The 64,946-nt window shown below is 34.4% G+C and overlaps 3 protein-coding genes and 2 pseudogenes across 4 annotated transcripts; 2 read left to right on the plus strand and 3 right to left on the minus strand.

Annotated features, from left to right (window-relative positions):
* Positions 1–4,198: 4,198 nt before the first annotated feature.
* Positions 4,199–11,367, minus strand: LOC142644743 (L-galactose dehydrogenase). The gene is made up of 5 exons (XM_075819317.1): positions 10,896–11,367; positions 8,650–8,878; positions 8,196–8,495; positions 7,296–7,424; positions 4,199–4,642 (listed from the first exon to the last, which is right to left on the minus strand). The coding sequence occupies exons 1-5, from the start codon at positions 11,063–11,065 to the stop codon at positions 4,511–4,513; spliced, it is 960 nt and encodes a 319-aa protein (XP_075675432.1). The 5' UTR covers positions 11,066–11,367; the 3' UTR covers positions 4,199–4,510.
* Positions 11,368–26,158: 14,791 nt separating this feature from the next.
* On the plus strand, positions 26,159–29,319 carry LOC142642355 (transcription factor bHLH25-like). 2 transcript variants are annotated; one of them, XM_075816708.1, is made up of 5 exons: positions 26,159–26,275; positions 26,406–26,484; positions 26,934–27,479; positions 28,025–28,399; positions 28,648–29,319. In XM_075816708.1, exons 2-5 carry the CDS (start codon positions 26,449–26,451, stop codon positions 28,720–28,722), a joined length of 1,032 nt encoding a protein of 343 aa, XP_075672823.1. In that variant the 5' UTR covers positions 26,159–26,275; positions 26,406–26,448; the 3' UTR covers positions 28,723–29,319. The 2 variants fall into 2 exon arrangements, with proteins under 2 accessions (XP_075672823.1, XP_075672824.1); XM_075816709.1 differs by having other exon boundaries at positions 26,214–26,272; positions 26,404–26,484.
* A 15,310-nt stretch (positions 29,320–44,629) lies between these two features.
* Positions 44,630–45,533, minus strand: LOC142644153 (uncharacterized). The gene is made up of 2 exons (XM_075818828.1): positions 45,373–45,533; positions 44,630–45,146 (listed from the first exon to the last, which is right to left on the minus strand). The coding sequence occupies exons 1-2, from the start codon at positions 45,531–45,533 to the stop codon at positions 44,630–44,632; spliced, it is 678 nt and encodes a 225-aa protein (XP_075674943.1).
* Positions 45,534–48,715: 3,182 nt separating this feature from the next.
* Positions 48,716–52,443, plus strand: LOC142644154 (structural maintenance of chromosomes protein 4-like; annotated as a pseudogene).
* A 1,985-nt stretch (positions 52,444–54,428) lies between these two features.
* LOC142642515 (citrate-binding protein-like) lies at positions 54,429–55,206 on the minus strand (annotated as a pseudogene).
* Between the last annotated feature and the right edge of the window lie 9,740 nt (positions 55,207–64,946).

Here is a 64,946-nt window from a genome sequence, read left to right on the forward strand (position 1 = left end):
ATATATAGTCACTAAACTTTCTTAACTTGTTTTTGAAATATAAAATTGGTTAGACTTGCTTAGTGTGTGAGTGTTTGTTTTGGATCTAAACCTTGCCTTTTTTTTCGTGTTAAGAGATGATTTTGAAAGCTTAATATGTTGTTTGGATTTTTGGTTGAGTAGCTTGCTTGATTGCATTCATTTCAGTGCTTTTCTCCTCTTTGAAAAATTGTTTTTATCGAGCTCAATTGCTTCTTGACAGATAGCTATCTATCGAGACCCTTGGACTGCTTTTTCTCTATAGATCTTATCGTATTTTCGATCCATCGAAGCTTTCTAGAATTTGTCTCGATAGCTTCCCGACAAATTCTTGATCCATTGAGAAAGTTTCTGTTTAGTCGATAGCTCCTCAACAGATTCTCGATTCATCGAGAAAGTTTCTGTCTGACCGATAACTTCTTGATAGTTGTTCGATCCATCGAGGTTCTTTTGCCATCAACAGATTCTCGACAGCATCTCGACAAATTTATCTGTCGAGAATTAGTGTTCGACAAATCCTCGATCCATCGAGTTGCGATTTATTTAAATAGCTTCAGCGAGAATTCTATTTTACTTTTCTCCAATCTCTCTCAATAGAAACTCTCTCTTTTCTCTCCCAAACGCTTTTCCCTCAATCCCTTTATCTTCTCCACTTGGATTTCGGCCTAATCCCTGTGTTTTCACTTTGGTATGCTTCTTTAATCTCTCATTCTTCATGTATTTCACGCATTTAGACCTAGGTTTTGGGTTTTTGAAATTTTTTTGGGGGTTTTCAAAATTGATGAGTTATTTGTGAAATTTTTGGGTTGGGTTATGTTTAAATGACCCGATATGCTCATGCATTGCATCACATTTGCATTTTCACAATGTTTCATGCATTTTAGATGTGTGTTTTATATGTTGGAACCTTGTGTGCTGGTAGGGTTGGATTGGGCTGAGCCCATGATGTTTTTTTTTTTTTTTTTTGCATGTCACATGATCATGCATTTTTCATGTACACATACCATTCTTTTCTTTCTTTTTGGTACTATTGTTGATTGGTGATTTTTTGCTTCTCTCTCTCTCTCTCTCTCTCAAATAGTCTACGTATGGCACTCAAGCGCAAATCCACTCCCTCCTAGAACTCTCTTCGTTCCTGGGCATCATCTTCTTCTAACTCCACTCAACTTCACATCTAGTTCCGTGATGAGAAAGCCCGTCAGGACTTCTCAGAGTACTTCTCCAAATATGGCATTCATTAGAAACGTCAAGTTATCCTATCGGACTTCTCTGATACCACTCTACCTACTGTCATTAACAATCGGGGTTAGGAGTCTCTGTGTGAGATCCTAGTGAGTTGTCCCTCCGTGATCATACAGGAGTTTTACTCTAATATGCAAGGATTTGATTATTCCATACCTCGTTGCACCACTCATGTTCGAGGCACTCGTATAGTAGTTACTCCGGATCTTATATCCAAGGTACTACATGTTCCGAGGGTGGAGTTTACTGACTACCCCAGATGTCCTCGTCTAAAGACTGTGACTAAAGACGAGCTTTTTTCTCTCTTTTGTGAGACACCTTCATCATGGGATGACCATCAAAACACCTCATGCTTGGACTTTGCAAAAGGTCCGAGGTTCCTGAATATGGTGATGACATTTGTTTTACATCCCTTGTCTCACAATAATTCTATTACTGAGCCTCGTGCTTGCTTTTTTTTATCCCTCCTTGAGGGGCTTACCATTGACTTTCCCTCTCACTTCATACTTTCCCTTAATAGATGTCTATAAGGATACCACGACCTATGATAAGCTTATCTTCCCTTTTGCTATCACGAGGATCATTCACCATGCTTTTGTCTCCTATCCTGGGTCTGCTCATTTCACCATTATGGGTGCCATCAGAGGCACGTCCGTTAGATGGAGCAAGGCCTAACTTCGACCAAAGCGGCCACGGACCAAGACAGAGGCTCCTCTTCCGCTCCATCCACCTCTGCTCCTTCTTCTTCCGCGGGTGGTGTGACTCTCGAGGCCATCATGGCACAGCTTGAGGCATGGATGCTCGCCTTGACACTCTTAGTGATGAGTTGTGTCAGGTGAACACCTGTGTTGGTCGTATCGCACGACGATAGGCTATTATGGGTGGCTTCACCGCGTCTCCTTCTCCATCTCCATCTCCACAGGTTTCAAAGGATGAGGGCGATGATGATGGCTCCGATGATGATGATACTGATGAGGATGGGGATGAGGATGCTAGCTCTTCCGGTGACGAGGAGATGACTGCTTATCATTGAGTCACGTACTTAAGGGGAGGGTTAGCATAGGACATTTTTGTTAGGGGGAGTGTTTATTTTTTATGAGGGATGTAGTGAGGACTTTTGTATTTTTTCTTTTCATTATCTTTTTGATACATTGTCTTTTGTTTATTGGTCTTGTGACCACTTAGTGATGGCAAACTTTGTATTCATTATATATATATATATATATATATATATATTTGATGAGGTTGTTATCACACTTTCACCTGTCTCTCCATGTGTTGTTTCTTTTCTCTCCTTATACACATGCTTCTTATTTATTGTATGCAGTCTTTTATTTCTGTTTCACACTAAGTTGCCGTGATGAGTTTTGTTTAAAACGTTTTAGAAATACAGGTTGTCAAAATCTTCCATGTCATGAACTCTCTTCTTGCAAAGTTTTTGGTAGATATTATTGTATTCAACAAGTGAACATGAGTTGAGTGATTTATGACTTCTCTCATATTTCATTTGTTTGTTGTGGCTTTGTCACGGATTGCCAAAGGGGGAGATTGTTAGGACATATGTGGATCATGTTAAGAACATATGTCATTTAAAATTGGCTAATCCTTTGACAAAACACACTTTACTTGTAATTCGGTAGATCTAAGATGTGTTTAATACTTCAAGGAACAAGAGTTCAAGTCCAAGTATTGAAGCCATGCAAATCTGTCCAAGAATCAAGTGAATAAGTGGTATTCATTAAAGCTCGACAAATAGCTCGACAAATGTATCTATCGAGATTTAAAATCTAAAGCTTAAAAGATAGCTCGACAGCTGTATCTATCGAGAATTACGAAATTCAAATTTTCAAATCTGTTTTTTACGCATATCCAAGCTATGTGTTTAGGTTTTCTTTTCTCACAACCCTAGACATATATAAGAATTATTTTAATAGCCGTCATAAGGTAGTTGAACTTGCTGTTACATGCATATTGTGACCAGAGACAATTTGTCCTAGTTTATCTTTCTCTTGAAGAATCTGCTGCATTTGTACGTCATAGGGTTTTATAACCAAGGAGCTTCTTGATCTTCATCTTATGGATGAACTGAAAAACTTTACAGCCAACATCCTTCTCAAGTTGGTGTGTTAGTCACGTACTGGGATCCGTGCATCAATTGATTAGTTATGTACTTGGAGCCGTGCATTGAAAGGAGAGATTGTCAATACATTACAAGTCCAATTTTGTATTGGGGTAAGGGTTCAACTGTAGGTTAGTATAAGGTACTGGGATTCCTTTACTTGTAACCGCTTGTTTTGATAATAATGGATTCTCGGGAGTGATAACCTTAAATTCAATCGGTGGAATTTTGCCTCGGAGGTTTTCCCCATTCATAAATAAATCACCGTGTCAAATTTATTTTCCGTTGCATTTAGTTATTTGGTGATTTATTTGTACTACCACGCGTATTACACGTTAATTGGCTTAATTAATTAACTTGACTAATTAATTGATTAATCTACCCAAGAAATTAATACATTCTTGGCCTATGACTTAATTCGAACTCAAAACCTTAAAACCATGAAAATTAATCTTTTAATTCATATAATCCTATTTCATGAGTTTATTAGCTGTAAAAGAAAAAGGCAGGTCTTTTTAATGTCTAAGTAATAAACCATGAACCCTAATGTCGATGTCAGGCCAAGAAATTGGTTCATAAAATTACAATGTTTTAGAGGTAAAAGTCATTTTGTTTGAGTTTGCAAACTTAGAAATTAAAACTTAACCAAAAAAAAGAAAAAAAAAAAAAAGAGATTCATTAAAAACTTTGGCCTTCTAGGTTTTTTTTTTTTAGTGAGATTTCAGCTAATCCACAGAGAAAATGCCTCTGGAAATTTAAACAATTTAGATTTTTTTTTTTTTTTTTTTTTTTTTTTGAGAAGGAATGTAAACCATTTAGATGAGAGACGCATCAATGCACTGTTTTTTTTTTTTTTTTACTTTCAAAAGTGAAACCCATCACATGACTTCAAAATCATATATATAATAATGTCTACATTCTTACTTGGAGAAAAAGTAGAGATATCACGCATACATGCATGCATCCTAAGATGACATGCCTATAACACAGTATTTGGATCTATCCCCATGTAGATAAATTTTCCCACTGCCATTTGGGTAGAGACCTCATAAGAATAGAATTAGCCTCTAATTGGATTTATCTATTATTAATAGGCCAACGCTGGTTATTCAGCCACATGAAACGTAGCAGTCATTTCTGTTGGATTCCACTTGGCCAAGTTTGATTCTTCACAGGCTTCAGGATAGCTTCAACCTCCAATAGAGTTTCCTCATCTTTCCCAGCAGTTGCGAGCTCCATAGCAGCAGCAACATTCTCCTCGACCTGATTATCAAAATGCTACAAGTTAAACCAACAGTTCAAGAAGCACACTTGTTAAAGATGATGGAGAATTTGACTGGAATCGTGGAAGCCATGGCACTGACCAAAACCGGGGGGACATGAAAAAGAGCATGTGAATGGAATCCTGATTTAACCATATAGCCAGTGGTTTCATCATATAATTATTACCAAAACCGGGCCCTCAAATAGATTAGCATTTTTTTTTTTTTTTTGAGCAAAATGTTTCGTAAAAATTCCAGATAGGGAAATAATTAAGGCAAGAATCTAAATGCAGTTGAACAACCTTGAAAGAGGTCTCTTCAGCAGTTATTGACTACACCTGGTGGTTCAAAACTACTAGGTTCAAACATTATTAGCCTCGTACATAATATTAGATAGTAAGGCCATTACAATCCAACAAAAGACCCACCCAATTTCCATACCTTTGGGTCTGCTATCCAGACTCCAGTGAAACTTAAACAAAAAAGAATGAAAGTAAGAGACAAAGGCAGGTGCAGACAGTAGAGACATATGGGGAAAGTATATTTGAAGATTTGATATTCAGGAAAAGTTACGGTGGCAGCTGAAAGTAGGAACTTGAGACAGAGTTGGCCTGATACTGATTGTGCAGATACTGTGGGGAATTGTGGCAATGGATACAAAATGACATTAAGATATGGTCTGATTTAAAGGATAAAATCACATGGGTAACTCATAGCGAATATGGTGGCATTAACAAAAGTGCTGGGAGCAATTTTAAAGCAAGTTTTACTCCAGGTTCTTAAGATGCTACAGTTTAGGGTAGTTAGATCATTCCAAGGTACAGTTTTAACTCACGTCTGGCAAGAAAACAAATAGTGCAGAGATTCAAAATTTCTTCTTCATAAAAAAGGGAATGCTCAACTACTTTCTTTGCTTTTCGTTACAAGAGGAATGAAACGTGAAACATCTGATCTTTGAGTGTCAATTCTTGAGAGTTTTTGGCTGTAGTGCAACTCTCTCCTATAGCATTGCTAGAACTCAATGTTTTAACACATTAGCAATCCACACGCCATCTGCACATGATGCTGTATCAATAAGCTGGTTGGAGAAGAACTCTACATTGTGGAAGCCCAAAACTATAATTACAGTCTTACAGGTCCTATACTCCTAATCAATTTAGAAGTCCTTTTGGTCCAACAAGTGTCAATGGTAGTCAATAGTCAGCTAATATTTATCAGATTACATTTTTGGCTAATTAAGTTCTTTAGGTACTTTTAATTAGTTTTGTAATGTAGGCCAGGATTTATCTAATCACAGGGCTGGGGTTTGTATTTCTCTTGGTTTTTGTATAGCGTCACAAAAGGGTTGTAATTCTCACTTTTTGACAGTATGGCAGATTATTGAGAACTGAGAGTTCCTAAGCATCTTTCTCTATTGTTCTGTTTCTTTCTCCTTCAACATCTACTTGCCCTTTTTTTCTCCACTTCTCTGTTATTGATCTAAAGACAAAGATCAAATCAGATCCTCAAACATCCCTTTAAGCCTATTGAACCCTAAATTCTATTCCCCTATACTTCCTGCTATCAAACAAATTGACCCATCCTTCTTTAACATTTAATTATAATCCTATTTTCCTTCTAGTGCTAGAGTTAGCAAGATTCAGACCATGTCCTGCATCAATATGTCCATGTACTTAAACAATGAAAGATATAAAAGGGAAATATGTTTGTAGTAAATTTGATATGATGCCAAGTAGTATGATGACAACGTTAAGCATTGCAAATCATCATCTGAAACAGTACAAGCACTTAATACCTGTGGAGTGTGTATGTGTGTGAAACTCCCTCTTAGAGACTTGAACCCCGGCCCTTGCCCCCTACACCCCACAAGCACTTAATACCTGTGGAGTGACCATTGCACCAAGGGTGTGCAGTGGTCACAATTTAAGTTCTTAGAACATCAAGAATTGTCCACTTTTTTTTTCTTTTTTTTTTATGGGTTGGGAATTGTCCACTTTCTAAAACAACAGCTCCCCCTTATACTTTTTCATTCTCTTAACTGCATCCAATTTTTTTGCAATGTCCCTTTGGGAATTCCATTTTTAATGATATCCTACTTTTGACATTTTGTAAGTAAAGGATCACAACGTTGCACAATATAGCATCACATTTACTTACATTAAACCAGACATAACACATAAAAAACAATGACACTGAACAACTACTCATAAGTGCACCACACATTTGCAACCTGACTTTACATGGTGTGGAATCAAATGAAACATGTCCAAAACTAAAAAATAAAACAAATGAAAGAACATACACCAGTTTCTCATTTGCTGCAAGTACAAAGAATTTGAACCTAGAAATCTTCTTGACGAGTATTAATTATTATCTAATGGTAAACTATTTGTACTGAATGTATGCCAGTGATCATGTAATGCACAAGGACACAAAAATGCCTTTATATGTTTCTAAATTAAATCTTTTATAAAAGAAAACGTCATCAATTATTCAATTTCATTGCAACAGACATGACCCAGGAAATTCATATATTGACTTGAGAGATTGGTCATGCATATATATTCAACACGGTGAGATAGATCTTTTTTGTATTTGAGAAAGCTCTGGTATATTTTAGAAATGTGGAAATTAAGGAAATAATAAATGTTTACCTGTCTAACAGAGTTCATTCCAACCAGCACAGACGAAACGTCCTTATTTGACAGACTATATTGCATAGCTAACTTTGAAATATTCTTCCCCTTTTCTTTACAGTAGGCAGCAGCAGCTTGACATGCAGACTGTTGGAAGTATACAATAGATGAAGCAGTTAAAAATACTTTATATTACATCCTTCAAGCTACAACCAGATTTAAGAAACCATGTAATCTATCTACCCATAAGTAAACAGTAAAAAAATCTTAGAGAACATTTAAGATATTCGATGGCGAAAGCACAATAGCTAAGAAATTTGACAGAGGTGACTCCTTTATGAATGTGGTTGGAAATCAAAACTTAAAATGTTGACCAATTAGGATTTATATCACATATAGATCTTTGTTTACCTTTTATTTTAGCAAGGAAACATGTTGTCCATTCTTACCTTATTCTGGTTAGATAAAAGGAGTCCTACTAAATTCAGTGTGCTCACAAAGAATTTATTGTGAACAACATCCTCTCAGATCTTAACAGCGTAATAAACATTATTAATCCCTTTACAAAAATGTAAAGCTAATTGCAGCCTTGCAGGTGTCCAAGAAATAACTTAGGTAGGAGAAATTTTCTATTTTTCATACAATTTTATATTCATAATCAGAACAGATATTCTCATTCTACTATTTTATCACTATCGCAATCGCAAGGCATAAAATATGCAGAACTGGAAGGATCCATAAAATATTTTGTAATAAACATTCTTGCGTGATGATTTATTTTATTGGCCTGACACCAAGGCACACATATACAAATACAGGTGTGATGTTGGGTAAATGGAATGAAGTTTGAGTTATCTCCTGAGGCAAGAGAAGCATAAAAATCTACAATGTTGATTATTTCATAGAGAAAAAGCACACCTTCAGTTCAGTTGAAGCTGGGTGCCAGTGTGGAGGACCACTCTCAGTAAGAAGACCCATTGAAAGTGGAGAAGCACTAATTATACCAACACCTTTGCTCTTTAAGTAAGGTAGTAAATCCTCCAATGTTGAATCATTAATACAGTGGTGGCAATATGACAAAATTACATCTACTGCACCAGGTGGCACCCTATCGAGTACATAAGTAAAAACTCCCAATGGAAGTCCAGTAATCCCAATAAAACGGATTTTCCCTGCTTCCTTCAGTTTCTGAAGGGCAGGAATTGTCTCATTCACAACCTGTTAACAAAAATTAAAGACCCCAAATGTCATTATCACACGGCATTTTATTAAGAATCAAATAAATAAACAACATGTGAATATTCTTAGAAATATGCAGAACTAATAGGATCCATATATAAAGAAGGTGAATGAGGATCAATTAATTTAGTACCTGATCTAGAGATCCAAATTCAATGTCATGGCATTGCAGTATATCAACATAATCCAGCTGCAATCTTGCCAAGCTCTCGTCAATGCTCTTAGTTACTCTATCAGCACTGAAGTCGAAACCCTCAGCGTACCGTCCACACTTTGTGGATACAATGTAATTGTCTCTTGGAACTCCTAGAGCTTTTAACGCCTTACCAAGTGCCTTTTCTGACAAAGTCCCTCCATAATATCTAAAAATGATAGGAAATACATATTCAAACTTCCAAATGGATGAATAATCAGAAATAAAGCAAATGATAAGTATTTTGAAACAAGGCAAGTACGAAGCAACTAATGATTTGTGAACAATAAAATTAGCAAGAAGTGTATGACCAGGGTGAAAGCATTCAAATTTACTACAGTCACTAACTCTATTTGGGGTACAAAGAAGAAATGGATGTTAAATTTGAAATCTAATCAAATACATTTTTTTTTTGTTTAAAAAGAATAATAAAAAAGTGCATGATATAGAGCAAACACAAGTTAATTGGTTTTTCATTTGTTAGATTCATATAACAACATATTTAAATTTCAGAACTTTAGTTCAATGCTCCTTACATTTTCTTGGTAAACAAATGGGGATTGTCAGGGCTCCTAATAATTTAAAGTCTACCCGTCAAGCCACAGTGGCGAAGGGCCCCCCTGAGCTTTTGAAATTTCCATTAACAGAGGAAATTAAATCATGAATGACCCTTAAATTTAGTTACACCCCCCCCCCCCCCTCCCCAAGATTTTGGGAATAAAATAATTCCTCTAAATTCATTTTGGGCTTCCTCAAATTTGAAATTTTGATTTAAAAAAATAAAAAAAAAACCCCAAAAGAAAATTTTGATACAAAGAATTCATTAAAAACTATAAAATAAAAAGCATATGCCCATAGTCCATCCAAATACATACAGAAAATCAATTTTTTTTTTTAATTTCCATATTAAAAACAAATCCCTCCAAAAGCAAATCCCTATTCGACTGAGCAGTGGTATTTTTCTCTGAAACTCTCTCTATGCAATAATGTTTACTGATGATAGTATTAGTACTAATTACTGTTCAGTCTTTTACCTAAGCTATATGATTTGGTTCTGTACTTGTTTCCAGAAGCTAGTAAAAGGTTAAAAAATGATATCTTTTAGGCTAGTGATTTACAACTTGCTCACACTTGAAGTATTAAAATTTATTTTTCTTATGTTCTTTTAATGTAATAAAGATTTATTGTTTACCTTTTTGTTCGTTTCATTTAAATTGAACAAAAAAAGAAAACATGAGTGTAATTGATAAATAAAGAAAAAATTATATAGTGATTTTATTTCAATTCTTGTTATTGATAAATAAATGAAATTATTAGTGATTTTATATCAATTCTTTGAGATAAATCTAGAATTGGATGTTTTTATTTCAATTTGGTATCATGTGTCTTTTATTTTCTTAATAAACTGATCTAATATTCTTCTAAAAAAAATGATCTAATATAAAAATTTAAAAAAAAAAAAATCACTCTATTTGGTGACCAAAATTTTTTTTTGACAAAAAGACAGAATTGGAACGGATTAAAAAATTTAGCATTTTTTTTTTTTTTACTTAAAAGAACTTTATTATATTTAACTTGGCCCCTATAAAAATTCCTGGCTTCGCCACTGTGTGAAGATATCAATTTCTCAGCAACGAAAACAAGAATTCTGGTCTTAAACGGTTACAAATTAAGACTTCAAAACTTCAATTCCTTCATTCCCTTACAGTTTTCTTTGCAATCAAAAAAAAAAAAAAAAAATTCTCTCCCATTTTTACATTTTTGGGAAACCAAAGGAAGCATTAACGAGTTCCAAAACTCTCATAAAGTAGTATTCTCCGAGAAACAAAACTCTCATATAATTTCTAACAACCAAAGTATAAGATCCAAAAACCACAATTAATTTGTTTTCTAGTCCCACTATGAACACACATCTTCAATTTTTGGGGCAAAAGTTAGACTAACTAAGCCTAAGCTTTTGTCTTTTCATCTAGCATTACGAGAAATACGATAGTTTCTTCCTTTTTCAGCAACCAAGCAGATAGACATCAATTGAGAAACACAGAATTCAATTCAATGTTTCAACTTTGCTACATTTTTCTCGGCAAAACCAAACACAGCCTTACACACACACACACACACAAAAGAAAAGAAAGGAATTGAGTGTAGTTTCAGGAATGGGGGAAAAAAGATAGATGGATACGTACGGAGAGGTGTCGAAGAAGTTGATACCGAGACGAAAGGCTTCACGAACGGAGGCATTTGCTTCTTCCTCGGAGACTGTGCCGAAAACGTTGCCGAGAGGCGAGGCGCCGAAGCCCACGCAGCTGAGCTTCAGCCCCGTGTTGCCTAGCTCCCGGAGCTCGAGCTTGGACATTGGATTCCGAGTTATTAGGGTGTTTGGGAAGTGAGAAAATTGTTGAAGATGAAGAAAGAAAGAAAGAAAGAAAGAGAGATTTTAACGGTCAGGCGATGGAAGCTGGATTGGAGTGTACTGGAGGCTTAGATTGGACTCTCCACTCACATCAATATGGATTTTGTTGATCTCAATGTATTTCGTGGAAACTGCACTGACGTTCTGGCAAATAGAGATTAAAAGGTAAAAGCCAATTTTTTTTCTTTTTTAGGTATTGTCTTTCTTTAAACAAGCTGGTGGACTTTACGATGTTGATGATGCTCAAATTGCTTAAATGTTATACTAGCAACTAAATAACCAAAAAAGGAAGCTACGTTAATGATGCCAAAGTTTAATATATTTAGCAACCAAGCTACAGTTTTCATCTTTGCCATTTTACTGTAGTTTTGAAATATATATATTTTTTATTTTATTCTCCTTTTCTCCTTTAAATATTTTTTTCCTCTTTCTTCTTTTCTTATTAGCTTCTTCGATTTTCTCCCCCCTTTTTTTTTTCTACTCTTCTCTCTCTCTTGCCCACCTCCTCTAACTCAACGATGTGGGCAAGTGTTGATGTTTTGAATTGCTAGGTTTTGTAGTTTTTGTGGGTTGACTATTGTTAGTGGGTTGTTTGTTATAGGTGGTGGCGGTGGTGGGTGTTAGGGTGGATTCATTGCTCTGTGGGTTTGGTTTGAGATTTGGTTGTGGGTTGGAATCCGATTTTGGGTTGAAATCAGGTTGTGATTGTGACTGTGGGTTGTGGGTTGCGGTGTGGGCACTGGTTGTAGGGGTGGTGGAGGTGGGTTATGGTTGCTAGCATAGGTTGTAGTGGTGGCGGCGGTGGTGGGTTGTGGGTGCTAGCAAATAGTTATCATCTTGTTTTATGCTTTTTTTATTTTTTATTTTTGTTTTTTTTACCAATGGTGGTGGATGGCATTGGGTGTGGATTTGCTTGGTGGCTGCATTGGATGATGATTGGTGACAGTTGCTCTTGCTCTTGCTAGTTGCAAGAATAAAGAAAGACAAAAAAAAATAATAATAATAAAGAATGAATATTTAAATGAAGTGGTAAAAAATTTAAAAATTTTGATGTTGGATGTATTTTAAAGTGAGGTGTTAAATAGATAAAGTAGTTTTTTGAGGTGCTAAATTTTTTAGCACCCTCTCAAGTGTTAACTAGACCACGATGTAGAGGTTGGATTAAGGGTGTCTATCTCGTCTCGTCTTGTCTTGGGGAGGGGGGTGACAATTCTATTTTGTCATCTATAATGAGGTGATTTCAGTATCGATAAGAAAGAGATAAATGATAAATAATCAATAATCTCAAAAGTTTATTATATTAGAAAATTGTGAATTTAATCAATTCATTTTTTGAAAGATAATTACAAAGTGTTACTAAATTCAAAATTCGAATCATTTCCCCCTTAGACCCCTAAACACTTTGTAAATAGGGAGGTGTCAATTTAACTATAAGACCCTTGACTTTACAATTCACCTTAGATATCGAACAAAATAGAATTCGATCTCTCCTCTCATTTCTTTGTTTTTTCTTTTCATATTCTATTTCTTCATTTTCTTTTTTATTTTATAAATAAGTTTTTGGCCACATAGAAAGAGAAGCGGGGAGATTTAACGTAATGACCGTCAATTAATGAGGGATCTTTATCCGACTTGCATTTTCGTCTCTTAGAAGTTAGAATTGAGGTTTGTATATATAACTTACTTTATAAAAAGTAATTCAATTTGTAGTTTTTTTTTTTTAAATTCAATTTGTAGTTAGTTTTGATCTTTATGCAGAAAGTATTCATTACTCGTTTACATATTATCTTCTTTAAAAAAAAATATATATATATATATATATATATATACACACACACACACCTTAGGAGGCCTATAGATTAACTTTTTATGATGTAAGAATAATAAATGGAAAAAAATGATATTTTTGGTTTACATTAGCGTGGTACATTTTTTTTAAAATCTTTTTTTTTTTTTTAGAAACAAACACATATAGGTGAAGGGGATGAGTTTTTTTTTTTTTAAATCTAAGAGGCCTAATAATTAAATTTTTATATACAATTTCTTATGTTCTTAAGAGAGAGAGAGAGAGAGAGAGAGAGAGAGAGGATTTTCAAAAGCCAAAGTAGGTAGTCTTACTGGGAGTAGATGGTATTAATTTATCTGTCCCCACCGCATAGAGTGAGACTCTCACAAGTTGTGGGTCTCACAAGTCACAACATAAGTGTGTGACTTTTTTTTTTTGAGAAGCACATAAGTGTGTGACTTATAACAAGAGAGGGGCTTTGTTGAGAGAAAAGAAGATTTCATGTATTAGATATATACACGTCACAACCAGAGAAATTATAAATATACCCGATATATGTGTCACAATTATTGCAGGCCACAAAACCTAGCTACTTCACCTATTGAGTTTTGACTTTTGACATATATCTTATTTTGATCAGGCCTAAACATCACTTGTTTGTATAAGATAGATGAAGTTGAAATTTTGCAATAGAAAAACTCGATCTACGATCGATAAAGCACTCGTACGTGAAAGTTGAAGGCAGCAAGCTTTGGAGGTTGAAATGGACAGCAAGTTTAGTAGAAAATTTTGCTATATATATTAATGCAAGGTTGATATGCTAATATAATGGACGGTAATCAGTAGTGCATGTCTTAAATAATATTATCTTAGTTTTGTATGCTTCCTCTGGGCAGCACATGCAACGCTCTGTTGTGCTGTCGACACTCATGAGTATTATCACACGTGAAAGTTTTTTTGATATCAAATAAAATAATATCTACCTCTATATATATATATATATATATATATATATTAATTGAATCGGTATCTATCTTTTAATGAAAAAGACAACAAGACTTGCTACACACCCACTAATCAATCTGTAAAAAAATATATGTGACTGTGTCTTTTAATTGAATCGGTATCTTACCATTACCATTAGGGGAAGATTCTTCATTGGGGATCAGTCGTGTTTATCAAAATTTGTATCTTATACAACCAAACAGATCGAGGTTGTTGGAGGCAAGCGTATTCTAGAATAATATATATTATTATTATTATTAAATAAAGAAAGAGGCAATAAAATAATATATATTATTTTACAAACTCAGCTGCAATTAATTGTTTTAATTATACCAACCTATTGTTCACAGTTGCTAAAAAGTATTAGCAGTAATAATCCCGGTAACGTGCAATATAAGCGTGTTTGAATATAAAATAGCAATTTAGTGGTTTTACACACTCAATGCTAATGCTCGTGATGTTTTGTTTTTACCAGTAGTGACCGAGCGTTTGTGAATTAAGCTGTTGTGGGCATTTGATATAGTTGGAAAAAGTCTAGGTAGGAAGTTATTAAGTAGCGTAGGAGATAAGATTCTACAAATTAAATACTAGTAACGATTGCAAATAAGTGATTTTCAAATATTTTCAATCCCTTCTTAAGAACGATCTATGCAGGGTTTCCACTGGTAGTGACCGAGCATTTGTGATTTAACTTTTAAGCAGTGGTGACCTTGAGCATTCCCATTAGCAATTGTAAATGGTATATATTAGGAAAATTTAGCATAAATGTACAAAAAGAGCCCTGCAGCCGAATTTGTAAAATCTTAGAGCATCACCATCAGGTTTTCTATAAAAAAATGTTATTTTGATACACCAAAAACCTACTTTACTATTTTAACACGCTATTTTACAATTCACCATTTATCACATCTTTTATTTTTTTATTCTAAACATTAAAATAATATATACAACACATTAAATAATATATTTTATCAAAACCCAGCAAATACACAAATGCACAGCCTAGTGGCAGTCGCCACCACCCAAGAACCAACAACCACCACCACAACAACAACCACCACTACAACCACCGCCACAAACTACAACCACAATCACCAGATTCTCTAACAAATTCCAAATCCAAAAACTTCAACAAAAGAGAGAAAAAAAAAATCAAAATCTTCAACAAAACCCCAACCCAACAAATTAATCAATGACCAAACTCAACCAACCATCGGCGGCGAAAGCTGCGGATGACGCGGCGAAAGCTGCGGACGACGCAGCTTCAAATCGACAAACTTCAGATCAATGGCGTGGCTAGATGCGCATCAAAAAGTTGGATAAAACCAGAGGCGAGCTTCAAATCAACAGCGGCAATGGCTGCTTCAGATCGGCGGCGATAGAGTCTTCAAACCAGAGGCGATGGCGACAGCTTGATTGGTGAGGGTGGCTTGATCGGTGAGGGATCAATGAGGGTGAGGGAGGGTGAGAGGATCGATGAGGGCAAGGGAGGATGAGGGAATTTGATCTGAAGAAGAAATAGAGAGAGAACACGGGTTGAATATGTGAGAAGAGAGAAAAAGTTGAATAAAATATTGAGAGGAAGAGAAAAAGTTGAATAATTTTTTTTAACACATTTTTCCATACCGTTCCAAAGATGGAATGGTACTGTAACATGTCTCAAAATTTTGATACATTTAACACACTTCATCATAATGCTCTGTTTTTTGTGTTTGGTGTGCCAAATGCCAAATATTTGGCATTTGGCACACCTGATGGTGATGCTCTTACAATTGCAATTTTTTTTGCAATTGCCACTGTAGCACTTTAGTAAAAATTATAATATACTTTAATTGATAAAGTGAAAGAGAGATAGGGGAGATGAGAGAGAGAGAAAGTTGTATTGGAATATATTATATTATTTTAGTGGATAATATGTATTATTTTAATGAGTAGAATAGGAAAATAAAAGTTGAGATGTTGGTTGTGTTGTAAAATGGTATGGTATAATTGATAAAGTAACTTTTTAAAATGGTAAAATATAATAGGATAGAAGTTGCGAATGTGAATGCTTAAGCAATTGTGAACATGATGAGACGTGCTCATTTATACTTAACTAAATTTTATCTACTTCTCTCATTCTTCCATTAAAAAACAAAGTTAATATGTCTCTTCACTTTTATTTTAATTGTCCAATTATTCATTAATATTAAAATTTTCTCAATTTTAGTCTCTCACTTTATAAATATTAGTCAATATAGTCCTTTTATCCAAAATTGTTAGCAGACAATATTGTTTGAACATTCTTTTTTCTTTTATGTAAAAAATAATATGAATTTTTTTAAAGCATTCTGATGTGTTAGTTAATAAATCAAGTTTTTTATATAAATATTATTAATTTTCCTTAAAATAGTTTAAACGGCTTCATTGGTTAACAATTTTGGATAGAAAGACTAAAGTGACTCATCTTAACAAAGTGAAGGATTAAATTGACTGAAATTAAACCTTAAAGACTAACTAGTAATATTCACGTATGATGCATAATTTGATGAAAATTCATATTTAAGCTAAAAATATTTTAAATAATTAAAACTAAATTATTAAATAAATAGTAATAATAATTTATAAAATAAGTAAATAACTTTAATAAAAAAATTACTTTAAGTTCTAATTATTTAGAGTTTAGTCCTTATCAGTGTTTATCTATTTATATATATTAAAATTTTCTTTGTGCTTTGTGTTATCTTAATATGAGATATGGAATGAGTTTGATCATTCCTATTTGGGTTATATTTAATTTAAACCCTAGCTAGTACAAACAATAATATATAAAATAGTTCCTTAATACCAATTTTTTCCTAGTGATAATCTAATTGAAAAAATCAACACACACAAATTAAATACAATAACCAAAACCAAAAATCAAAATATACATAAAAGAGTTCAAAATTGGAGAATATAAAAAAATAAATAAAAACTTACCTAAGAGAACCAAGAACTTACATGGGTGTCTATTATTTTGCTACTTTATAGTAAAGTTCCTTTAGATTTATATGCTACACATAAATTCACAAGCAGAGAAAAATAAGTAAAATGAATTTATTATATTAAAACATAAGAATAAGTTGCATTTTGAAAAGAAAAAAAAATACAACAACATGGAGTCTATTATATGGGATTTAATTTTAGGGATAACTTATTAGTTAAGAGGGACTGTATCGAAAAGCCATGGCTGAATATATATATAAGATCTAAAAATTTTAATAATAGAATTTTAGTTGGAAAAGAATTTAAATTTCTAAAACTTAGATGATAAAATTTTATTTAAATTAAATTTGGACAAATTTTAGTTACAAAATTATACCTACAAAAATTAAAATGAATATCTTTTTATTGGAGATAAATTTTGATAAATACACCATTAATTGGATTACATTTTCTTCTTATATCCTTCATGCTTACAAAAATTTCTAGAAAATTAAAGATTAATAGCGCTACCATCAATAAATTGTTTAAATTTCAAGTTTTTTTTAGTTTAAAATTATACATAAAATATAAGCTTATAAATCATATAATAAATAATATTCAATTGACACAAAATTTGACATTTGTATCAAGAGTGTAAGGACACAAATTGAACCAAGACCCAAAGAGTGAAGGGAACCGGCTCAAAAAGCCCAATACAATGAAATTTATAGAGAGTGGGCTTTTAATCTAGGTTACATGAATATTGGATAGTGTGAATAATAGGCTCAGCCCACAAATCACATGCAACAAGAAATTTATGTACCAAAGAAACCTCCTCGGACAAACCCCGAGAATGATTTGTATTGATTGTCTCTGTTCTAAACGTGGAATACAATTCAGGATAATGTGTACAATGTTTTTCTTTATTCTTCTTTTTTCCCATTTGAATGTCTTTTCTTTTCTTTTATATCATCTTCCTGCTTCTCACCATCTTCCACGTATTGACTAGATCTCTAACCTAAATACTTGTTCCATTCACCACCTTCTTGAAATCTTCAAATAATAGCTGTAAGGCTGATTACTATTATTTAGAGGTCATTTCCCCATTAATGTGGCCAGAGAGGTAGGTGCAGAGTCTTTAATGCGGTTGTAGCAGCTTTCTCTAAGATATTTCTCATTCACCCCATCTCTCTGTGTGCATGTGGAATTCATCCTCATCTATCAGACCTTCTAGAATTTCCTTATCAGCATCAGGGTGCATAGTATATTCTTCACCTCGTAGGGCCGAGGAGACATCACTCCTTGGATCATTCTCATCCAACTTCTATGGCAATGGTTTGCTTGTGGGCCTCTAAATTCAGTGTATCTATTACCACCAAACCCTCCTCGGATAGGCTTATACCCTCGGATCAAGCCCAAAGCCCAAGAATATATTTTGACCCTTTTGCCCCCTCAAAGAAAGAACATGCAATCTAACGGTTTGATTTTTAAAATATGTAGTAAGTTTTAATAGTCTTAGGTTACAACCAATTTTGTAGCTAAACTTTGTCAATTAAATTATTATTAAATCTTATCCATCAGTCAAGAGTTTTATAACTTAATATCCTAATAAAATATTAATTTAATAAGATTCAACTTGAGGAAAAAAAATAAAAAACAAAAGCCTGGGTATTTAAGTTTAGAAATTTTTTATAATAGACTATTAGTTTGAATAGAATTTAAATTTGTTTAAATTATTGTTAAATCATGAAATGTGAGAAAAAAAAATGTCATTATTGTTAAATTTTATCCCTTAGTCAAAACGTGAGTTTTTTTTTTTTTTTTTTTTTTTTAAGAAAGAAAATGTGGGGTTTTGTGTGTGATTTAAATTTATAAATTTTTTATAAATGACTTTTAGCTTGAATAGAATTTAAATTTGTTGAACTTTAAATGATAAAAATTTTACCTAATTTAAATAGTTGTTAAATATTATCCTTAATTGAGGAAATATATCATAACAAAAAATATATAATTAATTTATTAATTAGTGAGAGTAGCCACTTGGTGTAGCCATAAAAAATCCATTGCTGAATATATATAAGTTCTGAAAATTTTGATAATATAATTTTAATTGGAGCGGAATTTAAATTTGAAACTTAGATGATAAATCTTTATCTATATTAAATCATTGTTAAGTCTTATCCTTAGTCAAGAGCTTGGTAGCTTAATATACTTATAAAATATTAATTTAATAAGATGCAACTTGAGGGAAAAAAGTGTGAGTTGTGTGAGATTTAATTTTAGAACTTTTTTTCTATGATAGATCTTTAGTTTGAATAGAATATAAATTTGTTTTAAATTATTATTAAATCATGCAACTTGAGGAAAAAAATAAAAATATGGGTTGTGTAGGATTTAAGTTTAGAATTTTGATAATAAAATTTTAGTTTGAATAGAATTTATTTTTTTTTAAATTATTGTTAAATTTTATCCCTTAGTTAAAATGTGGACTGCTTTTATTTTTTTTTAATAAAATTAATTTACTAATTAGTAAGAATAGCCACTTGACCCAACTACGACTTCTAAGCCCAACTTTTATTATACTTGAGGAAAAAACATAAACATAAACAAAAACGTAGGTTGTTTAAAGTTTAAGTTTAGAAATTTTTGCTAATAGACTTTTAGTTTGAAAAAAATTTAAATTTGTTTTAAATTATTTTTAAATCTTATTTTAAATTATTGTTAATTCTTATCCTTTAGTCAAAACGTGGGTTTTTTAAAATAAATTTAATTTACTAATTAGTGAATGTAGCCACTTGGTCCAACCACGGCTTCTAAAACTAAATTTTACTATATTTCAGGAAAAAGAACAAAAGCAAAAACAAAAACATGAGTTGTGTGGATTTAAGTTTAGAAATTTTTAATGATAGACTTTTTAGTTTGATTAGAATTTTGTTTTTAATAAATTATTGTTAAATCTTATCCCTTAGTCAAAATGTGGGGATTTAAAAAAAAAAAATTAACTTACTAAAAAAAAAAAAAAGATAGTAGCCACTTGGTACAACCACTACTTCTAAACCAAACTTTTATTATATAATATAAGATTTGATCATTAATATAAAAATAAATGGACTAAATTGAATTTTATCCAAAAAATAAAAAGAATTGTACTCAATTAATATTCTTTTGTCATTGATATTTGTTACCTATAAAAGGAAAAATTAGTACAAAACAAGTGGATTCCGATTATTTTGAGACTGGATATGGTTGGTTACTTGAATGAGACTGAATTTTTTGATGCACACATAAGCAAAAGAGTGGTGCTAGAGATACTACAAATTGTACAACATAACTCTTACAAATTAATTTGTCACCAATTAGAGGAAGCAATTCTGATATTCATTTAGGGAAATACTAACGAATGTCCTTAGGGCAATGGTTAACCATTTATTTTAAAAAAAAATGTATTGAAAAAGCAAAAATAAAAAAAGTAATTAATATTTTGACAGTTTTTTTTCATTTTGCTTAAAAGTGATGTCAAAACATTCTTAAAATAGATTCTTAACCATTGTCCTAAGAACATTCGTTAGCATAACCCATTAATTTATTATGTTATTGAGGTTCACAAATCACATACAATGCCCCACACCAGTTTATAAACCTTTCATAGCAAAATATATAGTATGTTTAATATTTTCCTAAATAAAAATTAAAGATTATCAAAAACATTTATACTCGGTAATGCTTTAGAGTTTAGAGCATAAATGGGCTGGCTCGACCAGTTTGAATAATAACCCAACAAAGTAGTAGTACCTAAACTGGTCTGAAATGAGACAATTTTGGTAATTTTCTAGAGTTTAAAACCTGAAAGAAGGGGGAAAAAAGTGGCTTGCATTGTAGTGCTTTTTGATGAAAAAAAAAGTGACTTGCATTTTTGCATCTATGGGACTATATGCTTCTATTTCATTGCAATTACACAACTCACAGGTCCCAAAGTACTAATATGTAGTCTACAAAGTCCAAAAGGCTAAATTCTTTCGAGAAGATATTCATATGTGGATTTAGAAATTAAATAGTTGTATCTTTAAGACATGTGATAGGATTTAATTTAATTAAGATTAATTTGGCTGTAATTTTATGACAATTTTTATTTTGTTACATGGCTATGGAATAGCTCATAAAAAAACAAAAAAAGATAACAGTAACAACACACCCTAAGTCTCCTGACACATAAAATAATAGAAAAAAAATTCTGATAATGAAAAAAAAAATTGTCAAAAGACTTAATATGCAAGTTGTACAGCACTGTACATATATGATTATCAAAATATTACATAGTACTTTTAGTCTTTCTTTTGTTTTGGTTTGTCATTGACATACACATTCGGCCATACCTGAAGACAATTCGCAAAAGAAATTAGTAATCTCAAAAATGAATAGATAGAGGCATAGAGCTGAAGGAAGATAGCAGTACCACTTCATTCTGATAAGGCGATATCAATGATGGAGTGGAGCATGGGAGAGCTGTGGAGAGTTGTCAAGGGAGTCCTTGGAGAATGGAGGAGGGTGTTTTTGTTTCTGTTTCCCTAATCAATTTGGGTTTTTTGTTTGGTAAAAAATTGGGATATTGTTAATTTGGGAACTTGTTAAAGATGGTTTTGTTATTGGAATTTGGAGGAGTTTTGGGCTAATGAATGGGCCAAATGTTTTGTTTTGTTCTTTGTATTAATTTTGTTCGGGCTTTTTTTGAAGCAGTACTAAGATTTGAGTGAGACCCAAATAAATTTTAAAAGAGAGTAACAAAACTATTTGTAATCTTTTGTTTTTTTCCTCAAAATCCTAGGGAGGCTGGTGGGTATATTTACAACATTTTACAGATATTATATGATTTTTTCAGGGCTCTTAATAGAAAACTTGAAAACTCAGGGGGGCTACCCCCAACCCTAGCCCCCCTTAGCTCCATCCACACCAAACACCCAAATACCCAAAGCAATCACATAACACACACTTGACCTCAATATCAAAACCACAATCTGTCATTGCTCAACCAAAAAAAAAAAAAGCAAGCCTTCTTCCTTGGTTATAGCTAACTCATAAGGGTTATGATTAGAAAAGATGACAAAGTTGGAGCTAGGTAGGGGTCATTGAAAGGTTAAAGAAAAATGACATCATTCTTAGTTGGAATGAATTCGAGAGAAGATAGCATGAAGGGTTGCAAGCTATATAGTTGGAGTAGAAGTGCAAGAGGATGGTTTATCTTGAAACATTAAACCAAAGAAAGAAAGAGTCTTACAAACAATCCTTATTCTTTAATAGGAAAAGTTTTGAAACATAAAACCAAAGAAACAAAAAGTTCCTATTTTTTTGTTCTTACCTTGTAGCTTAAGAGTAGTTCAATTTTATTTTCAAAGAATGCGCCACATGGCTGAATCCCATATTTTTTGCGCATGAAGTTTATACTTTTATATATATATATATATGGACACAAACAGTTTTGATTGAATTTATTGAACTTTGACTGAATGGGATATAGCGGAAGACATTACAGTTTCTTTGGGTTGAGGTGTTTTGGATTTTGTTTTTGATGCGTGCCTGTTTTTTAATAATCCTCAAACAATGTAACGTGCGAACTTTTGAATCTTTAAACTTTATACGTGTTAGAAGTGTAATTGAGCTTTTTCTTCTGCATGGCAAAAAAATTTCTCTTGGCTTCTATTTTATATATATATATACCATTTCTCTTGGCTTCTATTATATATATATATATATATATATATATATATATATATATATATATATATATATATATAAATCAAAGCCAGCAAATTATCCAAACCCGCAGAAAAATCGGCATAAATCCTCAAACCCAACACCCTTCAATGCCCTAATGGGCACAATTTCAACGTAAATCCAATGAATCTGACGTCACTCGCTGCCACAAATGGTCACTTGCTTGGTCAATCGACCGCAATGGGCTTGAATACAACAAATAGAGTTCCGGTTTAATGAAATATAATAAGAAATTTTTTGATGATTGGGTGGCGAGCTTATGGAATCCTAAAAATAAGTATTACTCACTAATTTTGGAAAAGTAAGGTTTGACTAGTTTATTGTGAATGCTCTAGCCAGGAATAACTTATTAATCCGATTGCTTGAAGAATCTAGGGTTATAAACGAGTCAAATGTTAAAAATTTCGGACTTATTCATTTAATTTTGAAAGTTATCTATTTAGACCTTGGTTTTACGACTTATGTATATTTTAAACTAATAAGTCTAAAATTTCAAACTAAAAAGATTTATTGGAGAAAAGAAACATGGAATACATCAAGATTTGAAATATATCAAATACTATAAATATATATACATTTTTAAAAACTATAAATATATTTTTTATAGTACACATATTTGAGTTATAAGTACTTATTTTACATTAAAATAATTGTTTTATAGTTCTCATTTATATTACTATACACGATAAGAACATTGTATGTAAAAAGAATTGCTAAATCATATCATATACTAACTATATAATAAAAGTTAGGCTTAGAAGTTATGGTTATATCAAGTGAGGTTACCAAATTTCAATAAGTTTTATTGTGCCAAGTCGCTTCACCAAATTTCAGGAAGTTTTTAGGTAAAAACAACCATTTGTTTGTTGTTATTGACTTCTTCTCTATTACTTTATCACTTCTTATCAAATTTTTAGATAAGCACAGCAACTTTATTGTTGATATTAACTTTTCTTCTCCAACTAAAATTCTATTTGAGTTAAGTATTAATCCTAAAATGGAATATATATATATATATATATATATATATATATATATATATATATATATATATATATATATTCTTATTAAAAAAAATTATATTTGAGTTAAGTATTAATCCTAAAAATGAAAAAAAAAAATTTCTGTTTGAGTTAAGAATTAATCCTAAAAATGAATTTTCTATTAGAAGAATTCTACGATAGCGTTGGTGGATTAGGTTTGAGCTGGGCTCGTTTAATAAATAAGCTTAAACTTGGGTTTGAGCTTGAATTTTTTGTTAAACAAATGAACATAAATAAGTTTTTTTTTTTTTTTTTTTAGCCGAGCTCGAGAAACAGCATCGTTCATTTACTGCCTTAAAAGAGGCTAGCCTAAAATAATTATGTACCCTAGAGCAAGGTAGTTGTCTTGAGGGCTGAGCACTACTAAAAAGTACAAACAACACCTTTGGGCTTCACATATTCCAGGACTGAGGAGAAATTGTCTAAACACTTCACATATTCACGGACCGAGGGGAGATTGTCTAAACAGATAAGGCCTTGATGGATTTAAAAGTTAAAACAATAGGAAAATTGTGTTTTTATGTTCACGTGTACACTTTACGTGGTAGACTAAACAAATGTGTACACCACTGTACACATAATACTATTCATGCAAATGTCTACACTTCACATAAACAGTGTATATAAAGTGTAAACATATCATTGTCCCAAACAATTTTCTAGTTCTAAATGGTTGGTTATTAAAAATGTTTATAAAAAAGACGGTGTTTATTGAACACATTGTGTGCAAACTATTGACTAAAAAACAACTAAAAACGTGACTTACTTTTTAAGTCACGATTCATGTTTTCAGTTGTTTTGGATAGTGTGTATTTCTGCATGCTATTTCGAACAAGTTTTTTTCTTATACAAATGAGTCAAATCAACTCTATTTTTCATACTTTCATACACGTCTAATAAATAACACACGGTTTCTAATAAATAACACACGGTTTCTAAGAGGGGGTCTAGTTACCCATCATTTAGTATGTAGTTAGAGTACTTTCCTAGTCTTATGTTTAAAAACAAATGCCTTATTTATACCCTCAAAAGCAGGACAAGTATTTTCCTAGTAGCTAACCAATAATGAATTATTACAACTTGATGCCAGCAATTAATCCAAGGCCTAAACGTGCTGATCATTATACAATTTACAAGATGTACAGTGTGCTCCACAAAACTAATACTGTTGACCTGGGCTGTCTGGTCTGGTACCTATTTTGCATGAAAGAATGACTTCCCAGCTCGCTAGCCAGACCTCTTTAACTCTCAATAATCAATAATCTAGCTATGCAGGTATGCAAATAATTTCAATTGTAGGCTTGTGGATTATTATTGACAAATTAAACTGACTTTTTTTACTAGTATTCTTCACCAATGGTGTCCAAATTAATAAATCCAAGTATTTCTGGTTCTATAATACTTAATACATGCTCTGTTGCTTGATGTTAAAAAAAAATTCAATAGTCATCTAGCTTAGAAATTGGAAATGAAAATGTAAGCCATTTCACACTGTGCCGAGTCTGCCGACTGTGTCTATTGCCAATCCTTCTCTAGTCAACTGGATACGGTACAATTGGTATTGGTACCGACGCACACCTATAACGTGGCAACTATTTGTAACCAGCATTTTCAAACCTGGCCTCGACCATTGATATTCTGGAATCAGCAACCTCAACAACTTTTAGCATATAGTAGTAACTATTTTTGTCATTGACCATTGATTCCAAGTTTTTAGGATTGGTTTTCAAAAGAATATATGTCACTGTTCCCTTTTAAATTTTTTTTTATTTTATCATATAGTAGTAACTATGTCCAACTTTTCATGAGTCTATTGTATCACGGATCATCCGGTTTAATCATGAGCCGACCACTTTATGGGTCGGTTTGGCGGTTCTTAAATTGGGCACGTGTCACTAGTGTATTGGCTCAAAACAATTGGAAAAGTCAAAGAAAAGTTTGGAGTAAAACCAATTATGAATGTGATTTAACTTTAAGCTTCTTTTATAAGTCCATATATGTTAATCATACTTCAATGACATGTCTTAAATTCACATGGGCTTAAACTGTTTTGGTCATGAGTCACAATTGTGTGTTGGATTATTGTAATCTTTTGGCTTTGATTATGAAAGTAAGAGGATAATTTTTTTTTTTTTAAAACGGTTGGAGTTGGGTTGGTGATTGAGACTTTTTGAGGGGCCACATGTTTAAGATTATTGTGAATCATAAGCAAAAACCTTGAACGAAATTTCAACGGCAAGTTGGTGAAGCTCCCTCCAAAAAGTCCACAAAACAACAAAAGTGACTTGCTTACGAGTACTAATTTTGTCGGCTTCAAGTGACCCACTAGGATACAATATGTGATTTTTTTTCCTTTCTATAATCTCAATTAACAATAAGTAATGTAGTATTAGAAATTTAGAATGTCTAATACTCTACAGCCGTTTTACAGTCAATCATTCATTATTAGTTTTATTATTAAAGATGGGGGCCAATTCACATTAACAACCCGTGAGAGAGAAAGTGCAACTGTAACAAGTGAGAGCTATAAATGTTGAGGAAGTAGACAATCTCTATCCTCTAGTGAGAACTTGGAAAAAGGAAACTTTTGGTCATTACTAAAGGGTGAGCTTTCTTATTTGCTATGTACTAGTACTTCTTTGCCATACGTTTGCATGAAAATTTTTATGAAAGCTATATCATCTTTGTCTAAATTGAACACCCAAGTAAGCTGTTTTGTTGACCTTTCATGCAGGATCCTCCTCCCTTGAGCTTTTTTGATCAATAAAGGAGTTCTGATGGAGATTTCATCCATAAGAGGGTTATCTGAACTGGTAGGTGGTAATTAATATGCTTCAGCAACCATGATTAGTATATATATTTTGTGGTATTATCTCAGACAGTGATTTATTTTTCTTGGTAAGTTATACATGCACCCAGTGGGCCTTGAATACACAACCTCACCCTCCACCTAACACATACAAGAGAGGAGAGATGCAAATTGAGATAGAGTTCCCTGGCTTTGGATAGTGATAATCTAAAACTGAATAAAATCACTTAGCACTTAATTTTTGAATTTCACACATGGTGATGATTGATAAGAGCATGATGAAATATTAGGACAACTGAAACTGATGGGAGCTTTATGCTGTGAAGAAGGATGTTGTTACTAGATTTTGTTTTGAACAGTATCTTTGTTCTTCTTGGTTTATGAAATGTATGGTTTGTGATTTGAGCATTTGCTTACATAAGACATTGACAGATGAAACTATCAAAATTGCAGGGTGTAGAGGATCCTAGGTTCATCAATCAATGGCAAATGAACTCTCTTGATGAGCTCGGCATACTGCCAATAGCAGCCACATTTGGAGAGAATTTACAACGCTCTTTCGCACACCCATACTTCAACGATAAAAACGCCATGGAAACTTTACATAGTGAATTTGATAGACCCATAAAACAGCACAAAGCCAACAGCTGGAGTTCACCATCCAAACTTGATCATGTTCCAACTCTGCAAGTTGCTTCTTCTCCAAATATTCTATCCTTTGCCAATGCAAACTACATGAATCAAATGAATATTTTAAAGCCTAAAGAGGAGGCAGCATGTCCCCAAAGCATGGATACCATTCCTACTGAAATTTTGACTGCTCAAGGTCCCTTTGGGAACCAAAATTATGTCTATAAGGCCTGCCAGGGAGCTAAGAGGTTAAGCACAAGCACTAGACTTTCTCAAACACAAGATCATATTATAGCAGAAAGGAAGAGGCGAGAGAAGCTCAGCCAGCGGTTCATAGCTTTGTCTGCTATAGTTCCTGGCCTTAAGAAGGTATCAAATTATATTACAATCACATCTTCTTAGGTCTTGGATCATTAGGCTTTTTGTTTATGATCCATTATTTTGTTTTTGCCTTAGCTTTCTATAAAAAAAATATATGAGTACTTTACTAAGCTGAAAATGAACTATACTAGTATACTATCACTTAAATTGCACCCTCCTCATTATCTTTATTCACTAAATTATTTATGGTCCTTTTTGAAACACTTGTATTATCTTTAATATTTCTTTGTACTAACCTCTCTCACACATTCTTATATTTTTGTTAAATCTTACTCACTAGTCTCAGTTTTAATTGTATTTGTGTTCAAGCAATTCATAGTTTATAGAGTATCAAAAAAGGTGAAAGACTGGTACATTATTCAAGCATAAGTGTTTTCTGTTAAAAAAATTTCAATCTGCAGTCATACTTATTATTCAAGCATAAGTGTTTTCTGTTAAAAAATTTTCAATCTGCAGTCATACTTATTATTCAAGCATAACTGTTTTCTGTTAAATAATCTTCAATCTGCAATCATACTTTATGCCATTGACAGATGGACAAGGCTTCTGTTCTTGGAGATGCAATAAAGTACTTGAAACAACTGCAAGAGCGAGTGAAGACACTCGAGGAACAAACTAAAAAGAAAAACATGGAATCGGTGGTCTTTGTAAGGAAATCCCAACTCTTCACTGATGGTGACAACTCTACTTCAGATAAAAACTCCTCCAGTGACCCTCTTGATGAGCCACTGCCAGAAATTGAAGCAAGATTCTGTGACAAAAATGTCCTTATAAGAATTCACTGTGAGAAAAGGAAAGGACTGCTAGAGAAATCAGTCACTGAAATTGAAAAGTTCCACCTGACAGTCATCAATAGCAGTGTCATGACATTTGGGAGTTCTGCTCTTGATATCACTATTATCGCTCAGGTTGTTTCTTTATTTCCTCTATGAAATAAATCTAGGACTTTTGAACCTTGATTGAGAATCTAGAAAGTATGTCAGCTCCCCTAAAATGTAAATTCAATACTATTTTTCTCCGTGTGACTTGTCACCTTATGTCTTTTCTATGAAATAATGTTAATAAAAAGCCCAACTGACACACATGCACAATATTTTCTTTCTTGGGGAATGTATATTTGAAGTTCTTCCTATTAAAGCCTTCTTCATATTGTCAGATGGATGAAGAATTTTGCATGACAGTGAAGGATCTTGTGAGGAATCTACGCTCAGCTTTCAAATTGTTCATGTGAAAAGAAGTTGCAATTTCAGCTCTCTCTATATGTAGAAGAATATCTTTCCAAGTTCTATGCTGCTGCTGGAAGCTTCAAAATACTAGGAATAAACCTTCAATATACAATCAGTCCAAGTCTATCTTTTTCAAAAGTTACTGCTTACAAGGCCTGTTATGCTCTACCACCATAGACCATCATATTAAGCCTGTTTGCTGTGAGTTCCATTTTACAGGTGGGTTATTTTAGTTCAATTTTTGCATGGTTAACTTCTTGACCATGTTTGATTCCCAACCTGTTTCAAAATAGTGATCTGACAGCTTGTTTGAGCTTTTTTTGAGGGATGGATGTTGAAGCATACAACTGAACCAGTGTTATGTCCCTTACTTTCCTGTGGTGTTTGAAGAGGGAATATGGTTTTTTAGGTGTGTAGACAACAGGCCTTTGTTTTAGTAGTTTCTTTTTCTGTTTTAGAGGCATCTTGAAAATTCTGGTGCCTCTTTCCCATTGTATTACTATTAAACTTTGTAACAGTTTGCTTGACAATAATAATTGTAACTTTTCCATATTCTACATGTATTTTTGAAATACGCACTCACTCATGCCACACACAAACTTGCATTTAAGTATGCAATAGCCATTATGGAATCAAAATGTACCTGAATGCATCTGGTTTCAAGATTTTACTGCTACCTAGGTTTTTAACGGTCAAAATATGAACTATAATTCACAGGCAACTGCATTCTCCACCTCCTCCTCCTTCAAATTGTTGTATAGTTTTGGGGAGCATTTAGATCTCAGCACTCATTGATGATGATGATTCATGAAGCGGATATGTGTGACCAGTGACAAATTGTGACAAGGGAATTTCTGACAACTAATTACTTTTAGATTAGGAGTAACTAAGGAAAATAATGTGAAGTAATTAGGAGAAAGCCCATTTCACAATTGAGAGGTACAAGAGCATTAATTACTAAAAAGCTTGAAAAAAATAAAAAGCAATTAATTCAAATAATTTGGTATCAGCCACACCATGTTGTATATTTGGGAAGTAATGAAATGAGAGTAGGGTTTTTTTTTGCTCCACCATAGTATAAGGACAAAATAAATATTTTCGAACAATTTCGGGTTTAGTCAAAGTGCCTACAACATAATCAAGGACATTTTAGAATTAAAATAAGTTAGCCTTGAAATCAAGTAATTGACATTCTTGTCCGATATGCTAAAAGATGCCTTTGTGCCAAAATGTCTAAGCAATTATTTAATTTTTCACTTGTTTTTCTAATATGGCTGTCGTATTATGTAAGTTACTCTGGCTAACTCTAAACAAATGATTGATATTCTAATACTCACAGAGGCAACAGTTGCACCCTACCTTATAGACCAATGCTAAAACCACTAATAATCAACTACATTAAATTGAGAACTAGGGATAACCATGTTGAGAAAAAATATAATTGAGTTGGTATTTGATAATGACTAAAAGAATTGATAGTCTTGAAAAGACGTAATATCATAAGGGTATGAAAATGAGAGTATTTGGTGTCATTAGAGGTCTTATTTAATATACAATGTTTAAGCAGTATCAATTGCATTAAGAAAGGCATTTCATACCATCTTAGAGTCCCCACCTAAAGATAACAATCTTTGCTATGACTTTGATATAAGTGGAACTCTCCTCCTTAGTTGGACAACATCGAGATTCTCTTGAAAATAAATACTAAAACATAAAACAAAACATTACAGATAATCAAGTTGGAAAAACTTGATGTTGCTAGCTTGTTCCCTATATATGAGTGAGAATTTGTTTTTGGACATATAGGGAAACAGTAGGCCGTACAATGATATAGATTCCATAACTAGTTGATTTGATGTGATGGTGCGCATTTGTTAACTAGAAAGTTAATGAGTGCTTCCATAGAAAATATAAAATACCATAAAAAAAAAATCAATTACTTTCTTTTCTCATAAAAGTTTGATAAAAATATATCATAAACCAACGTCATTCGTTAACTTCTCCCATAAATAAAATAAATAAATAAAAATTTTGACCAATGGGGATTTGCTAGCTTCTTAATAATGCACATAAGCAGTAAGCTGCTATGTTTTTACTGTGTTCATTTTTATATTTATCCTCTTCCTAAGATACTTCTTTTCTTTTTAATTCTACAATCTTGGTCGGCTTGTTGCAGTAACAGATATCTTCTTTATTAAAATACTAAGGATAATGGTCATTTTAATTTCTATCAAATATTAAAACACAAGTGGACTGGATTGTTTTAGGAATTTATTAAATTTTGGAAGTGCATTGGTGCTTCTAAATTGATATCCAAGTAAGAGACTTTAGTATTGCAAATATGAAATTCGACATTACACCTAAATTACAAGCTATGATGCACCGACACGAACACGGACACGGCAATACGGCGATTTTTGAAAAATAAGGACACGATACGGCGTGGACACAGCAATTAAATAATTAATTAAATTTTATATTTAGGCATATTTTTTAATATTTTTAGACATAAAATATGTTTATGTTTATAATTTAAATTATGTAAGAACTACAAATAAGTAAACTAACCCCCAAAGTAGTACAATAGTACACATAAAATGTATAGAGTACAAACCAAAAGTTTAAATAGGCTACATTCAACATCAAACTAAAAACATAAAAGGAAACCAAGTTTTAAAAAGTATAATCCAGTGAGTGTTAGTGACACTGTGACAGTGAGAGTGGGGTTAAAAAAAACACGTTATAATTTATATTAAAGTAAGTAACACAGTACACCATTCACCAAAATATTTGAAAGAAAGAAAGAAAAAAAAGAGAGAGAAGGAGAGAGAAGAGAAGAGGCTAGACAATCCACGCCGAGAGAGAGAGAGAGAGAGAGAGATCGGAAGGGATAGGACACGGCATTGACATCTATGAAGCTCGCCAATCGGCCCAATCTAACTCCGACGAAGGACAAAGGGCGGCGGCAGCGGGCAGAGTCAGAAAGAAGGTGGGTTGAGGACTTGAGATGTGGGTAGAGCTTTGTGATTTTTTTTTTTTTTCACTGTTGGCGTGTTGGACATGTTAGTGCCTTGTCGAAAAAAAAAAAAAAAAACATTGCTCGAATACCGGAGTCTGGCAAGTCGTACCCGTTCCAGTGTTTGACACGTGTCGGATATCGACATGTCGCCAAGAATGGCGTATCGGTGCAACCTAGATTATAAGTCATTGGTTCTCGAGATCATTTTCTTTGTTTGAATAATAGTCTGTATAGGGTAAGCAGCAAAAGCTGTCATAACATAAGGACAAAATCATTTAGATGAGCGACAAAAATAGAAGTATTTAAGAAATAATATAGTATAAAATATCTCTGTTCAAGTGATTAAGGGGTTGTTACCATTGCTCTAGTAACGTTGTTTGTATTTTTTGAAAATACATGTGGGTAAAAAGTTTGTAAAAATGCGTGTAATATTGTTTAAAAACTGAAAACATATATTTAAACACATGTACCAAACAGGGCCTAAACTTTCTTATATCTTCTTTTACTTTTGGGTGGGAAATAACAGTTAAGAAATTGGGTTTTGGTACTTATAATACTAGGGGTCATTTTATGGTACACACTTATTATTATTATTTTATGTATTCTATACCTGTCAAATCTCATAAGATTAAAGTAATACTACACAATCTCTTTAAATACAAAGCTGGAAATTGGAAAGATTCTCCAACCTCCATATTTCATTTCTCTCCAAATTCCTCCACTCTTAGAGGGGAATTAAAATATTTAGCTTCACAAGTGGTGTCAAGACTCAATAGAACTAAAAATTTATAAGAACGATTATTTTATTTTTTTAACAAACGAGGATATCCAAACTTTTTCGAGTATTTGACTATTCTTTCAAGCATGTGTAATCCTTCCGTCCCACACATACCAAATTATTATATGGAGGCATCCCATCCAGGTGGCCCAAAAAAACTGTTATTTTCAAAACAAAAGAAATGGATGCCAAATTAGTTGAAAATTATTAACAAGCATGTAGAGGACATATAGAGAGGCTCAAGTAAAGTAGAAATACAATAATAATACTGGATAATACATTCAACTAACAAAGATGAATGAGAGAAACATTAGCGTGGATGCTAGCACCGACTGTAATATTGTAAGACGGCCATCTAGAAGTTGTGACAAAAAGTTTGGATCCTCTCATTTAAATTATGCTCTTTAGGGTCTCCGTCCACAATGACAAGGCCTTAAAAATCAAACAAGCATTCAATAAAATGTGGCTGTATAAAAGGCTTTGCAACCATAGATGTGAAATCGTATTGTGGCTTAATTAGTCCCTACCTACACTCTTAATCTCTTTCACATAATTGAGGAGTAGATTACAGGTATATTCTTAATCTCTTTCACATAATTGAGGGTTCTATTTATTAAATTCTTGGTTTAATCAACCTTTCACATGAGAGGATTGCATAACACTATACTTTGAAAGTATTGAACAATTTTTTATAGTAGAGGGATGAGGGCAGAATACTGGGCCAATCCAATATTGGTCACAATTATACATATTATACTAGCGTGTAACTCATGCATATGCATGGATGCATTTAAAATTAAACATATTTTTTATCATAAAAATATAAATAATTAGTCAAATTATAATATATATTTTTAAAGTAAATGTAATTAGTCATATGTTAAAATTTTTGCCTAAATTTAATACTACTTAAGATCTTCTTCTTTTTTTCTAATTTTTAATAAAATAGAATGTAATAATAATAATAAAATAAAATAAAGAATATGTAGTGATATTTGTTTTCTAGTGATTTTTATTGAGTGGATATGATTGGTTTTTTATTTTTATTTTACAGTTTATTAATATCAAACTTTTAGTATTTTGCACTCATTAACTCACTTGGCACAAAGATTAAAAAACTAAGTGGACACTTAGCACAAAATTAGCCCACAATTCTAAAGTCTAATATACATAAATTCTTTTTTTTTTTCTTTGACCTTATAAACATTTTTCCATGAACTAGATGATTAGGTCTCCATGTCAATTAAATGTGTTGCAAAGAAAAAAAATGTCTGTTTTGTGTATTTGTGTATATAAAATATTTTAAATAGAAAGAAAAAATTAACCAAATTCATATTATAATATTATTAGAATATATATCTCTTTTATTTTGTTTATCCTTTGCTTTAAATACAACTAAAAAATTGAAGAAATGTGTACTCAATATATTAAATTACTTTTTTTTTTAGAATCAATAAAAATTACTTAGTTCCTTCTCAAAAAAAAAAAAAATTACTTAGTTAATATCTTATATCGGTTATTTATTTATAACATTATACCGGTTGGGTTTTGACAATATCTAATGGAATTTTATTATAATGGTGTATGATTCCAAATAATAATAATGGTAATAACATAAAATATATATATATACACACACAGTTACATACACTTTTTTTTTTTTTTTGAGAAAAACAGTTACATACACATTAATCATTGTTTTAATCCTATAGTTTTTATTATAATTCCTAATATAACCTTACATATTTCTATTTAGGTCATTAATATTTTCATTACTTTTGTAGTCATTATCTAATGTGGGAAAACTAAACATATCTTTCACACGTTAATATTCTAATCCACTAATGAACACTTGTCATTGTCATTTATTGAAAAATAACACCTTTTTTTTTTAGAAGAAAAAAAAAACACCTTAGGAAGAATATAATCGAAAGGTTAAAATAATATATAGGAACATTACTTAATGTTAAATTAGGAACATATAGGCCCGGGCCCAGTGAATAGAGTGTCACTATGGTCACGTCCAAGTGGAAGGTGCCAACTCAGGTCACCCCCTTCACCATTTTTTTTTATTTTTTATTTTACTTAATTAAAAAATTTTAACCTATTGGATTTGAATCCAGTTTTGTTAAATTTTAGTTTCTACCCAAATCCAGTGCACAAATTAATTTGAAAGAGGGATTAGTAAAAAATTTTACCTCCAATTCCAATTAGTACAATAAAACCAATATTACTACACAACGAAGAATTGTAGGAGACTTGATCAAAAAGTTGTGGAGCAATCTTATGATTCTCATCACACCAAAAAGTCTGTAGAACTCCAATGATTTAATTATGTGAAACCGTATTCTAAAATTTGGATCTAAAAAAAAAGGAGTAATAAACATAAACATCAACCCCAAGTCTGTCTCACTTTAAAAAAAAAAAAAAAAAAAAAAGTCTGTCTCAACTCCTTCAGTCTTGCATTCAATGGCATATAAGCTTGAAATTGAATTCCACCACTCACCTATTTTTTTTGACTTTATTTGGCTGCTTGATCTTAATTATCTGGCCATAGTTTTGGTCGGTGATGTAGATTTTTTAGAATTAATTATTGATTAAGACTTTAAGAAAGCAAAGTGTGTTGTCAGGTTCAGAATCTTCAATTACTAGCGACCTTTCCAGTTTTCATGGAGTGGAAAATTTGACATGTAGAGTGAACCTTAATCAAGATCTAATTAGTTGACAACAAAGTAATTCTTTAATCTTTATCATCTATTGGATGAATATCAAATAACAGCCAGTGATTAAGTGGAGGAAAGCTGGAAATATGTTAAATATTCATGGCTGTTCTTAAGGAAAGTACTGTTGGGTTCTTCTTCCTAGAAAAGATTAAGTGGGTGTTTGGTACATTCACTTAAACAACAGTTTTCAATTTTTAAACAACATTACATATATTTCTACACACTTTTTCACCCACACGTATTTTCAAAAAAATACAAATAACGTTACTAGAACAATATTACCAAATGGCCCTAATTGTACCAAATGGCCCTAATTGTCTTTTTATTTTTTTTATTTTAGAAGTAAGCTATTTTCGTCCTTTCTTCCAAACTCAATATTTTCATTCCTTATGAAAGATTAATGTTTATTTATTTATGTTCTCACACTCAACTTTTTTATTTTTTGGTTGATCAATAATTTGTAGACGACCACCAGCAATGATACTTAAGGTTCACTGGTAGCTGTCCATTTCATATAACAATCATATATGGTTATTGGTAGGCCAACTTTAACTGTTCATTATATTACATTCACTTGCATCACCATAACAGAAAAACGCATGTGATTGGGCTTGTCTCATGCTTTCAGGGAACCAATGATGGTAAAATGTAATAGTGGCGTCTGATTAACCTGGACTAAAAATCACTCAGGACTTAATGAACTTGCATTGGTTCGGTAATGCAGGTCCTAAAGCAAAATATTTGACCATATCTCATTGCTTTCTCTCCGAAAGAGTGAATTCTATAGCAATGATAATTATCAAAACTAAAAAAATCTGGAACTTGGACATGAAAACTTCTTACCCATATGTTAAGTAGCATAAACAAGTAACATAATGCATACACAAAAATAGCAAGATTACAAACAGCACCTCTAATGGCCATAAAGCATATATAATTGTACTGTAAGAACACAATTGTGGTCAGCCTTGATGGGGTTAGCCACAGGTGCACATAGTGAAAAGTTCATATGAGGAAATGATTCAAAGCACTGCATAGCAAGCCACTACAACGAATTTGGGGGCTATAGATGTTATGGCCTTATGACAAAATGCACCTAAAGTCCCACAAGCTGCACTTCATGTAATGGTTGTCTCCTTAGTATGCCAAGTACACCTCCAGAGAGACAGCTCCAGCAATCAGAATTAAAGATTTAATTCTTGCTTTTATGATGATTTCTAAGCACAATTAGTTAAGGTTTAGAAAACAATGGTGGAGAGGCGAGGCATGGCTACAATGATGGCTGAAAGAAGGGCATAGCCAGCACAGATTCCATTGACATGCATCAAACACCTGCATATGCGGTTGTCTACAGATTCTACTAAAACTTGCAAACCTTCATACAGTTTGAAATGAATATATAAAAATTAAAAATTATTATGTATAGATTTCTTTCAAACAACTGAATGTACAAGAAACTGCTTCAAGCCTTCAACAACACAAATATAGGCAAGTTAAAGTTGTAAACCAAAGCACCTAACTAAAGGGTGCAGCTTTCCCCCTATGTGTCTTTCCCCTAGATGCATGACAACTTCCTCTTGCTGAAGCACACTGAGCTTTTCCCAAGCTGATCATGAGCTCCACTCTGCATAATGCTTTGATCCCCACCCAATTATTGAGTTTCCTCCTCCTGCCTCATGTGTCTAGATTCGATTCAAGCTTGTTCTCCTAGAACTGGTCATTAGTATGTTTCTACTATCATTTCTCCGCCTGGCATTGCTTGATCACTGCCCAAGTACCTTACCAGGCCATGCTCTTGTTTCAATCTATACTAAGGTACAATAGCTACAAGATTTCATTCTTAGTAGGGATTTGATTGATCAGAGTCAGCTGGTGACCCTTTATTTTCATCCTAGTTTTTTTTCTTAGTGTTTTAGAGTTTGTGCAATGCAAGCATTCATGTAGAATTGTTAAGGAATTCATAATTCCTAGATGGTGAGGGTTAGAGTCCTCATGAGGGACCATGACCCATACATTATTTTCTTATTTGAGACTATGGTGGGAAAGGATAAGATTAATAAGATCAATGACCTTACATTAAGTGGATTGTCATTGTGTACCAACCAGTGGTAGGGAAGGCATGGAGATGGTGGCCTAGCTCTTTTATGGAAAAAGGAAGTCATTTTAAAAGTGGTGGATGCATCTGCCTAGCAAGTAAGTGACGTAATCTCTTAATCAGGTTGTAGGGATTGGCTGTTTGTATGCAGCTATGGGTTTTCCTATTTTGTCAAGAAAAAGAAATTCTGGAAGATCATTTCAAGCTCAGTGAATGCATTTCAAGGCCCTTGAGTTTGCTGTGGGGATTTCAACTGTCTTGTAAGAGAAGAAAAAGTTTGGATGCAAGGTTGGCTCTTCCTCAAGAAGAGGTCTCAAAGAGTTCATGTAAGAATAAATTTGGGTTTTATTGGAATTAGGCATACTTGGTGTAAAAAAAGGGAGAAATTTCCAGCACAAGATACAGGCTATATGAGGCAGTTTGTTACCAGGGGAGATGATGCACTTGTCAACCACAAAATTTGACCACAACCCAATTATACTAAATTCTAATACAAAATTAGAGAGAAGATCAAGACCAGGCTACTTGGTTGAGAGATGAAAGGAGTGATGATGTAATTAGAAGTTTGTGGGATGTGAGTGTCAATGGATCAATATATTTTCAATTTATGAGAAAGTTGGACAAGTTAAGGGTAATTTCATAGGAAGTGGAACAAAGGTGCTTCGGGTGGTGTCAATCTAAAAAACAAGAATTGCTCCAGCTTCTAGAATTCTACCAAGCTAATGATTCTACTCCAGAGAATGCAGATATGATTGAGAATCAACACAAAAATCTAGAGAACTTTGGCTTCAAGAAGGTGACAGAAATACAAAAAAATTTCATTTATTCACAATTATTCATAGAAAGTCCAACAACATTGATACGATAAACTTGGATAACTAGTGGATAAATGATCCAAAAAGATATTGAGGAATACTTCTTAGCCAATTTTAGAGAGCTATTTACCTCATTCAATCCTTCTTGGCTAGAGGATTTGAAGGTTTCTTTCAGCAGTGCAATGATAGATTGAGAATGTTGAGCTGTCTACTCTCTATTGCAGAAAAGGTGGTCTATAACATCAAGTCCATGCACACCCTCAAGGCTCCAGGTCTAAATGGCTTCCCTGTCCTTTTTTGTCAGAATGGGAGATTAAGATTATCAACAAGGAGATTAAGATTAAGAAATAATTATGTGCGACAAAATAAAATAATTAAATATTCCGTAGTGGTAGAGAGTGCTTACTAAGTTAAATCATACTTTTGTTACGCTTATTCCAAAAGATGCAGGACCAAAATCTTTTAGCCATTTCAAGCCATAAGTCTCTACAACATCACTTACAAAACTATTTCTAACTTTCTGATTCAAGCCATAAGGTAATGGCTAACTTCACATCAAATTTGATAAGTAGAAGGCTTTTGGCTACATGGACTAGAATTCTATATTGGTTGTTCTTAAAAAGAAGGCGTTGGAGAAAAGGTTGTTGGCTTGAGCAGTGCACATCTACGATTACTAACTTGCTTCTCAATGGTAGTGTTTGTGATAAAATAACCCCTTCACAGGAATTGAGATGGGAGATATCAGATTTCACCTTACATCATTGGGAATGGGGGGCCAAAGTGTTATTATGAATCCTTCTAAAGGAAAATCATAAGAAGAATGTCAATGGGATAAGATGACTAACTAGAACAACTCCTACTTGGACTAATCTTAGGTTTGCAAACGATCTAAAGTTGTTTTGCAATACTAGATGAAATAAAGTGGAGAATCTAGCAAACTGCGTGAGGAAATACCGAATGGTAAGGCCAAGCCATAAATTTGGTTAAGTCTCAAAAAATGTATGTTCTGTGGCAAATGGTATAGCTAACTTCATAGGGTGCAAAAGTATCAGTCTGGGTACCCCTATCTTCCTTACTCAAAGGAAAATTGTAGATTTTTAATTTTTTTTGAAGGAGAAGCTGGAATCTAAGCTCAATGAATTGAAAGTCCAAGTACTTTTTCAGGGATGGTAGAGTGACAGTGATTAAGGCAATAACTGAATTCTTACCTGCTTACACTACACTATGACCACATTTAGGATCTGCCAACCAATATTGTCAGTATCCAGCTAGATCTTATACCCATTATACACTAACAAAAGAAGAGAGAAATATAATGAGAACTTGTACCTTAAAGGAGACTTCTTGGGAAGACACAATTTCACAGAATCAATTCAAATTGATAGGGATCAAATTCAGAAATTAAGAGTATGAACGCAAGCAAGCAAGCAAGGAAAATAATTATTAGAGAATTCCAACAATGATCAAGAAAATTAATATGTACTAGAGCTGTTTTTGTTCCTAAAGGAAAGGACTCAATTTATCAAATTGCATATTAATAAGCTCATGGCCACAACATGACTTAATCATGGTTTCAATTTGCACTAAGCCGCAATAATGAAACAACTTTTAGAATACACCTAACTAACATACACCTAGTAGGTATCAGTCGGTAATTACTATTGCCCATTAACATAACTCATACTGATAGTGAAAACAAAATCAACAAGAAAAAAAATTTTGAAAAATGTAGTAAAAGAAATGTAAATATGTATCCTTACAATTCCAGATTTGATTTTTTTTTTATTTTTACTTCTCAATCTTCGGATCCACTAATACCATAAAAGGATCTACCGGTCCCAAAGGGAGAGAAAATACCTATAGGTTGTCGGAACAAGAGGTGGGGGCACTGCTTTGCTTTGCAGAGTTCAGAACCAAAATAAGGTCCCACGGCAGTGGAAGCGGTGCGGTGCGGTGCTGTGGCCGTCGCAAGTCTATGTATGTATTTGAGACAGAGGAGTAGCCGAGTGGGAGTGAAAGGTTAATTTGGGAGAAATTTTGAGGGCAAAATTGTCATTTGAATGTGTGGGTAGAGTGAATTGCGTGGCTTTTTTTGACAGTTGTCAATCACCTATTGGATGTCAAATACCAAATAAGGTGCTGACCAGAGAAGTCAGGTTAAGGTATGAGAAATAAATCTAAAAAGATAGGGGTAAAATAGGGAACAAAGAAATCCCAACTAGCCGTTATTTTTGAATGATACAAATACAATACAAAATCCCTCCTCTGTTTTGGTCTCTCCGACTCAGAGTCGGAGACTGAGACGGAGAAACCGACTCTGCTTTTATTCTCCCACTCAGAGAAGGATATATATTACAATGTTTTTAATTAATATAAATATGAATACTCTCATATTTCCATACCCAACAGCATACCCTCTCTTCCACTCAAAAAAAAGAAAAGAAAAGAACAAACCCTCTCTCTCTCTCTCTCTGTGTTTCTAGTTTTATCTCTGAAACTCACAGAGAAAACCCACTTTGTACCCCAAAATTGCTTTCCTTTACTGAGTGTAAAAATAGAAGTTAAGATTCTTGGAGGCCAATTCAACTTAAGAGTTGAATTTGGAGTCTCTTTCTCGTCTCTGTTTCTTTTGCTTGTTGCTTTATCTCTCTGTAACTCACAGAGAATTCATCATCAAAGCCATGGCGACTCCCGGTTCGCTTTGTGAGTGTGATTCATTCAATGAACTCAAAAGGGAGTGCACCAGGGATGAACAATTGGACTTGGACTTGCTCACTCTTAGGGTTTTGAAGGACTTCATTCTATTCGTCTCTAAAAAACCCTCTCTGCCTCTGCCACTGACTTCAGAAGAGAAGCAACTTCAATATTGTTTCAAACCCACCTGGGGCTCCTTCCAAAGAAAAAGATCGAATCTTGCTTCTTCCAAGCCTCGTACCCATTACCAATTGCCAAATTTGAACTTCAAGAGGAAGAGGTTTTCTCAACCCACTGGCATTGCAGATCCGGAATGGAAAGCCACCAAAGAAGACCAAATTAAAGAAAAGCCACCAAAGAAGCCCAAATTGAACCCAACCCTTCCACTCTCAAACCCATCACCAAAACTGACTCAAAATTTCCAGAACATCATCTACACAATGGGTGGAACCCAACTGGTATTGGTCATACAAAAACCTCTCACTAAGACTGACCTGAACAAACATAATGCTCGGTTGTCCATGCCTTTGAGCCAAATCAATGGCAGTTTCTTGAGGGAGGCAGAAAGAGAATATCTGGATCAACAACAAGCAATGGAAGTCCCATTCATGGAGCCCTCCGGTAAGGTTAATCAAATTGTTTTGAGGCAATGGGACATGCCCAAGGAGTCAGGGAAGAAAAGCTCATGCTATGTGCTGATAAAATCTTGGAATGAGGTGGTGGAAAAAAATGATCTTGGCAGAAAGCTTAACCAAGTGATCCAAATTTGGTCCTTTAGACTTGGTAATGGAGATCAACTCTGCCTGGCTTTTGTTGTGGTCAAGACAGGGGAGAACAATGAAGGAGCTAGTAGCAGCAAGCAAGGAAGAGATATGGATTGACACTAATTTTGGCCTTTTCAATTGACCAATTTTCTTGTAATTAGTTATTTTGTTTAGAGTTTATTAGAGAGCAACCATGTCAATATGTTATGACTCATGACGTATTGTTTATTAGTATTTTTTTTTTTTTTAATTTAGATAGGGATCTATTGTCAATTAATGTAAGAGTCTGTTCATTTGAATTTTGATTAATGAGACTGAGCCACATTTTGATTTTGATACACAATGAATATGCGTAAATGGATTTGCGATTGATTTGGAATGCTAAAAGGTATATGTTATGGAATCTTTTGCAATATGTATGTTTAGTTGATATATATATATATATATAATGATGATGAAAAGTTTGACATCTTGTATCAGGGAGAACATACGAGAAAGTCATAAAACGTTGGAGGAGCTTGAAACTGTGCATAACAAGCACCTGAAGAGACAAGAGGTTTGCTGAAAATGGATCTTATATTATCATAAACAAATGCCTACAAGAACCTATTAATATTGTTGGCATGGTATATGATTGTGTCATTGCGAGAACCCCTGTTATATCGATTTTCAAACCATGCGCTAGCCGCCATTGGAAATGACATGTCTGCATTGAATGTTTACTGAATTCACTTTGATCTTATTTGAAGGATCCACTTGAATTATTAGGAACTTGATAATCAACTCAGAAGCTGTAAGGAAGATTTTAAGAATTTTGAAAGGCAGGATGTGAAATATCGGGAAGATTTGAAGCACATAAAGAAAAAGATAAAGAAACTTGAGGATAAACTTGAGCATTTATCATTAACTTTTTGGCTTCCCATTTCAGAATTCAGCAAAGATTAATAACTTAGAAAAGGAGTGTGAAAACTCGAAAAATCTGATTCCAGAACTTGAGGAAAATATTCCAAAACTGCAAAAGCTGTTGCTGGACGAGGAGAAAGTCTTAGAGGAAATTAAAGCGAATTCTAAAGGTGTTTTAATTTTTTTTTCTTTAATTTTATTATTATTATTTTTTATCTTTTTGGTTTTGAAAAATAGGAATATGTTAGTCGTCGTGTTGCAAATCACACTTAAAAGAATTATGTGCAGCAGTATTAAGTTTTTAATTTATAACTGTTTGTGTATGTTTCACACCATTGTAAAATATTATTGTTCATTTTCTGTTTTATCTTCTAAAATGTAATAGAGTTTTGTCATAAGCTATGCCTTCAATTAAAATTTTGGATTCTCATTACATTGCTTTGTGTTTCCTTAGGTCTATATACTAAGTATTCTCAAGTTGGATTTTTATTTTTATAAATATGGTGCCATCCCCCACGGTAGATGTAATAACATTGTAAAGGATGCCCAAATAACATATCATGGAGTTCTGATAGTCAGAGTTTGTGCTATGATATACATGATTTATATGGCTCTAATATGTATGGCTGACGTAGGACAACTACAATATAATAATAGGGCAGAAAAAATGATAGGACAAATCCTAGGAGTCAGCACCTAAGGGACTGGAATCGGCACCAGTGTAAAAAGAAAGCAAACGTTTTTTTAATTTCTCCAAAAGCCGTGTTACAATAATCAAAAAGTGTTTAAATAGCTACAACATAAAACCCTAACAACACAAAACCCTAATTATTAAATGTTCGGGCTTGCTTAATCTCAAGCCCAATAACTAATAGGCTCCATCCATAAGACCACAGGTTGGGCCGTCTTCTTTTTGTTCTTCCTCCCATATGTGTGTATAATTGGGGGCCTATATCTCGTGTCCGCACCAACTCCCCCCGGGTGAGAGGAACTCGACCCCGTCGAGTGGAAAGCTGAAGAGCTCTGATAGTACTCCAGTAAGTCAGGATCCAGTCGCTGTAGCTCATCTCTAGTAATCCATGTGCAATCGGAATCTGGTCGCCCGCGCCACCGAACTAGGAAACGGTGAACTCCTCCATCCCTGGTAGAAACAATTTGCTCATCTAAAATAGCATCAATAGATTCTTTAGGTGCATAGGGTAAATTTAAGGGTAAAGGGGTAGGCATAGGGGCATCAATAGGATTAAGTAAAGGCTCATCAAAAGGAGTATCAAGGGAATAGGTTGTAGGGCTTTTTATAAGCAACTAGATCCTCAATATTAAAGGAGGAGCTAATACCATAATCATGAGGAGGTCAATGACATATGCATTTGGGCCCATTCGTTTCAATACCTTGAACGGACCTAAGCACTACGAGCTTGCAATTTCTTAACGGTCCCGAGAGGGAAACCGTTCGGAGTCGGATCCGAATCATGACATAAATCTCCTACCTCGAAACTCGCATGACGCCGATGAGTATCGGCATGAATTTTATATTGAGAATTACTTACCCGAATTTTTTTGTGAATCTCGCATGCAAATCATGAACATGTCGTGCGAATGCCTCACAGATTCGTAAATCCTAACATGTGGGGACATGGGCAAAAGATCTAAGGGCTTCCTAGGTGTATATCCATGCACAACTTCAAAAGGACTAACGCCTATAGACCTATTGACAGAGCTATTATATGCAAGTTGGGCTATAGGAAGAATTGAATCCCAATTCCGATTGGCTTCACCCACTAGACACCGAAGGAGGTTTCCTAGGCTACGATTAACCACCTCAGTTTGACCATCGAGTTTGAGGATGAAATGCCGTGGAAAATTTCAATTTGGTGCCTACTAAATGCCACAAGGTCTTCCAAAAATAACTCATGAATCGAACATCCCTATCTGACACTATGGTTTTGGGGAGACCATAAAGCTTGACAATCTCATCAAAGTAAAGCTTTGCAATTTTAAAAGCGTCAGAAGTCTTAGAACATGGTAGGAAATGAGCCATCTTAGAGAAGAGATCAACAACTACTAGGATAGAATCATGCTTCCTAAAGGTGCGGGGCAAACCTAGCACAAAGTCCATACTCACGTCCTGCCACGGGCGATGCGGCTGTGTAAAGGCGTGTACAGACCAGTGTTTTGCTTGCGATGTTTGGCTAGTTGACATGTACGACACTGACCAACTATCTTAGCAACGCCCCTCTTAAGACCAGGCCAATAGAATTGACATTCCACTTCCTCAATTGTCTTATCTTGGCCAAAATGACCTGCAAGGCCTCCTGCATGTATCTCCCAAACTAGAAAATCTCTCACTGACGACCGAGGGATACACAACTTGTTGGCCTTGAACAAGTAACCATCTTGAAGGGAATAATCATCCAAGACGGGGTGTGAAGCATTACTTAGGCTAGTGTAGAGCTCCCCAAAATCTTGGCATGATTGATAGTCATCCTTAAGTCGTTCAAACCCAGTGACCTTAACACTCATGACTGATAGCAAAGATACTCTTCGACTCAGTGCATCAGCAGCCTTATTCTCAACTCCCGCTCTATGTTTCACCACAAAGTAGTAGCGTTGCAGAAAATCAACCCAACTACCGTGCCTAAAATTTAGCTTCTTTTAGGAATTGAGATAACGCAAAGCTTCATGATCAGAGTAGATAATAAAATCTCGAGACAACAAGTAATGACGCCAATGCCAAAGAGCTCGTACAATGGCATAAAATTCTTTGTCATACGTGGAGTACTTCTGCTTAGCATCATTCAACTTTTCACTGAAATAGGCAATTGGGTGACGCTCTTGACTAAGGACTCCCCCTATGCCAATACCCTCGAGGCATCACATTCCACTTCAAAAGGTTTGGTGAAATCGAGGGGAGACGCATGACAGTGCCTCGGTCATCTTCTCGTTTCACCTCCTTGAAGGCCTTAGTAGCAGCCTTTGTCCAAGTAAACTCCCCATGTTTCAAGCAGTCAGTGATGGGAGACATAATGGTACTAAATCCTTTGATGAATCAGCGATAAAAGGAAGCGAGCCCATGAAAGCTTCGAACCTCATGTATAGTTTTGGGCTCGGGCCAATCCATAATTGCTTGAACTTTTGGGGTCGGCGAAACTCCTTCAGATGACACTATGAAACCTAGGAAGACAACTTTATCTGTAAAGAAAGAGCACTTCTTTAGGTTACCATATAAACTCTCCTTCCTAAGGGTTTTGCAAACTTGAGTTAGGTGGTCTAAGTGTTGCTCCCTAGACTTACTATAAATGAGGATATCATCAAAGTACACAACCAGGAATTTTCCCATAAAAGGCTTGAGCACTTGAGTCATCACTCTCATAAAGGTACTAGGAGCATTGGACAATCCAAAAGGCATAACCATCCACTCATATAAACCATCTTTTGTCTTGAAGGCTCCACTCATCACCGGGACGAACCCTAATTTGATGATAGCCACTTTTCAAGTCTATCTTGGAGAAGATCGTTGCTCCTACCATCATATCCAACATGTCATCCAATCGAGGGATAGGAAAACGATACTTCACAAGGTGATCTTGTTGATGGCACGACTATCAACACACATCCTCCAAGTCCCATCTTTCTTTGGAGTTAAGAGCAGGGGACTGCACAAGGGCTCATGCTCTCACGAACAAAACCCTTCCTAAGTAGTTCTTCTACTCTGTCTTTGCAACTCGGCATGTTCACGGGGCTCATCCTATAATGGGGCAAGTTAGTGTGGTCGCTCCGGCACAAAATCTATGGCGTGTTGGATATCACGCATGGGCGGTAATTGATCGGGGAGTTCCTCAGGGAATACATCCTTAAATTCTTGGAGCACGGACCTTACTTCTCCAGGTTGCTCCTCACAAGTCTCTCCATGAAGTTCCCTAGCAACCAAGACAAACACAATGGATTCCTGAACTGCTACCCTCTCAAATGCCTTTGGGCTTATGATGTTCAGACCTTTCGCCTTCGGTACTTCTGGCTTCTTGCTCATGTCGATTGGCTTGGGTTTCAAAGGATTAAGCACAATCTTCTTGCCTCCAAACATAAATGAGCAAGAATTGGATCGCCCATGAAGGGTGACATCCAAATCATAAAGCCAAGGTCTACCTAAGATAATGTGCCCTACATCCATGGGAATTACGTCACACCATATTTCCGCCTTGTAGGTGAGGAATTGAAGTGGGACAACACATCTATCTTTTGGCGACGTTCTGAGCTTCGAAGCATTCCTCCCAACCCTCACCCTTTTGGTAGCAAACCTAAACTTGCCTTACCCCCTAAGGTCAACCCCAATAGCACCCCGATACAAAAAGAGGACAAGGGAAAGGGTGTGATCAATGAGCCCTCAAGATTAGGCTCTCGCCTCCAATGCTTCAGATGCAATGGGATTGGGCATGTTGCAGCTAGATGTCCCTCTAGAACCCTTGTCATTCAAGAGGATGATGAAAAGGTAGAAGATGTTGAAGAGCTAGTGTATGACCCAAATGCTGAAGAAGGCCAAGATGTTGAGGCCGAATGGGAAGATGATCCCAATTACCTCGTGTGCATTAGAGCCATCTCTCCTCAGGTTGATGATTCCAAGGCTGTTTTTGGTGTCCCTAGAGTGAATGTGGTGAGGTGTGCTTTGACAGAACAAAGGGAAACTGATGATTGGCGAAGAAGTGCCATCTTCCAGACTTACACTAAGTGTGGAGATAAAACGTGCAAGGTTATTATAGATAGTGGGAGTTGCATTAATGCAACTTCGAAGTCCCCAGCAGCGGCGACGGTTGGGCTTCGCGGCGGTTGGTGAAGCGTTGGGTTTCTCGGCGGCTGGCGGCGGTGACGGTTGGGCTTCGCGGCGGCTGGTGGCTGGTGACGGTTGGGCTCCGCGGCGGTTGGTGGCTGCGGTGACTGGGTCCGTGGGTCTCTGCTTCTTCTTTTCTCCTTTTTTTTTTTTTTTTTTTTTTTTTTTTTTTTTTTTTGATTTTGTGGGTGCTGGTGGCTGGGTCTTTCGTGAGCTCCTTTTTTTTGTGGGCTGTGGGTTCTGAGATTAGAGGCGGGCACGGATGGTGGTCACCGGCTGGAGGCGCGCCGGCCGCTGGCTGCTCTGTTGGTTTGGGGGTGAGAAACTCATGTGGGGCTTGGGGGAATACACGGATGGTAGGGACTGGCTTGGGCTTGTTTAGAATCTCATGGGGCAAAAACTTGAAAGGTACTGTCATTCTCTTTTGTTTTTTTTTTTGATGGCTTTGCTTTGATGTGGTTGGCTACGGTGGTGTTGAATGGATCGGAAGTCTGCTCTGATACCAAAACTGACGTAGAACAACCACAATATAATAATAGGGCAGAAAAAATGATAGGACAAACCCTAGGAGTCAGCACCTAAGGGACTGGAATCGGCACCAGTGTAAAAAGAAAGCAAACGTGTTTTTAATTTCTCCAAAAGCCGTGTTACAATAATCAAAAAGTGTTTAAATAGCTACAACATAAAACCCTAACAACACAAAACCCTAATTATTAAATGTTCGGGCTTGCTTAATCTCAAGCCCAATAACTAATAGGCTCCATCCATAAGACCACAGGTTGGGCCGTCTTCTTTTTGTTCTTCCTCCCATATGTGTGTATAATTGGGGGCCTATATCTCGTGTCCGCACCAATGGCATAACTTAGTATTGCTCTACAACTGTTTTTGGAAAATTCTTAATTTATTTTCGAATTGAATTTGGAAGTTTGATTTGGTCAATTTTAAAGAAATCCTCAATATCATTTTCAGATGGGATTAAGAACTTTACCATTAAAGGATTTTGAAATTAATTTTGCTCGTGCCTGAACATGTGAAAAGGTTATGCCCATGACATTTTCAATACATTTCAAGTTGGTGTTATTCTGTATGCCTTTTTCCCCCTGCCTAAAATCAATGTATCATCTCTATTGAATTCTTCCTGGTTGTATACATATATATTAGGCCTTTAATTTCTTTTTTCCTTTGTTGATTGTTAAGTTATGCATGCACGTGGTCTTGGACCTACGTCCTCACCTTCCATCCCATTATTATGGGAAAAGGAAGTGCTAGTTGAGCTATAGGTCTTAGGCACCTTTGATTCTTATTTAATGCATAAATCTCTCCTTGTTCAAAACAAAAAAAAAAAAAAAAAAAAAAACTATAAAGAAAAATCACCCAATTCCATGGGGAGAACCAATGAGAAACCAAGAAGTTTCTTTTGTGACATCGGTGTGGATGCATGGGTAGAACTTAAGTCTATTTTGGATAATGAGAAGAGTTAGGGATCAGTTCTAAAAGCAATCTTGCAGGCTAAGGAGTCCAACCAAATTGAGGGAATATATGGAAGAATGGGTGATCTTGGTGCTATTGATGGTAAGTTTTCTGCTTTGTTATTAGTTTATAATCTTTGTTTTCTAGCCATCTTTTCAAGATTAACAATGACATAAGTCCAATTTTTGTGACCTGTAATTGATGCCTTTTCTTATACCTGCTTTTCCACAACAGCTCTTGTCCTAGGTATACAGAACAATACATGTGATTTATATGAGTTGGGATTTGCGTTTGATGTTTGCGAAATTGTGTTCGGCTTTATTACTTTACCAACCCTTTCCAATTATTGCCGTGTTTAATGCATCAATGAGCTCATCATTTTCTTTACCAAATAGTATGATATCAAATCCCATATATATTTTTAATTTTCAAATAAAGTTTGTCTACTAACTTTTGTGATTTTCTATCTGCAGCTAAATACGATGTTGCCATATCAACGGCTTGCCTTGGACTTGATTATATTGTAGTAGAAACAACAAATGCAGCACAAGCATGTGTTGAGCTACTTCGGAGGGAGACTCTTGGTGTTGCAACTTTCATGATATTGGTACCAATTTCATATTACCATCCAAACAGTTACTTTAATGTTTTGAGTATCTGAAAGACCTTGTTTACTTATGAGTTGGAATTTGAGTACCTGAAAGACCTTGTTTACTTATAAGTTGGAAGTTTGACTGGTTTATTTGTTTGATCCTAGGAAACTTGAATGAAAATTTTTAGAACTTGTGACACATTCTTTGAATCCTTTAGGCCAAAGGTTGGCTGAATCTCTGTGCATGAGTTTGATATCTCCAGTTTGCAGATCACTCTAGTTTAAAATTATGATAATATAGATTGTTCCCATTGAATCTACTAGCTGGTTTTGAAATAGTAAGAAGAGACAATGTAGAAAAACAAAGCAAATCTTTGCATATTGTAGGATCTATGGGATTGCTTAATTGGGTTCAGGTTGCAAAATTTTTGGTTAACTTTTTGGTGATGTGCAGCCAAAACTTGCAGCAGTCGAAGGGGTTTTGAAATTTTAATATCACAACTTACTTAACAGGATTCTGGAATCAATAAATTTAGAAAATGATAATTCAGATTTGGCGGCCACTTAATATATAATGTCATACAGTAGTGTGTGTATTTTTCCTTCATATACGGTAGACTCCCATTAATCGAAGAGGACTCATAAAACTATGACTACTTTAATTTTTATTTTACAATTTTGAATTCCTCTTGCAGGAGAAGCAAGTTGAATTTTTACCCAAGTTGAAGGAGAAGATAAGCACACCAGAGGGAGTTCCACGTCTTTTCGATTTAATTAAAGTTCAGGATGAAAGAATGAAACCTGCTTTCTTTGCAGCACTGGGAAACACTATTGTAGCTAAGGATCTTGACCAGGTAGTTTCCGGTTTCTTTATAAATCATTGGATTATTCTTCTGTTTCAAAATTGTAAAAAGTGCAGTGTTAAAGTATTGCTAACTTGTTTCTAAAAGCAAGCTGGTGTTTTGATAGTTTGGTTTTATGCCTAAAAAGTTCATTTTAGCAGCTTGTGCTTGGTTTATCTGGAATAGTTGCCATGGAGTAACTAAATTTGTCAGTTTATAAGCTTTTAATTTCTTTTTGCCTGTGTGTGCACGCACACACTATCCTAAAAATAATTTTGTGCAATCTACCTTGTGACAGATCATTTTCAATTGGGATCCAAGACAAATGAGAAGGAAATATTAGATGCTTTACTGCTGATAGAATCTTAAGTGGAATATGTCACAATGTACGCAAACATATTCTAAGAGATAAGAAATCATTTTTTGAGGCATTGGGCATCTTAACCCTGCCATACATTGTATTAAAAACGTAAATCTGTTTATACCAAAAGGAATTATCATTAATGCCTAATTTGCGTTGATCCCTTGATGAGGTTAAATCATCAAGTTCCGTCTGTGCGTGGTTTCCATCTTATTGAGGGTAGAATAACCAATATTGGGGCAAATAGAACTTGGAAGTTTATGTGGTTTATTGGAGATTTCACAATTATGTTGACTTGGGTCTGGCAAATTTTGAAATAGCTTCTATTTTCCAATTTTCAGGCAACACGTATTGCATACAGTGGAAACAAAGAATTTCGACGTGTGGTAACACTTGACGGTGCTCTTTTTGATACATCTGGTACAATGAGTGGTGGAGGAAGTAAGCCTCGTGGTGGCAAAATGGGGACATCTATTCGAGCTTCCAGTGTGTCGCAAATGCTGAGAAGGAACTGTCTCTAATGGTTGAAAAATTGAATAGCATCCGCCAAAGAATTGCTGAGGCAGTGCGGTGTTACCAGGCATCAGACAAAGCAATTGCAATCCTGGAGATGGAACTAGCTAAAATTCAAAAAGAGGTAATGCTCAGTCAGGGGTTTTTTTAGCTATATTTTACTTGCTAAATTTGAAGGGAATATGATGCATTGGGAACTATGTTTCAACAGATTGACAGTTTGAATTCACAACATTATTATATTGAGAAACAACTCGATTTGTTGGAGGCTGCATCACAACCAAGGAAGGATGAGCTTGATAGGTTGGAGGAGATCAAGAAAATAATTTCTACAGAAGAAAAGGAGATTGATAAACTTATACTACAAGGGTCTAAAGAGCTGAAAGAGAAGGTGATTGATGAACTCTATTACGTTTTGTTGTCCTTGCATGTTGCATGTCGATCATTGCATTTACTTGCAGAAGAAGTTGACTAAAGGGATTGAGGAGTCAAAGAAGGAGAAAGAAAGACTTGTTGAGGAAAAGGAAAAATTACGAGACATTTTCAAAGAAATTGAGCAGAAAGATTTTACCATTCAATAGAATTATAAAGAGACACAGGAGGTTTTTTTTTTTTTTTTTTCAATTATTTATGTTTGTAAAATCAGAAAATGCAAAACAGAAATGCAAAGAGCTTGCAAAATGGTTTGAGAGAAAAAGAACTCTGTATTTGCTTATCAAATTGTTACGAGCAGTTACTTAAAATAATTAGCTCTACAAGTGTTTATATACACGAAAACAGGGGCTAAGAAATTGGCGCCCAAAAGTATAACTAACTATTCAAAACTTCAACCAATGATCAAATGACAACTGGCACCGAGAATAACTAACTGCTACAGCTAAGACTTAAGTAATACGGTGCGTTTCGCCTTTTGTTTCTTCCCTGCTGTTTTATTTGTACAATCTCTGTTTTTATTGCCGTTTTGCATAACTCTGTTACTGTTGTCGTTTTTCTCATTTTGTTGCTGGACTTTTATCTCTTCTATCTCATCTTCAACAATCTTTAATAAAAATTCACAAGAAAAAGGATTTTTTCATACTGCCATAAGATCTAATCTCTTTCTTCCCCTTGTATAGCTGATCGATAAACATAAAGATGCATTAGACAATGCAAAATCCAATTACGACAAAGTGAAAAAGACTGTGGATGAGTTACGGGCATCAGAGGTACTGTGCTAATTCTTGCATCTTTCTCGTTTCCTGTATTTTTTTTTTTTTTTGGCTCATGTTTCTTGACATCTTGTTTGCAATCTCTGTGATGGCACAGGTTGACGCTGAATACAATCTTTGGTGAAATATTTGAGTGGATTGATGTTACAAAATAAATTTTTCATTCCAATTTTGGAGCATGCACATTATGTGTTTGACAAAATATCTCTCTTGCACCATGAATTTGTGATATTATAGCACTAGATGTTCCACTTTTAACAAAGCCAAAGCCTTCGAATTGCCAGATTCCATTGAATAGTCAAGCCCCTACAAAAGGAAACAGCTGCTTAATCCTCTTGCATTTTGTGAGCATTAATAAACACATGAATTCATACATACATATTACCTTTATTCGAGTTTTAGTCCGTGGCTGGGTACGACTATTGGGATTATATGGCTTGTCATTGGAATAGACCCATAATCAGTAAACCTCATTAACTAAACTGTACCGTTGCTCGAGTAGTATGTCATATAGTTTCTGCAGCTCAAAATTTGACTCTGCTGATGTGACGAGGGTGAAGCCTTCAGTAGGATCAGCACCATATATTTTGAACATCTCTAGTAAGCCAACCAGAACTAATAAGGCAAGCAGACCTACGAAAGCATTCATTTTTCTCATTTACTCTCTCACTCTCTTTAGTATGGTTGGAGCTTTAGAAGCTGCAGGCATTGATATATTATATATAGGGGTTATGACTTATGCTGGCCATTATTTTCTAAGCATTTGGAAACATAGATATTGTTTTATTTGTGACTTATCCTTGTTCAACTAACATGGAAATATGACATCTGCTCATTAGCAAACAACAATGTCATGTTTTAGGTGCTACCAAGGAATAAGGGCAGCCCAGTTATAGAGTGTTAAAGCCCCGTGAGATACAAGAGTTGTGGGCTAGTGGCTACATAGGATGACATCGTGCACTCCTCCATTTTCAATCTGGCTTCAATAACTTTATTATACAAACTGCCAAATTATCCTCTAGAAATCAGCCTTAAGCATCTCAAGCTTTTTATATGCTATGAACAATTGATTACTCAAAACCTAATTGCTCCAACCCTTTTGAACAATGGACTGGAAATTCTTATACTCCAACCATAAATTGAAGAATTTAGATGGCTTGGAGCCAGAAATATCAACAGGAATCAAAGAGATAAACATAGGCGAATGATATGAAATGCCAGGTGCTAGGAACTGTATTCCTTGGCCTAGGGAAACAAGGGAAACCATTGCTTATTAGCCATTAACCATCACTCATTAGTCATATTGACATCAAAAGTTGTCCCAGTTCTTTATTTTTGTATTATTTTTCTTGGTTATCCTGAACTTGGTTTGGTATGAATAGATTACCTTTTTGGTCTTTTCTATAAGATTCAAGTATTGAATATTGACACCAATAGTAAAATTAATTAATGTCTGAAGCATCTTTCTCACCTGGTCTGCACTAATTGATGTTGGTTTTCTATCAAAGAATCAAGTTTCATAACTAGCTATTATGTTTTCATGCCTTTTGAATGGAGTTTGTGATATGCCTTAGTATCAGACTTAGAACTCCATTTCCTTTCCCTTATGTGTGTATTTGTTTCTAAAATAAAATTACTATTATCATTATTATTGCTATGGAATAGATAAATGCGTTGGGTTTTAGTCTAAATTTTGAAATGTACCATTTTAGTCTTTTTGTAACCTTGTTATAATTGTTGCTTAGATGACATGATTTTTTTTAGTTTTCTATTGTGAAAAATGTTGTGAAAATTTGTGTTTGGCATTACTCTCTTCTTGAACTTAGCTTTGATGCAGGATGGGTCAGCAAATTATGACCAACACATCCCTCTTCCTCACCCTGAATTTTCATATACCCTAAATCAATTACCCCCAAATTCACAAATTTCTTAACACCATTATCAGAGGTTCCTAGAAATTTTGAACATTAGTGCTGACATGAAACAAATAAAAAATGAGATAATTGATCATATTATGAAGAAAGATACAGATGCTATAGACATACTTGGATCACTGAAGAGGTCAACTGATCAAGGTCTAATTTTAGAAGTTCACAGGACAGACCAACATAGGAACATAAATCTTTTATTTTATATATTTATCTCAATTAATGTTTATATATTTTGATGTCTCTCCACCTTGATTCCATGTAGTAGCTGATATTAGTCGGTGCAGCATAAACCCCACACTTGAAGTACAAGTCTCCTGGTCCTTTATCTTTTGCTTGAAATTTTTGCACACCATCAATGAAATAGTTACCATCCCCATATCAACATCATGAATTATATTAAGTCTGAACCACTTATCATAGAGATCAGTAGCCACCAGATCTCTACTGTAATACTTCATGTCCCCATCATAGATTCTTAGTATCAAAGTGGTGGCACCATGAGCTGCACCATGAATCTGTGCTACTGTAGCACCAGATGTTCCATTTGGAACAAAGCCATAGCCTTCAAATTGCCAAACTCCACTTGAATAATCATGCCCCTACAAAAGGAAGAAGTTGCTTAATTCTTTTTGCATTTATGAGCATAAATAAAAACCTGAATTCATGCATACATATTACCTTTATTCAAATTTCAGTACGTGGCTGGGTATGACTACTGGGGTCATGTGGCTTGTCATCAGCATAGACCCATAAATGGTGAACCCCATTAACAAAACTGTAGCTCTAGTCTAGGGGTATGTCATATATGGCTTTTGTAGCTCAAAATTTGACTCTGTTAATGGCACAAGGGTGAAGGCATCAGTAGGATCAGCACCACAAAAATTGAACATCTCTAGTGTGCCAACCATCACCTATATGACAAGCAGACACCTACCAGAATTATTCATTTTTCTCATTTATTCTCTCACTCTCTTTGGTGTGGTTGGAGCTCTGAAGTTGCAGGCATCCATATATAGTGGTTATGACCTATGCTGGCGATTATTTTCTAAGACTTGACAAACATAGATATTGTTTTATTTGTTTGGACTTATGTTCCTTGCCCAACTAACATGGGAATATGACCAGTCTGCTCATTAAAAAATAGCAATGCCATGGTTACAGTGCTCCCAAGAATATTTTAAGGACGGTCCAGTTATAAGCTATAAATGGCATCTTGTACTCAACTACCTGTGTGCATGAGGGAGGCATGTCATGGGTTGAGCAAGGTGACTTGTTGTGGTCAGCATGTTGTGCTGCCCCTTTGTGCATGTCTACACAGTTTTTTTCCAATATGTTCAACCTTATTACCTACTCTGTCTACTAATCACTTAATCAAATCTCTTGCATTTTTCACTTTCACCATAGTATGGAAGAATGCAGTGTTTTGGTCTCCCAGGTTCAACCAAGCGACTTAGGATTTTTTTTTTTTTGAACAAAGACTCCTCAGGTCTTCTCAAGGACATAAAATTCATGCAGCGTCAACTTCTCTCTCTTAATAAATCCTGCTAACCAGGATTAGCTAGAACAGCCCTTTGATGCTCCTCCTTGTCCAATCAGGCATCAATAAATTATTCTCCAAACTGCCAAATTGTCCTCCTGAAATTATCCTTAAGCATCTCAAGCTTTTATTCACTCTGAACAATGGATTGCCCAAAACCTGATTACTCCAATCCTTTTGAACAATAGACTGGAAATCTTTATAATCCACCAGAATTTGAAGAATTTAAGTGGCTAGAAGCCAGCAATATCAATAGGAACCAATGAGATCAACATAGAAGAATGATATACAATGCCAAGTGCTAGGAACTCTACCTTGGCCTGACAAAACAACTGAAACAATTGCTCATTAGGCATTAACAATCACTCATTAGTCATACTGACAACAAATTTGTTCCATTTCTTTATTTTTTGTATTCCGTTTCTGGTTTATCATGAACTTGGGTTGAAATGTATAGATTACCATTTTTGGTATTTTCTAAAAGATTCAAGTATTGAATATTTACATTAGTAGAATTGTTAATGTCTGAAGCATCTCTCTCACCTTGATCACAATTACTGATGTTGGTTTTGTATCAAAGGATTCATAACTGATTATCATTTTTATGAGCCACCATAAGCATTTTTTTTAGAATTAAACTGATTGCGCAGGTTGTCAGTATCATAAGCAGAATCTTTGAGCTTTGACAAGCATATGCTGACAGCTTTAATGGTCACTGTCCAGTAATGCCTCATTCTTTCTCCAGCATAGCAAGCCATAAATCTCATTGGTGATCTCAAGATCACTGAAATCTGAAATTTAGAAACCTGCTGATCTTATTTCTTTGGTTTCAATAAGTATTAATTCAATTGAAAGCACCAAAGAGAGTGTATGAAAGCATAACCCAATGAAGAAGAGCAAAGGAAAGGGAAAGGTAAAAATATAACTCAAATATAAAATCATGGAGCATCTATAAAAAATTTGTAACCATTAATTTGTTATGTTCGTTCAAGTTGTCATCTTACATAGGAGTCATTATAATATTATGGATAGCCTTTAAAGCAGCAACCTTTATCAGTTGATCTCTTTTTGGGAAAAAAAAAAAAAAAGAAGAAGTTGTTTCTGGAATGACTGCTACAACAGAACTAACATAGTAATGACTAGCTGACCGATTCACACCTTTTGCTTCAACATTGCAATGTCTGTTTTGTCAAGGCCACATAAAGGGGAAAAGAAATCTTCAAAAAGCAAAGATAGAAGAATGCAGGGAAGCAAAAAATTAACACTTTTATTGCTTAATGATTTTCATCCAATCAAAAATATACATGGTGTGGTTCAAAAAGAATTGAATGGATCTTTTCTGCTGTTAAAGAGCCAGCCCCTGCCTAGTCCACTCTTTTCACTCACCCTTGAACATGTGTTGATGATTCGGGCTTTCAGGCTTTTTTTTTTTCAAAATAACACTAAAACTCAAACAATTATGTTAGTTAGCACATTTTCAAAACTATTTAGAAATCTAACAACTCGAAGGTAAAAAACACAATTTTATTGTGCAAAATCGAGTATAATGAACTCAATCCCTACGTCGTGGCAGCAGTTGAGGTGGAAATCTTGTCCACATAGGCATACAAATCGAGTCCTTAAGGTTCGAGTTCTGTTATATTGAACTCGAGTCTATTGGACTCGATTTTGTTTAAATGAAAACGAGCCTTACAAACTTGATTTCTATGCCTGGTGAACAGCCCTCCATGTGTTTAATGTGGGTTCCAGTGGTGCCTTTTTTCCCTAAATTTTGTCCACGTGCATACATATTAAACTCGAGCCCGTTAGACTCGATTTTGTTTAAATGAAAACCGAGTCTTACGAACTCGATTTCTATGCATGATGAACAGCCCTCCACGTGTTTAACGTGGGTCCCAGCAGTGCCTTTTTCCCCTATTCTCTCCGTCTCTTTCACTCAATCACTCACTCACACACAACACTCCCCCTCAACAAAATTCATCAGCTCTCACACTCTCACAACACTCTCTGTCTATCACTCACACTCACTGCAATACAACACTCTTTCCCTCAACAAAATTCATCAACTCTCACTCTCACAGTGGAAGTAAATCTACATCTCAGGTTAGTTTTATAAATTTGTACTTGAGTTAAGTTATTTATTTATTGAGTGAAGTTATTACAACTTATTTAAGATATTATTCTAAATATTGGGAATATTTTTTATTTTTGTTAGTGTAAATATTGTGATTAATTATTTGCTAGGTTTTTAAAAAAAAATTATTTAAGATATTTAGTATTGTTAGGTTTTTATCATGGGTATGAAATGGATTATGAGTTTGGTCCCTAAGATAGTATTTCTAGGTCTTTTAGCATAAATTATTTCAAGATATATTTGTTTAAGATTTGTAACAGAGATTAAATGGATAATGAGTGGCTTGGTATAATATTTTTGTTCATCATAACTTATTTGAATGGGTTTTGAAAGTCATGCACCTAGAATGATTTGGAATCTTAAAAGAATACGAAATAGGTTATGACCATTTTTGTATGTGATGTGGGGTGGGTATATGCAAATTTGGTTGAGGTGTTGGGACATAATGTCATAATTGTACCATAAATTGTAACAAGTTGTTGGCATTTCATACGCAAAGTTTTGTGATTGATGTTGATTGAAAGTTATAAATTTGTCACTAACATAATTACACTTGATGATCAATAGGTTAACAATGATCCATATAAATATTTACCACGGTGGACCCCTTAGCAATGCCAACTCTATTGACGGATTCCTATTTCAAGGTCCAGGTATCAAGTGCTATTATATGATGGTACGTACTAAGTTGAAGACCTTGAATGATTTGAAAATAAAAATTATGGAAGAACTACATGTGAATCCTTCTTTGCATGACATACATATTACTTTTCGTTCTCCACATGAAGTCCTAAATCAACGCATTAATTACAGGTATATAGCGATAAAAAAAGACAAACATGTGAAGATCATGTTTAACAGGATGCAAAAAAGGTCCCAAGTAACAGTTATTGAGTTGTACGTTAATTTGGAGCCGCATGCAGAAGTTGGCGCAGAAGAGATTTTACAAACAACTACATCTCTACAGTTTGCAGTCCCAGATAATCAATGTACCACATTGGGAGGCTATACACCCCCTTTTCAAAAGACACCAACTGCAATTGAGGGCGAAGCTAGCAAATATGAAGATGAATTTGTGCATATTGAGATGAACCCTTTACACTTCTAGTAGTTGAAGATGAAGACGAAGACTGTGTTGATCATGCTACCATTAATGGTAAAGATCTTGACGATATAGATGAGTACGAAGAGAGGATTGACCAAGGCGACTTTGACAGGGGTGTTGATGACCATGAAATTGCTTCGAATCCTCATGTTGGCAATATGGCTGAATGTGACGAAGATGATGCAAACGCTGCTATTGGAGTTTAGCATGTTACAAATACAACTCCTGTTTATGAACCTCCTACCTCATCATTTTATGCAAATACTTGGGAAAATATGGTTGACCCTGAAGTTCTTCAGCAAGCATTTGCTTCTTCTTGGAATGTGGAGATGAATTTTAGCAAAGGGTTGATTTTTGCGAATAAAGAGGCAGTGAAGCGTGCATTAACAATTTACGCCACAAAGCTGAACAGTGACTTTATGACTAGTAGGTCAACTAAAAGTAAACTATGTGTGAAATGCATGAATGAGTCATGTAAGCGGTACGTTGGGGAAATCATAAAGCCTAAACTTAATGGACTATGGATGGCCACATCTTATGTGAGTTCTCACAGTTTTATACCCCTTGCCATGCCAAAAGATGGTGGTATAATGTTCAATTTAAGAGCAATAATGAATGATTCATAATAAAATAAAATAAAAAGAGCAATAATGAATGTTTTATTTAATTAAAGTCTAAGAATCTTTTATATTTATTTATTTAAGAGAGATATAAAATATTATTTCCTTTAATAATTTAAGCCCATGTCCCAACTATATTAAAACTCATTATGTGAGTGTCATTTTAATATATGAATTGAAAAAAAAAATTTATAATATGAAGAGACGCATGTATGAGAGAGAGGAAGTGGGTGATAGCTAACCACTCAAAAGTCAAATTGTAAAATAACAGACAGTCAACCACACAACTCTTTAAAAAACAACAGATAAGTTTTGAAAACAAAAAATGAGAGAGAAAGTTAAGAAAGATGAAGAAACACAGTGCGGGAGAAATTGAAAAACCATGAAGAAGACTGAAGATGGAGAATGGAGATGCAAGGTTAGGATTCATTTGGTTGGGAGGATGAAAAAGTGGGAGAATAGAAAATGCAAAGAGAACAGAAAAATGGGAAAATATAAAAGATTTTAATTTTCCTCATTTGTATTTAGTTGGGAAGGTGGAAAAATGGATGAATGAAAAACTTTTTTGTTTTGTGAAAATAAAGTTTATATAAATTAACCATCATATCTCTATTAAATAAAATAAAATGTAACATATTATATTTTTTTTTAATTATGCATTGATAGACTCTGCCTATACATTATTCTTTTTTTTGGCATAAGTCGTGTCCCAGCCATGTACGATAATTTATAATAATAATAATAATAATAAAAAGTTGGGATATGTGTGCAGCCGTGTCCCATGTGTATCCGACACAGGCACGGCAGGCAAAATTCCTTGTTCATGCTTTCCAAGTGCAATACACAAGCCCTTTTCCCTAGATCATGTATTCCAAAAGGAAAAAGTTTCTCTCCAAACTAGTTTGGAGAGAAACCCTTCAAACTTATCAAATATTTTTATATTGAGTGTGAAATTTGAAAATCTAACCGTTGGATTGCATGTTCTTATTATATTATTAATGCTTGCAAAATTTCAAGAAAATCAAAAATCAATTGCTATGTCATCAAACATATGTTAAAATTTCAAGTTTTTATAATCTAAAATTGTGTATAAAAAATAAGTTCATTGATCAAATAGTAAATAAAATCCGATTTGAACGAAATTTGATATGCATGTTAAGAACATAAGAAACATGAAATTCAACGGTTAGATTTTCAAAATTCACACCTAAAAAAAAGATATATGATAAGTGTAGGGGTATTGGGCCCAGTAATTTATAATGGACGGCCCAACAAGGTCTTTTGGGCTAGAAACCCAAATCCGAAAACATCGAAATGATCGTGGAGTATTTAAGTGTCCCATACCGTCCGAGGAGTAGATTTGTCCTCGGAATGTTAAGCCGAGGATACACAGTATACGTGGAGGACAGTAGAATGAGCGGTGGAATGTCTAAAGTAAAGCTGCTACCACCGCCCATATATTAAAGACCCTGTAATTGATACGCTGACAATATAGATGGAAGGATGGGACCTGAGCATAGAGCTTGGAACTTGGTCCCAAATCCCAGCGGGCTTTAGGGAAGAATGGATGGGACAAGTATCCAAAAATGAGGGTCGCGGCCATAAAGTGGAAGATGATGAAGAGAAGAGGAGGAGTATAAATAGGAGGGAAGGCATACGAACATGAGGGAGGCTTTTTGAGAAAGAAAAAGTGTATGATAATCAATATTTGTATCCACACTTGAGAAATACTATTAGAAACTATCCTCGGAAACAGTCCGAGGAGGAATTCTCAATCTTACTCTTTGCAAACGATTCTTTGTTTTGTTCCATTGGGCCCAAAGCCCGTTCTTTTTGTGATTGTCTAAAGCCATCCTTGAAATCTAAATTACAAACCCATCCTCTACAAATTCATTGTGAAGAAAGGCCTTTCAAACCCATTTTCCTCCCAGTCGTGGTTTGGGAATTTGAATTGTGTCCTTACAATAAGTTTGAAGGGTTTCTCTCCAAACTAGAGAGAAACTTTGTTCATTTCAAAAATTATAATCAAACCCAACTAACCCAAGCCTTTATTACTACAAAGTAGAGGTCAACTCCATGGATCTTATCAACTAATGGAGCTTGGATGTATCTTTTTTCTGCCAGTTAGTCCTACCTAAGGATCATATTTTTCATTAGCTCCCTTCTTACCATAAAATAGAAATAATAGTAATAATAACGTATAAAAAAAATAGAAATAATAAAATATATTATCTACAACCGACAAATAGATTGAGCTATTTTGTCATGAATGACTTTCATCTCCTCATAATATCTACTCTTCACATTTTCCTAACTGCTACTACCTACTTCACCCACATTGCTTCCCAATTCACCTGAGTTACACTCATCTCATCTTTATCACACACCCTCCCTATCATGTATTAAAAACAAAAAATGTAAGATACCATTAGAAACTATAATATTTATTTGGATTAAGGGTATCTAGCATCAACCAAACAATATTTCCTGATATGGATATTTTAGACAACTTTAATAACTCTAGACACGTCCGGCAAGGAAGCCAACGGCCCCCACAGGCATGTCGACTCTACGAAAACAAACGGGGTTAGGGAGACAACAACACAAGTGATGACCCCGTAATAATAACCTGACAGACACTTTTGAAAGCCGACGGGGACCCTTGGAAGGGTAAAGGGGTTGACGAGGTGAAAAAGCCGACGGGTCCAACGTGGCTCAACTTGATCCCCACGAATATCTATATATGGAAACATCTTGCAAAACACGCGAAGTAAAACCCATTACTCACCCATATCTCTCTCATATAGAAAGGCACCCTAAAATTTTGGAAACCCTAAGTGCCAAACCCTCCCAGCAAGGAAAGATTCCTACTTTGAAGGGATTTCGATTCACCACTCACCACTATATAAGTACCAGACCTCCACTTTTCTCAGGTACCAAAAAAAAAGAAAAAAAAAAAGAGATCCCTAGCTCTCTCACTATAGAATTCTTAGAGATTTTCCATTCACTAACTTGACCTTCAGAGGGTTCTTGGACGATACCACACCGATGCCTTCTACTTGGTCCCATTGTTCTTATTCCACAGGTACCCTTTGGAGTGATTTGGAGCTACAACTCATTAATGATTTCAACACATCATCATTTCCTAAACAAAAACATAATAACATGTTTAACAACATTAGTATTGGTCTTTTTTTGTTAATTTTTTAAAATTTTAATTAGAGCCTATTATAGTGCTTCAAGGTATAACCCAAATGGATCTATGCCAGCGCTTTCAAGAGCTATAACAGTGTTTTTGAAGCGCCAGGATAGATTAGCTTTTCTTTTTTCTTTTTTCTTTTTGGTAGTGAACCAAGATTTAAAAACTTGTTTGAATCTAACTTTTGCAAAAAGGATAATTGTTCATGAAGTATGCCTTTGGATTGCGTTTTCCTTTTTTTTTTTCTTTTTTTTTTTAGAACAGTGTTTTCACGTGGGTTGTTTGTCAGTGGGTCTCGTGCACTGTGCACGGAACCCACTACCTCTTTGACCGTCCAAAATTTTCCCTAGAATGTGACTGTTTAGTGGGTCCCGTGCACTGTTCACAGGACTCACAAATCTCTTTTTTCACCAAAAACTTTCATTAAAAATGGGTCTCACGGCACTATTCACACGTTTAAAAAATTATTTTGCTACAGTATTTTCAGTTTTCAACAAAATAAGCAGTATCCAAACACACTCGAAGTGCATATAGTTCATAGATGAATCCATGACTTGAAATGGACACTTTTCTCCCTACATACATACAATGTGATAAGAATGTGATGATAAATTATTGTGTTCACTGCATATTATTAGCAGAATGAAGAAAGTTATCACAGAACAAGTTTTATTTTTGTCGTTCTTTTGGATAGCTTTGTGTGTCTTTACTAAAGCATATTATATTGATGAATAAATGTTTTAATAACAAAAACATAAACAAAAAAAATAAAATCATGAGGATTGGGAATATTCAGAATTGAGTAATTAAAGAAAAAATAATGCTTATCTTATTGTGACACATAACATAAATTACATTAGCAAGTAATATCTTATTATTCTGACAGACACAAACACTGACACAAACAAACAAATCTTTGTCAGTGTCAATAACTAATAAACTGACACACATCCACACTCAAAGGCATTGTCTATAACAACCTAAGACCCCTGAATATCAATGTCTCAAACTCTCTTTTACGGATTTTAATATTGATTATTCCCATGATCCCCTTTCATTTTTAATTCTTCACCCTATATTATATTAGTTAATTAATTAATTAGCATTTCTTTCATTTTTCATGGTCATAATCATGGGATCTCCCCAACCCAGCCTAGATTAGTCAAGCATCTACTACTACTAATTAATTCCTATATAAAATAAAAAAAACTATTTTCACTTGATTTTTTGCACCTATTATTTTCACCCATAATTATTTGGGAATTGTTGTGTCCATAACATTTTTACAATATCTTTCCAACAAACTTTAAGTGGTAGGTTATTACGGATTTTTTATCTAAATCTATCACTGAATATACTTTTTTTAACCCACCGAATATAACAAATAACAACTTACCACCAAAAATTTGTTAATTTGTTATGAAAATATTGTGAACATATCATTTCTCAAATTATTTAGACTGCATTCTAAAGTTTCGGGTCATTAAATTTTGCATCTTAAAGTTTCTAAATTTAAATTTCACTTCTAAAATTATATTCCATTTATATCAGTAGTACATCAATCTATATTTTTCATTAAATATTACGTAAACTTACTGTTTAGCTATCCAATCATTTGCAGTGAAAATGACCAAATACAATCATTTCATAAAATTTGTAGCAATTTAGCACTATTTCGGAATTAAATGGGGATCTACCACTTTTTACGTACCCGAGTTCACTAAACTCGAGTTTAGCAAACTCGAGTTCCTAGTTTCTATTCCACCGTGGCGCTGGCTGAGCTGGCATTTAGGTATTAAAAAATGCCACTTGGTACTCGAGTTTCTTGGACTCGAGTATTGTATTAGTGTGGTACGCGAGTCCATTAAACTCGAGTATCAATTTGTATGTGAGGCCCCAATATCTTAAGTGCAAAGAAAAATCATACAGATTGATACTCGAGTCCATGAAACTCAAGTACTGTGTTAGCAGTACTCAAGTCCATTAAACTCGAGTATCAATCTATATGTGAGGCCCCATTCTTGAGTGCAAAGCAAAATCATACAGATTGATACTCGAGTCCATGAAACTCGAGTACTGTGTTAGCAATACCCAAGTCCAT

This window comes from Castanea sativa, chromosome 7 (assembly GCF_040712315.1).
Source record: "Castanea sativa cultivar Marrone di Chiusa Pesio chromosome 7, ASM4071231v1".
Lineage (NCBI taxonomy): Eukaryota > Viridiplantae > Streptophyta > Magnoliopsida > Fagales > Fagaceae > Castanea > Castanea sativa.

Excerpts from the sequence above, each read along its gene's own strand:
- LOC142644743 (XM_075819317.1), bottom strand. The coding sequence starts at position 11,065 with ATGTCCAAGCTCGAGCTCCGGGAGCTAGGCAACACGGGGCTGAAGCTC. Across the intron at positions 8,879-10,895 it reads AACTTCTTCGACACCTCTCC|ATATTATGGAGGGACTTTGT; the intron begins GTACGTATCCAT and ends TATCATTTTTAG. Across the intron at positions 4,643-7,295 it reads GAATGAACTCTGTTAGACAG|GTCGAGGAGAATGTTGCTGC; the intron begins GTAAACATTTAT and ends TTTGATAATCAG.
- LOC142642355 (XM_075816708.1), top strand. The coding sequence starts at position 26,449 with ATGGAGATTTCATCCATAAGAGGGTTATCTGAACTG. Across the intron at positions 27,480-28,024 it reads TAGTTCCTGGCCTTAAGAAG|ATGGACAAGGCTTCTGTTCT; the intron begins GTATCAAATTAT and ends TGCCATTGACAG. Across the intron at positions 28,400-28,647 it reads ATATCACTATTATCGCTCAG|ATGGATGAAGAATTTTGCAT; the intron begins GTTGTTTCTTTA and ends TCATATTGTCAG.
- LOC142644153 (XM_075818828.1), bottom strand. The coding sequence starts at position 45,533 with ATGTCTCCCATCACTGACTGCTTGAAACATGGGGAGTTTACTTGGACA. Across the intron at positions 45,147-45,372 it reads TGGAATGTGATGCCTCGAGG|GCACGGTAGTTGGGTTGATT; the intron begins GTATTGGCATAG and ends GCTAAATTTTAG.